General features: G+C 49.1%; 4 protein-coding genes across 10 annotated transcripts; 2 read left to right on the forward strand and 2 right to left on the reverse strand.

Annotated features, from left to right (window-relative positions):
- Positions 1–7,523: 7,523 nt before the first annotated feature.
- Positions 7,524–18,061, reverse strand: SERPING1 (serpin family G member 1). The gene is made up of 8 exons (XM_036325824.1): positions 17,982–18,061; positions 17,450–17,527; positions 15,106–15,586; positions 13,613–13,747; positions 11,924–12,124; positions 11,590–11,729; positions 8,843–9,062; positions 7,524–7,932 (listed from the first exon to the last, which is right to left on the reverse strand). Exons 2-8 carry the CDS (start codon positions 17,501–17,503, stop codon positions 7,679–7,681), a joined length of 1,485 nt encoding a protein of 494 aa, XP_036181717.1. The 5' UTR covers positions 17,504–17,527; positions 17,982–18,061; the 3' UTR covers positions 7,524–7,678.
- Positions 18,062–27,643: 9,582 nt separating this feature from the next.
- Positions 27,644–38,138, forward strand: UBE2L6 (ubiquitin conjugating enzyme E2 L6). 4 transcript variants are annotated; one of them, XM_036325825.1, is made up of 4 exons: positions 27,655–28,333; positions 31,598–31,693; positions 35,436–35,622; positions 36,999–38,138. In XM_036325825.1, exons 1-4 carry the CDS (start codon positions 28,307–28,309, stop codon positions 37,148–37,150), a joined length of 462 nt encoding a protein of 153 aa, XP_036181718.1. In that variant the 5' UTR covers positions 27,655–28,306; the 3' UTR covers positions 37,151–38,138. The 4 variants fall into 4 exon arrangements, with proteins under 4 accessions (XP_036181719.1, XP_036181718.1, XP_036181720.1 ...); XM_036325827.1 differs by lacking the exon at positions 27,655–28,333 and adding an exon at positions 30,517–30,757; XM_036325828.1 differs by lacking the exon at positions 27,655–28,333 and adding an exon at positions 30,795–30,894.
- Positions 38,139–39,442: 1,304 nt separating this feature from the next.
- Positions 39,443–51,768, reverse strand: SMTNL1 (smoothelin like 1). Of its 3 annotated transcripts, none has more exons than XM_036325830.1 (8): positions 51,598–51,768; positions 45,429–46,114; positions 45,047–45,179; positions 44,888–44,939; positions 43,690–43,848; positions 43,384–43,498; positions 43,122–43,273; positions 39,443–39,728 (listed from the first exon to the last, which is right to left on the reverse strand). In XM_036325830.1, the coding sequence occupies exons 2-8, from the start codon at positions 46,110–46,112 to the stop codon at positions 39,584–39,586; spliced, it is 1,440 nt and encodes a 479-aa protein (XP_036181723.1). In that variant the 5' UTR covers positions 46,113–46,114; positions 51,598–51,768; the 3' UTR covers positions 39,443–39,583. The 3 variants fall into 3 exon arrangements, with proteins under 3 accessions (XP_036181723.1, XP_036181724.1, XP_036181722.1); XM_036325831.1 differs by lacking the exon at positions 51,598–51,768 and adding an exon at positions 50,678–50,809 and having other exon boundaries at positions 39,443–39,637; XM_036325829.1 differs by lacking the exon at positions 51,598–51,768 and adding an exon at positions 50,678–50,809.
- A 5,355-nt stretch (positions 51,769–57,123) lies between these two features.
- On the forward strand, positions 57,124–59,911 carry TIMM10 (translocase of inner mitochondrial membrane 10). 2 transcript variants are annotated; one of them, XM_036325832.1, is made up of 3 exons: positions 57,124–57,278; positions 57,776–57,885; positions 59,477–59,911. In XM_036325832.1, the coding sequence occupies exons 2-3, from the start codon at positions 57,815–57,817 to the stop codon at positions 59,676–59,678; spliced, it is 273 nt and encodes a 90-aa protein (XP_036181725.1). In that variant the 5' UTR covers positions 57,124–57,278; positions 57,776–57,814; the 3' UTR covers positions 59,679–59,911. The 2 variants fall into 2 exon arrangements, with proteins under 2 accessions (XP_036181725.1, XP_036181726.1); XM_036325833.1 differs by lacking the exon at positions 57,124–57,278 and adding an exon at positions 57,315–57,666.
- The last annotated feature ends 1,037 nt before the right edge of the window (positions 59,912–60,948 follow it).

Raw genomic sequence — 60,948 nt, forward strand, 5'->3', positions numbered from 1 at the left:
CATTGGGGGAGCAGATTTTTCTAATGAGGCTCACACTGTCCTGGCCTCACCCTCTGAGGGGACCCCAGAAGCACCTACAGGACACTAGGTCCCTGAAACACAGCTTGATGGGCAGGGGTCGGGCATCTAGGGCTGACAGTCTGGTGGTGGCAGCAGCTCAGGACTAGGCTCACTGTGACCACACCACTCGGACCTCAGTGTGGCCATCGTCCAGCACCACGTTCATCTCCCCCAGGCTGGCTGGCCCCCTGCATTTTTCTGCTCAGCCCCTGACTCTTGATTCTTGGGGCTGGTGTTTGAGAGGATTCTTTAGATTTTGGCTCTTCAGCTGATTTAGGAGAAAAGATAGGAAGAGGTGCGCGTAGGGCTTCCAAGAGGAAATGCTTGGCAATGCACCAGCTCTTCAAACTGAGATGGTGAGTGGGGGAGTCACACAGGGAGGCCGGTGGGGTGGGAGAAGCATTGGATCCTGGGAGATACTAACGGCCAGCCGACTCTGGTTTGAATATCTAGCCTTCCAGCTGGGTGACCCTGAGCACATTGTAGCTTAGAGGCTCCTTTTCTTCATTTGTAAATCTGGCAAAATGATACCAAGTCACAGGATTCCTGTGAAGTTGCAGTTGCCATGAAATACTAAAATATGAAGCCCCCTGGGGGGCATATGGTAAAAGGCCAAAGGAAAGGGGGTTATGCCTGAGAGGGACGGGGAGTGTCCGTGAGCTCTCAGTGTGTAGAGAGAAGAGCAGAGCCTAACTGCTGAGCCAGGGCAGGTCCACGTTTTTGATTTTGGAGAGGATTTGAAGACTCGGCTAAAATGCTGCCCCTCACTCTGTGGAGCCAATCTGTGGTCACTCAGGGAGAAATGGAGGGGAGTGGGGGAGGGGGCTGGGAGGCCAGGAGGCGGCTGCACAGCCAGCCTGTCACTCCAGGATGATGGATGAGCCTATTCCATGGCTTGTAATTAGTGCTGACTGGCTCTGAGATGCTTCCCTTGAGGGAGAGCTCCCTGCTCCATGGCCAGAGGCCCTCCTCAGGGAGGGGGGCTGGACTGGATGTAAAGTTTGTCCTGAAACTCTGGCACGGACTCCCAGGGGTTGGTGTGCATGCGCTTTTGTACACGCATGTACATGTGTGTATGTGCATATTTGTGACTCCTGTACCAGTGCGTGTGTGAACACATCCGCAACTATGTGTGTACTGACATGTACATGAGTATGCTTCATGCTAAGTTGCTAGTCAAGACAAAGATTGAAACATGCGATGAGAGAAAAGTGGGAAATGCTAGACTTTTGTCTGCGTCACTTGAAGGGACTTTCAGTTTCAAGAAGTCACTTGGCTCATTGTCTTAGTTATCCACAGGGCAGGCAGCCCCTGTCCTGAGGGAAGAAGTAACAGAAGCTTCCGTGCCTCCCTGGAGCTGGCACTCCCTGAGCAGCCTAGCAGCCACAGCAGGCCAGGATGGAGGGGCTGTCCCAATTTGCATACTGGTGTTTTTTTAAAATCCTCATTGGAGGAAATACTGAGAGAGAGGAAGGGAGGGAGAAGAGAGGGAGGGAGGGAGGGAGGGAGGGAGGGAGGGAGGGAGGGAGAGAGAGAGAGAAACATTGATGTGAGAAAGAAACATTCATCGGTTGCCTTCCGTATGTTTCCTGACGGTGGAGCAAACCCACAACCCAGGTATGTGCCCTGACCGGGGATTGAACCGGCAACACTTCAGTGCACAGGACACACTCAACCAACGATCAACTGAGCCGCTCCTGCCAGACTCGCATACGGGTTTTTCTGGGATAAGGGGAATTCATATTTCCCTAACATTTCTTTCAAAGATTCAAAATTGTAGAGAGTAATTTCAACCAAAGTTTAGAACAAAGAATACCAGTAAATTCTCTAAAATAAAATTACCTTGAGAGAAATGGAATCCAGGTTACTGAGCACTCGGGTCTACTCCCAACTCCACTACTCACCAGCTGAGACCTTGAAGGAGTAGATTAACTGCTCTCTAAGGCTTCCTTTTTCATTCACAAAAAGGGGAGAAAAATGGTGTGGTGCTATCATATATACATTTGAATGATGCAAATGTGAAAAACTGCAAATCCCTTTAAATTAAAAAAACACAACAAAAACTCACCAGGGTTGTATAATGTCCTAGTTGGTGAGCTGAGTGGGTTGTAGACCCTGCCACATGACAGCATCACTTGAGCTGCAAAGCAACTGCCATCAGTGTTATATCCTGAGAGCCAAGCTGTCCATGATGCTCCTCCTACTTCTAATAGTGACATTAATGACTAATGTGCTGTTATTTTAATAAACAGCATTATCATTTAAAATACTTTCTGTATCCTAGAATGATGTTATCTTAGAGTTTAATAACTGATGGCGTGAGTGCCAAAATCCACTCTCCAAATTCAATAGCTTTCTAGTGGAAGTTAGATGTGATAAGATGCTAGGAACCAGCCCAACCTACTTCCATGATGCGCCAAGCAGTTACCTTAGGAGGGGCAACTCTGTGAAACATTAGAGAGTTTAGTGAATAAAAAAATAACACACAGGCAAACATATGGTCCAGTGGTTAAGGATTCCTCTCCCTACCTTTTACACTTATTTGTCTGGAAAAATATAGTGTCAAATCACACAAGTCTTGAGTTATTCGAAGTCTTAAGTCACATGTCGTCTCCCTTTAAAGGAAATGTAATCCATGAAAAATTCTCAGCACAGCAGCACCTGACAACTTAGTAAGTAAGTGCTCAATGCGTGTTGGTCTGCTGCTATTGTGGTTATCATCCTTGGCCCTAAAGATCTGTAGGGACCAGGATGGTTCTGACACAACCCGTGGCTCAGGTCAGAAGCCTTCCAGAATCCAGGCAGAACCTGAAGGTATTGATCTTCAAGAAACAGTGGCTGGGGGGAGAGAGATCAACCAAAGGGCTTGTATGCATGCATATAAGCCTAACCAATGGACACAGACAACAGCGGGGTGAGGGTATGAGTGGGGGTTTGGGGGGAAATGGGGGGATAAGGATACATACGTAATACCTTAATAAAGAAATTAAAAAAGGTTTTCTGTTTTAGATACCCCCCCCCCCCCCCCGAAACAAACAAAAGAAACAGTGGCTGAATAATTGTGAACTGTAAACTTCGGATCAAAGTTTAAATCCTCACAGTGGTTGTTTAAGAACCAGGTACCTCACAGGAAATTACAAATGTCCAAAAGGCTATGCAAGACCAAGTTTCAACAGCGACACCATGTGGCAGTAAGGAATAACGCTTCAGGGTTTTCTCAGGAAGCCCTGAACCAAACCCGGGTGTGGAGGCCTGTGTCCTTGGATCACTGGAACTTTGTCTCTCAGACTAGGACTGCAGGGCAGGGTGGGTGGGTGGGGGCCTTAGGGGTGTGTGTCTATGAATGTATGGCTCTCTTTCTCAAGAGTGACACATGCAGATGGAGGAGTCAGGGGTTAAATATGACAGAGAGGACAGAAAAGAGTAAAATGATATGAAAGAAACTTGAAACTTCACATAATAAGTCATTTCTAATATTATGATATAGACAAAAAGTAGCAAGTTGCTGGGAGAAGTTGTTAATAGTTTCTCTACAAATATGTAAGACCACTGTGGTAGATTGGAAAAGTGGCCACAATTATTCATTTAATAATTGCAGAGTCTTTTCTTTAGAAGTGGCAACTTTTGCCCTGGCTGGTGCGGCTCAGCTGGTTGAGTGTCGTCCTGTGCACTGAGAGGTCACTGGTTCGATTCCGAGTTGGGGCGCATGCCCAGGTTGTGGGCTCCATCCCCGATGTTTCTCTCTCATCCATGTTTCTCTCTTTCTCTCCCCCTTCTTCTCTCTCTAAAAAAAAATTACATAAAAAAAGTAGAGATGTTTTCCTTATTCTTTGTACCTAAGCTAGTCTGATGACTTGCTTTGGCTGATACAATGAGGCAGAAGTGATGTTATATTGCCTCTGCTCACTTCCTTAGACCCCTGCCACCTCCACATATAAGACCAGACTATCCTCCTGGAAGATGAGAGTCCAAGAGGAGCAGAAGCTGTCAGCCGATTCCTTTCAGCCAAGGCCAAAGACAATGAAAGAGACTATACAAGCTCAGCAAAGCCAAACCTCATCACACCTTTCAGCTAATTCTCCAGCTAAACCTGCCAGGCCCACACAGACAGTGACTCATGAGCTAAATAAATGTTATTGTTTTAAACAAACACCCCCTCCTCCTCCCAAAGTGACACATGCTCTCTTACAAGAAAAGGCTCAGAACAGAAAAGTCTCTTCTCTTCCAGATTTTCTACTCTTCCCAGATAAATAAGAATCTTTTCTTTCCCTCTACCTGGATGTGGTGATTCATTCATTCAATCATTCATTCACTCAATAGATTGGTTTTTTTTCCAGTGTAAAGGCACTTTGTTAGGCTTAGTGGGGGCACAGGGTGCAGGGCAAAAAAAACCCCCAAAACACACAGATCTGATTTATAGTCTGGTTTGGGCAGAAAGGAAATAAGCCTGGCCAAATAAGCCACTGAGTGCATTCGAATTCAGCCGTGGGATCACCTTACAGCTGTGTGACCTTTGGGTAGTTACTTAACCTTTCTGAGTTTTCCCTTCCTTATCTCACAAGCAGGCATAATACCTGGCTCTCAGCATGAGGGAGAGGGGGGTAGAAAATGTGCAAAGTGCTGTGCCCCTGGATCAGAATCACTTCCCACCCCCTGCCTTTGCTCAGTCACATTTTACCACATCAGGCTCTCCCACAGGAGGGGGCAGTTCCCCTGAATTTGGGAGGTGCCTCTGCTTTTAACAGTAGCTCAGACAGAAATTCGGCATCTTCCCAGCAGCCTGAGAGATCGACGTCAGGGGCACTGAGAAAGGTTGGGCACACAGAGACCATTCTGCCAATCAAGCCCAATGTGAAGTGCTGATCTCTCCACACCCCCAGAGCTACAAGTCAAGTCTGGGTGACTCTTGTTTGGTTCTGAGCCTTGGCTGGGAGACTGAGCTGCAAGAAAGGCCTCGGACCTGACATGGCATCCGGAGGTTTTGCCCACATGGGCAGCCAGGTCCTAAGGGGAAAGCCAATGGTGTTAGAGGATGGGGTAGGGGGCTAAGCCATAAGTAATCCTCAAACCCAGTCTTCTTGTTTCCCCTCTCAGAAACCCCTGATCTCAACCAAAGCATGTACGAACTAGAAAGAACACACTGGAAGCTTGGGTCACCTCCCACCTTGCATGTCAGCCCAGAACTTGGTCCTCAGCTCAGGCCATAGAGAAGGGGACCAGCCCCAAGGACTGCCAGCTGCCAGCCCAGCGACAGTACCCAGCTAGGTGAGTTACCACCCTGCCCCTATGCCTCAGTTTCTCCTTATCACCAGGGTATTCTGTGAGAGGGGAACTGGGAAGCCATATTCCTCAGGTGGCAGAAGTTCCTGAGTGGGGGCAGCAGGGATGTGAGCCTTGGTGGCTGTGATGGCCTTAAGAACATTCATGCACGCCCTAGCCAGTTTCCTCAGTGGTTAGAGAATCAGCCTGAGGACTGAAGGGTCCCGGGTTTGATTCTGGTCAAGGGCACGTACCTCGGTTGCAGCTCAATCCCTGGCCCCAGTTGGGGCATGTGCAGGAGGCAAGCAATAGATGTGTCCCTCTCACATCAATGTTTCTGTCTCTCCCCATCCCTTCCACTCTAAAAATCCGTGGAAAAAATATCCTCAGATGAGAATTAACCAAAAAAGAAAGAAAAACACTCACCCCATAGAAATATTTCGGGCAGGACTAGCTTGATCCATGTTGAGACCCTATAGGATAGATGCTTGAGAAGTGGCTGTGGACTGACAGCTGAATCCCTATTGTCATTGTGGGGAGTACACGTACCCATTGGGCTGCTTGTGGTTGTGAACCTGACTGAGTGTGTGACAGCTGGGGGAGAAGGGGAGGGGCCAAGGATGACGGGACCTGCAGCCAGAAGGACTAAACCCAGAATTGCAGTCAGAACGCTGGGTGGACAACACTGTACCAAGGAGAGGGGAAGGGAGGGAGAGGAGACACACACAGTGGGGAGATGGGGGGAGAAGAAAGAAACAGAGACAGGGGACAGACAAGACAATGGGATTAGGAGGGAGAAAGGGAAGGAGGGAGACAGAAGGGCTAAGAATCAGAGCACCGGTGAATCTGTGAGGATAAGCTAGAAGCGAGAAAGACACACCAAGACATCTTTAGAGATGAAAAGAGCGCTGTGTTAAAATCTGTCTTCCCATGGGTCTCCCTCATCAAGCTGTAGGTTTTGAAGGCAGGCACTATCTTAAGTCATCTTTATGCCCTCTGTGCTTAGCATAGTGCAGACATAAGGGCACTGTATTTGTTGAATACAGAAAATACTAAGAAAACGCAGAATTTTGCCTTAGCCAGTTCGGCTCAGTGGACAGAGCATCAACCTGAAGACGGAAGGGTCCCGGGTTCGATTCTGATCAAGGGCGGGTACCTCTATGGCAGGCTCCTCCCTGGCCCTGGTCGGGGCTCCTTGCAGGAGGCAACCAATCTGTATGCTTCTCTCACATGGATATTTCCCTTTGTCCTTCCCCCTCTTTTCCACTTTCTCTAAAAATCAATAGAAAAATATCCTTGGGTGAGGATTTAAAAAAAAAAAAAAAAGGCAGGATTTTAAGCTAGAAGGGCAGAGAAAGAGATAGTGGCTCTGAGCTTAGACTTGAGTCACAGAGACATGCTTTCGAACCTCAGGTCAGCCTTTCCTAACTGCACGACTTTGAGCAAGACTGAGCCCCAAGTTGAGAGCTTACATATCAAGTTGCGGAGGCCGAACATCTGTAAAGCTCTCAGCAGAGCGCCTGTGTGAGCTCCCAACACTGTTAGTTACTGTTATTACTGTTGTCACAGGCCAATAAGTGAGACGGAGACGGGCATGAGTGGACTGCATGAATAGCCTCCAGTGAATGACTTTGCCCTCTAACTCCAGTGCCTGTCTACTTGAACTTCAGGCCTGGCTGTGTGACTCCCTCGCTTTGGCTGATGGCACAATGGTAAATTTGATGCCAGCAGAGACGCAAAGGTGTGAAAAAGACAGCCTGTTCCTGACTCCTTTCTTGCCAACTATCACAGCTGTGTCACAGAGCCCGGGGAAGATCAACCAAGTCCCGGCCAGATCAGTAAGACCACTCAGCCCGAGGCTTGGTCGAAATAATAAATAGTTGTTGCCCTGACCGGTTTGGCTCAGTGGATAGAGCATCGGCCTGCCGACTGAAGGGTCCCAGGTTCGATTCCGGTCAAGGGCATGTACCTTGGTTGTGGGCACATCCCCAACAGGGGGTGTGCAGGAGGCAGCTGATCGGTGTTTCTAACTCTCTATTCCTCTCCCTTCCTCTCTTTAAAAAATCAATAAAATATATTTAAAAAAAAAAAGTTGTTGTTTGAAGCCAGTCTTTGGGAGTGACTTGTTACAAGGCAGTAGCTAGCTGACACAAGGGCATGGTTACCCTTGTCCTTTAAAATGGAAAGGCAAATGAGAGAGGAAGTCAGGATCTGCCAGGTTTTATTTGTAGAGTCTAGTGAACTTGAACCAGAGAAAGCTGCAAAATGTGGTTTTCAGGCGGGCAGCAGCAGGGAGAGCTGCAACTGGGCAAGCAGAGGCTTGAGGGTAGGGATTGCCCTAGCCTGGCCCCTGCAGGTCTCAGGCCGTGGGGTCGTACACCCGCCCCATGAAGATAGGGAACCTGTGCTGCCGGTCCCAGAGCAGGAAGAGGAAGGGCTGCTGCACTTCAAAGAGCATTAGACTGCGGGCCACAGAGATGGAGGAGGCTGCAACCGCCTCCACCCCACTCTCCATCAGCTCCAGCGCCGCCTGGTGTTTCATCGCAGAAACCTGGAGGTCCGGGTCCTCTGTCAGCCCGCACAGGTTGAGATCATAAGCAAAGTCAAAGAATTCTAGGGCATAACCAGAGAAAAATAATGAGTCAAAGACCAGCACGAAACTCTCAGCTGTCGGAGACATGTGTCCGGAATTTTCTGGGTTGGTCCCAAATCCCAAGACTCTCTTCTTCCTCCTTATTGCTTATCAAAAATATATATCATACCTTCTGGTCCAGTTCCTGGGATCCTCTGCCAGGAGGCCCATCTTCACACCAACTACCACTTTCTCTCAAGTGGTGAGAGGCCTTGCCCCTTCCCCCCCCCCCCGCCAAACCCTGAAAAATGATGTCATTGCTTCTGTCAACAAGGACCTTGGAAGTGAGGAACTATATCAGAAAGAGGTCATGTGTTATCAAATGAGGTCATATACTAGGAAACAAGATAATCTATTAGGAGGTCAAGTTCTTGAACAGAATATGAAGCGATATATCTGGGAGTGAGGTCAAAAGTCAGGAAGTGAGGCCAAAGGTTAGGGAATGAAGTCTCTGTTGCCTCTCCTAAACTCAGAAGCCTCCAGTTACCCTCTTATCCTGAGTGCTTCTTGCACAATCTGTGGGATGGTTGAGTGTTATGAAATGTTTGTGGGGGAAGAGCATCCATGGTCCACCTACGTCACCTGTCACAGTGTCACAATGAACCATAGTGGAAACAGTCAAGAGAGCTGAAGACCTGGATTGGTGTTCTGGCTCACTTCTACCTAGCTCAACGGATCTTGGCTAAGTTATGTAAACTTTCTGAGTCATTTCCTCATGATATAATGAGATAATAGCAAATCCCTCTAACTGACAGGATCGAGGGACAACCTGAGATTATAGATATACAAAGTATTCTAGAGAGGGCTAAGTGCATTTTAGGGGCTCCCTCCGTCCTGCCACACTTTTCCCCTCTGATGATCTGGGAGCGACTCTGAGCTGCCAGGGCTCACCCAGTTTCTCCATGATTAACAACATGTCCTGGTTGCTCTTGAGTTTGAATCGGGGCAGCATCAGGAGAGTGGGCTGGAACTTGATCATCTCCAGCTTCTTCATGATGGCCTTTAAGACAGAGGGGTTGAGAGCCTGCTCCATGTCTTGGAGACTGTGTTTCATGTTCTGGGGTACCATGATCACCATGCTCAGGTTGTGGGAGAGCTGCAGTTGCCCCACCTGGAGGAAAAAAGATGCACCTTATCAGTCTTCCCACCCTCTGGGTCCCAAGGCTGATCTTCAGCCTGCTGTTCCAATCTGTACCATTTCAGCAAACAGCAGCCAGGCTCGGGCTTCCAGGTTTTGCCATGAAAATGGGGATGCCAGCCAGGTGAACAGTGCTGGTGAGATGCACAAGAATGAGCTCAAGTTTCTGATCACACAGGCTGAAGACGACTCTACCACTGATGAGCAATGTACTCCAGGCAAGTGATTTGATCTTTCTGAACCCTGTTCCCTTCCTCTCAAGTGTGCATAGGGTACCACCAGAGTTACCGGGTCAGTCCTTTGAAAGACTTGATGGCTCTGCAGTGCCTACGAGAGTAAGTATAAATCTCTTACTGTGACATTCAAGATTTTGTACAAGCGGGTCCTAGCTTACCTTTCCAGTTTGCCAGTAGAAGGACTTTCACTGATGGTCAGACAAAAATATATACGAAAAGTGCAGGACTCATGGGTCTAATATAGTGGTTCTCAACCCAGTGTGAATTCACCCCGAGTGGACATTTGGCAATATCTAGAGACATTTTGATTATCACAGCTGGAGGAGGGGGTAGAAGCCAGGGATGATGCTAAATCCTACAATGCCAGGATAGCACCTCATAACAAAGGATTATCCAACCCAAAATGTCAATAGTGCCAAGGGTGACACCTTAGACCAGTGGTTCTCAACATTCCTAATGCCGCGACCCTTTAATACAGTTCCTCATGTTGTGGTGACCCCCAACCATAAAATGATTTTCGTTGCTACTTCATAACTGTAATTTTGCTACTGTTATGAATCGTAATGTAAATATCTGATATGCAGGATGTATTTTCATTGTTACAAATTGAACATAATTAAAGCACAGTGATTAATCACAAAAACAGTATGTAATTATATATGTGTTTTCCAATGGTCTTAGGCGACCCCTGTGAAAGGGTCGTTCGACCCCCAAAGGGTTGCGACCCATAGGTTGAGAACCGCTGCCTTAGACGAATAGGATATAAGAGCATATCATTAAAAGGGCATGTGGTTGAGGTTGAAAGATGGATGAGAAGAATCTAGACTGTGGAATTCAATTGAGCAATGAAGAAATGAACGGAAACCAGTCAATTGTTGGAATTTGAAAATATGGCCCAGAAGCAGCAGGATATAAATTGCTATTGACTGAGGAGCATGGATATGGGGTCCCTGTTGATGGAGGCTTCAACTAGGGTGGGATCATCGGGGCAGTACGCACCCTGTGTATGTCTCTGACTAAAACATACCATGTTATGGCCTTGAATTTCCAAGCCAGTAACCTGAACATGCCTGAGCTGGTAACTCTAATCCCCCTAGTTGGATGAATACTCTTTAGGTCTTAGGAAGATTCAGAATTAAGTATGGAAAGGACAAAGTAAACCGACTTCATAATATTCACACCAGATGGTAAGTTCAGGATAATCTTAAGAAAATCAGACATACTAGTTTTATACTTCTAAGCAAAAAGGTATAGGATAATTTCATTAAGTTTGAGAATGATGTTGAGACGTTGGGGTTAAAATTAATTTACTCTTTAAATTTAATTTTCAGTTCACAGGTGTTTGGAAGATGTGGCCAAGCAAGGTTGTAATTCTGCCCTGTTGGGTATATGGTATACTTAAAAAGAAAATAAAGTATATTTATAAAGTATACCCATAAGCTCGAAGTGCTTATGGGAATATTCATTAACCATATTTGTAACCATGTTTGTAAATGGAACAAATGGTTTATAGAAGTGTAATCTGTTAGAAGTGACTTGATTAAAGAATAATCTTTGAGCTGACACCTGAATGAGCAGAAGGCACAGTTATGAGAAAATCTGAGTGAAGGGGGACGAGGCAGAGGGAAAGCTAAGGCCCGCTCCCAAGGTGGAAACAAGCCCGCGTGTTCCAGGACACATCCTTTACTTCTCAGCCTGGAACTGAGTCCTGGGTGTCTCCCACTGTTTTCTATTTAATAGGTCTGTGTCTTGATGTCCTAACAAGGCACATCTGATCACTGGGCATGAGACATTTTATTAATTAAAATCGTCTGGGCTCCATGTTTTCTGTCTTTCCTCCTTCCCCATCCACTGAAATGATACTCTTCAAATTCTGCTAAGGAACTTAAGCCATTAAACACATGTGCGCACACATACCACATGTATACACATACAGCTATACCTATACATGTGCACACATATGTGCATGCTGCACATGCATGCATACATCAGATGCACAGGACAGAAACACGACTCACTTTTTGTCATTTGATGGAGTAGAGATGAATGAAGAAACTTTAGAATCCTGCTTTCCAGCCTAAAATATACAATGCCTGCCTCGGCCAAGGCTGGAGAAAGAAGAAAGAGAAAAGGTAGGGTGGAAGTACAGATGGAAGGAGTAGAAATTAGTAAGGGTGCACCCCAAACAAATGGGGCCATAGCAGAAAAGAAATCAGGACACATAGGAGGCACTGAAACAGGAGTAGGAAGAGGCAAGGACTGACCTTGGCCTTCAACATAGGGTCAGTGAAATGGGCCACCGGGTACTTCTTGCTGGTCATCATGGGCACTTTTATCGTTGAGGATTTCAAGTAAAAGGGCTCCCTCCTGGTTTTTTTGTGATCAAATGGTGTCTTCCACTTGGCTAGAGGGAAGAGAGAGGGGGCCAGTTACTCTAATACAGGTGGGGAAAGGATATAGAGCTGAAGTCCCGGTTAGCCAAGGGTAAGACAGGTACAATGGGATCCAGTCATGGAATGTGGGGTTTGGTGGGCTTTGAAGCCAGGAGGGGAGGAAGGATTCAGGATGGGAAGATGACCTGGTCCAGGGCCCCCTTACCACTTAGATAGATAGCATTGAGGAGGACAAGGCGGGTGTCAGAGGGCAGGCTGTCTAGAAGAGAGTTGATCTTGTGGTTGGTGTTCTCCGCCACCCAGGTGTTGATGAGCTCCAAGTTGGCATCACTGTCATTTCCCAGGGTTCTGGGGCTGCCATACAGGTACTGAGAGGCGTTCATAAAGGCGTCCCTTATAACCAGGTCTGGTGGGGGATATAGGTCAAGAGAAGGAGGCATGAGTCCCCTGAACACTCTCCCCGCTTCTAAGAGCAGACTTAGAGAGGGGGTGTGTTTTCTGTCCATCTTTGTGCTCACTCCAATGAACACAGCATGTTGGAGCAGGGGTCCAGGCCACTCCTCGTACAGATGTGACAATGAGGCCTAAAGAAGGCAAATCCTGAACTTGTGAGCATGGCTGGCAAGGTACTTTGGAACTTCCGTTTACCTGTATTTCCCTCCCTTCTTTTCTTAATTCAAGAGGCAATAGAGTCTGCTTCCCAGCCTCAGCAAAAGTTTGTAATAAGACTTCCTGGCTTTGGCTCTCCAAAGCCCAGATCCACTAAAGAAAACAGTATCTGAAAGAGGAACTTTTCCTGGACTAAATAACTGATATTGAATGTAGTTGTATTTACCACCAACCCAGCAAAACAGAGGATCAAGTTGATTTATAGTAAATAAGTAAATACAATGTTACTCAAATGCCGTATTTTCCCATATCTAAAAAGAGGGTGTTCCCTCCCTCCCCACTTTGTTTTTCTGTATTTTCTCAGTTTCTACGATGAATAAGTATTGTTTTCATCAGTTAAAAAAAAAAAAAAGCCAGAGTGTTACCCTGGCCCATGTGGCTCAGTTGGTTGGGTGTCATCCCTGTGCACCGAAAGGTTGCTGGTTCGATTCCCGGTCAGAGCACATGCCCAGGGTGTGGGCTCAATCCCTGGTAGGGGGCATGCAGGAGGCACCCCATTGATGTTTCTCACATCAATGTTTTTCTCTCTCTTTCCCTTTACCCTCCTCTCTTTGTAAAAAAAAACCAAAAACACACAAGTAAAGAGAGGGTCAGACTACATCTATAATTTTCAGACTTTCTCAAGCAGCAGAGCTGTGTTTTCAAATAATGTCATGTCTGAAGCCCACAATATAAAAGGGTTGTGATTGAGGCTGGGCATGAGCTTAGAGCCCAGTTGGCTCTATGTCCCTCTCACAGGAAGTGGCACCCCCACCCCACTCTGCCTCCCTGATCCCCACTCCCTCCATGACTTCTGAAGGAGCTGTGCAGAACCCTAGGGCTCTGTGGACCAAACCTTGAAGAAAAAAATGCATTTGATCATGTTGGAAGTGTATTGCTCTTATTACCTACTTATTCATCTAACACATGTAAATGACAACAAATTCATAGAATATTAAAAAAGTGCAAAGACTAGAGGGCCCAAGATTCCCCTGACCCAGATTAACAAACATCTTTTGCCTATTTTATGTCTATAGCTCTCTAGTCCTATCTATTCATGAACTCTTATTCTAAACGGAGTTGATGAATGCAAATGACTTACCCAAAATCTCATCATGGGGACTCTGTCTGCTGAAGCCCTCACCTGCTCTGCAGTCCATCCTGGATGTTCTAGCTCTAACATTCCCACTGTCCTTTACCCCAGTGCTGGGTCCCCTTCAGCAGCCATCCCCTCCCCGGCACTCACCTGGGCTGTGGAAGATCTGAGAGACTGAAGTGAAGCCTTTGGATGTGAAGGCCTTCAGGGCCTGGTGGACACAGCTAAAGTCCTCAGGGTAGGAGAGGACGGTCTTCAGGTTTTCCTTGGTGCTGTTCCCGGCCCCTACAACAAAAAACAGAGATGAAGGCCAACTGCAGGAGGTGTGGGGGAGCCACTATCAGGACCACTTTAGAGGGACCAGCTGGAAGGGGGGTCATTGCTAGAAGGAGATCACATATCATCAGAGCTGGAAGCATGGTTTCAGGAGACAGTACATATATCAGAAAGAGAGAGGTCGGGGAATTATGAGTAATCATGGTTAGCCTTCTCCAGGACTGCAAATACTCTCCTCCCCTATTTTCTACCTAATTTTTATCCCACTCATCATTCAAAGCCTGGTGCCTGTTCTACATGAACTAGTATTTGGTTGGTTTAGGTTTATAAGGGTTCACCATATAGGCAGGGATACTAGATGACTATTAAGAGGAGAGTAGCTTGGTTGGTTAGAGTGTTATCCTGATATGCCAAGGTCGTGGGTTTGACTCCAGGTTGGGGTGTGCACGGGAGGCAACTGATCAATGTATTTCCCTCACATCGATGCTTCTCTCTCTCTCTCCCTTCCTCTCTCTCTAAAATCAATTAAACAAAGAAAAAAGAAATTAACCAAAAACCATCAACTGAAATGTGCCTTCCAGGGGGCACTTGGCAGTGTCCGAAAATACTCTGGTGTCATAACTGGAGGGATGCTACTGGCATCTACTGGGTAGAGGTTAGGGGGTGTTAGGATTCTGGGATTCCAGAGGAAAAGTTCTTATATATGCTCACTCTGTCTCTAGAAGCCTTCCTGGAATTTCCCCCTTAGAGTGACAGTTCTGTCCTCACTGCTTATAGTAATTTATTTGTGTCACTCCTGGGGTAATTCACCTGTAGCACTTGAGAGTAATCCTTCAGGAAGGCAGAGGGATTAGCATTTTTTGATCTCCCATCAAGCCAGGCACTGGGCTATCTACTTAATTTTAGGAGGTAAATACAACTCTCTCCATTTTACACACGAGGACTCAGGCTCAGAGATGTTCAGTGATCTGCCCAAGGTCACACAGTTAGGAAATCCCAGAATCCTAACACCCCAAACCTCTACCCACTAGATGCCAGTAGCATCCCCCCATTATCACAATTCTACTCTACTTTTATCTCTTATGGTTTCATCTCTCTTATTGTCTGAACTTGAATCATAATTAATGTCTGGGACCTTGTTTTATATGTTCTTGTATAGTCCATAGGGTTTTTATAAGCAATAGTGCCTATGAAATCATTGTTACATGAAAGAATAAATGAACGTTCAAGAATAAAAACATTACACCCCCGCTCCATTGCAACCCATTTTTATAGCTTCCTCACTGAGGCATAGCTTTGTAGGTATCTGTGTTGGGGATCTCATGGGAGAGTCCGACATATAACCCAGAGAGAACTCAGTTTCTTACCAAGCAGGACCTGAGTGAGCAGGCTGGCGATGCTGAAAGGCGAGAAGATCATATTGGTCTCGGCCTTCTTCACTGACGAGAAGGCGTGGTAGAGCTTCACGGAGAAATCCATCAAAGCCTCCCCCAATATGGTCTCTGCTGAAGGATTCTCCAAGTCAGGGCAGTAAGTCTCGGGCTCTGGGCAGGGCGGCCCAGTAGTGGGCAGGGTAGTTGGGTCGATAGGTTGAGTGGTTGACTGGAAGCAGGGCTGGGAGGTGGGGGGCCGAGTGCTATTGGCTCTTAGGATAGTTGAGTTGGTTGTTGGCATGGTGGAAGGGCCCATGGTGGGCTGAATGGATTGAATCTCGGGGATCTCTTTCTCTGAGCTGTTTTCGTTGATTTCATCCACCTTCTCTGAGCTGTTTTCGTTGATTTCATCCATCTGGTTCTTTGAATCCGTGAGGCTGAGGCTGGTACCATTAGGATTTGAGGAGGCTCTATCCTGTGGTTCAAGAAAAACTGTGTCTCATTTTTCTATGAGGCATAGTCCCCTCAAACACTGAAAGCGGGAAGAGAAGGTGGGGATGTGGACAATATTCTGTACCCAAGATAATTTCTGAAAAGGCCTGGTGGGTGAGGGACCTGCCCCAGAGCCGTGGCTACGGATTCCTCCAGAGTAGGGGGCAAGGCAGCGATGGGTGGGGTGTGGGCAGGGATTTCTCTGCAGAAGATGCAGAGCAGGCAGGGGACGCTGTCACCGCTGACCAATTACTGCCACATAGGAAGCTGTTTCCCAAACTTTGGAGCTGAGTGTCAGCAGCCACTTATCTGTGTTCTTGAAATAAATAAATATATCTGCCTGTCTTGGCTCACCTGCCTACCCAGGATAGACATTTGAGCTTGTGGCCTTTGCTTTAGAACAGTGGTTTTTTAAATTGTGGATTGCAACCCATTAGTGCAGCGGTTCTCAACCTGTGGGTCGCGACTCCTTTGGCGGTTGGATGACCCTTTCACAGGGGTCGCCTAAGACCATCCTGCATATCAGATATTTACATTACGATTCATAACAGTAGCAACATTACAGTTATGAAGTAGCAATGAAAATAATTTTATGGTTGGGTCACAACATGAGGAACTGTATTTAAAGGGCCAGAAGGTTGAGAACCACTGCATTAGTGGGTATTGAAAACAACTGGCATCCCAAAAGGAAGGAAGGCAGAAAGGGAGGGGGTGGGGGTGAGAACAGTATAGACCAGTGGCTCTCAATCAGAGACCACTTTGACCCCAGAGGACCTGTGGCAATGTCTAGAGCAGTGGTTCTCAACCTTCTGGCCCTTTAAATACAGTTCCTCATGTTGTGACCCAACCATAAAATTATTTTCGTTGCTACTTCATAACTGTAATGTTGCTACTGTTATGAATCATCATGTAAATATCTGATATGCAGGATGGTCTTAGGCGACCCCTTTGAAAGGATCGTTCGACCGCCAAAGGGGTCACGACCCACAGGTTGAGAACCGCTGGTCTAGAGGCACCTTTGGTTGTCATATGGGAGAGAAGAGGATGGGGGGAGAGCGGAGATGCTATGGCATCTAGTGGGGGAGGCCAGGCTTAGGGCACAACATCCTACGGTGCATAAGACAGCCCCTCATACCCAGGAATTAACCAGCCTCAAATGCTGTTTCTTCTGGGTTGAGAAGCCATGTACTTATTATCCCCATTTCACTGATACAAGAAACTGATGCTGAGACTAAGTAACTGGCCCAGGGTCTCGCAGAAGCTGGAGGAAAAACTAGGAGGCAACCCTCAGTCTGATTCTGGGTCCCTGAGCATCACTACATCACCTGCTGAATCTCAAAGGACCCTGCGGGTGCCACCTTCCACACACAGGAACACATAGGCCAGAGTAAGCACCCACCTTGCTTTCCCTTGACCTCCCAGACCACTGGGACCTCTCACTGATTAACACCCATCCAGGTGTGTCTGCTACCACTCGCTTTCACAGGCCCAGCCTCCGGAGAACCTGTGTCTCTGCTGCAAACCCACAGCTCAGTGTCCACAACAACCCTTGCTTTTACATCGCAAAATGCTGTCCATTTCCTTGCCTGGCTTGGTCCTCCTTTATTCTCCACTTTATAAATTAGAGCAGGAGGGAAGTGACTTGCTCAGGGCCACCAGGCTGGTGCCTAGCGGGTCAGGTTTCGAACCTGTGTCCCTCTGAGTCTCCAGCTCTTTCCAGTCTCTCTATGAATGGAGCTGCAAGGATCACATTGTATGATCCCAAGAGGAGCTCTCCTCATTCTCCCGGGCCTGAAGGGTTAATCCTAGGCACCCCTCCACTCCCATCCCACGAAGGGCCACTCACCCCAGCCAGCAGCAGCAGCAGCAGGAGGGTCAGCGGGGTCAACCTGGAGGCCATCTGGGAGGCAATGTCAGCCTGGACCTGCGGAGCCAGCCAGAGTCAGGGCCGGCTTCGAGGCGTGGGGCCCACCCCCAGGCCCGCCCCCATTCCATTCCGGGGCCCTTCCCCGCCACCTTCTTCCAGGCTCCTCCCTCTGTTTTGTTTTTCCCAAAACCGCTTCCCTTTCCCGGCACCGGCTGGCTCAGCCTCCCCCTCCCTGCCCCCAGCCTCCCCCCAGGCCCGGGTCTCCGTCCATCTGTTCCATCCTGGGGGTCCTGCTTTAGCCAAACAATGAGGCCAGAGGCTGGGGGAGGAGGGGAGGTCCAGAGGGGGCTGCCCAAGAGGGGAGGAGGGGGGGGAGGCAGAAGCCTCTAGGTCTAGGGGGAACCAGGTCTGTAGAGACTGCAGAGATAAAAGGGGGGGGGGGCAGGAACTTGGGGAGGAGAAAAGGGAGATGAGAAGACCCCCTCCCAATCCCCCCTCCCAAGAACCAAACCTGCTTCCCAACTCCTGGTCACCGGGCAGCTTTAGTGCAGACTGAGTGGCTAATCCCACGGGGTCAGGGAGGGTGGGGTGTGTATGTGTGTGGGGGGGTCGGTCTTCGCTATTGGCTGGCCCAGGTCACAGCCCAGTTACAAATTAAGGATGATTGATCGCTGGTGTGAGTTCCCGTAAATCACAATGGGAGGGGTCCCTTGGTGGGCTTTGGGGGCTGGAGCAGGGATTTAGCCTGAAGCCCCTGGGGAGTAGAAGTGGGTAAGCTTGGATGCAGCTCTGAGCTTTACAGAAGGAAGCTCAGCTCCTCCACCTTCGTGGGTCACGATAGAAGCAGCACAGGCACAGATTGCTCCACAGTTTACAGGCAAGCAGAGTTGCTCATCTCAGCTGATCTTCCAAGTAACCCTTTGGAAACTGGCCCCTTTGTGACCATTTGATCGTTAAGTCATTGAGCTTATTTGCTAAATCGGGCAACCGTGCCTCCTCTGAAAAACAAGGCCCTCTTCGGTGACCTGATACCGCTCGCATGTTCTATGACTGTCTCACGGCTGGGCCTGGCAGGAACGTTGGCTGTTAGCACCAGACGTGCTTCTCTAAGGGACTGACAGGGACAGAAACGGGAGAGAATATTTATATGTCATGTTGGGGGGCGGGGGAGGGGCTTGGAAAAGACCTATGAAGACTCTGCACCTGCAACTTCATTTCCTGTGGCCACTTGGGAACCTCCTACAGGGTGGGGAAGTTCCTTCACATCAGTGCCAGAAATAAAATGGAGTCACTCTAGTCAAGCTGCTGAATTACTAAGATCAAGAAGGCTGAGGCATGAGTCTACTCTCATTGTAACTAACCTGGGGACTTAAACTTTTGAATTTGCCAGTCCTATATCAATGCCTGAATATACACCAAACCTCTGATTGCCCCTCAAGAGGACTCATGTGTCTAGACCACCTGACATCCATCATCCTGACTGCCTGACATCTGACTGATAGCCATCCTGGACCAATCCTAGGGCTAAGAGTGCAGGATTGGTTATTTCCAAGAAGGCTCTTTTTACTATAAGAACGCTTAACTGCTCTTTCTTCTTTGGAACACTTCTGGGTTTTTGTCTACCTGTGTTGCCGGTGTGCAAACTCAAAGGCCCTTGAATAAATCTTTATCATTTATTTCTAGCCAAAGCCTCCAGACCCTTTTTGAGTTCATATGACACATGGTTGGAGCAGCTGCACACACAATATCACTTCTCTATCCCAGGACCCAACCGAGATCACAACCTACTTCTTTGATCTCACACTGAGATACATTTGGGTTGACCCCCTAACTGCACACTGGTTCTAACTGAGGGCCTCGAAGGCACATTGAGCTTGTGAGTTCTGGGAAGTAGTCAGCCAAACAAAAAGGTGGTGGTGGAAAACAACCTCACTCATCCTCTCCTTAATTCTCATGACACCTATGAAGTGGGTGCTAATATTAACCCCACCTTAAATGAGAGAGAGAGAGAGAGAGAGAGAGAGAGAGAGAGAGAGAGAGAGAGAGAGAGAGAGAGACTCACAGAAATTAACTGACTCAGCCAACATAGTTAGTAAGTGACAGGGCCAAAATATGGACCGAGTCTTTTGACCTATGCATTACTGGCATACACCAAAGCTAGCCTGAAGCAGGCAGGGGACTGAGCATCCTCTGCCCAGCTGCAGGAGTCTGATGCTCTGTGGACCAGAGTCTCAGGGTGGACAAGGCCCGGTGGAGAGGTTTCCCAGCCTGGGGGTCTACTTCCTTCAGCCATCTCAGCTCTCTGGCCAAAGCCATCCCTGTACTCTGCACGTTTAGCGCTGTGTGTGCTCTGTGGAGACTTTCCTGCCTGAAGAGCTGGAGCTGAAGCGGAAGCTCTCCCCAACTTTTCCCCAACAGAATGGCCAGAGGTTGACTTAATTGCGGTGTTTGGAGAATTCCTCCCTAGCGTGGGTGTTCAGACAGTCAGTCAGTTTAGGGCTGCGACTTCCGTCCTTCCCCCAGCCCTGGGCAGATCTAGGTTGTCTGTGCCATGAGAACCTTCTCTTCCGGTGAGTGAGGAGGGATGAGGCCACAGGGACGTCTTCCCCCATGTTTTATGTGTACATGGCTTCTCCCCGCTGTGGGTTTTCTGGTATTGGATGAAGTTCAAGTTCTCACTAAAGCTCTTTCTGAACTCAGAATATTTTATCAGGTTTTTCTCCCAGGCAGGTCCTCATATACTAAAGGTTCCCATTGCTATGGGTGAACACTTTCTCACAATCAATATACCTATACTTTCTCCTCTGAAGAAAAATTATACAAAAACTTGGAAACAAGGCAGAAGGATCAGGGTTAGCTGATTCTCACAACACAGTCATTCAAGTGATAATTTTCTCAGTTCTCCCACAGAAAGGACTCAACTAGTACCACTCTAGACGCAGAAAGATGCTGACTGATTATAAAGAATGCCTTGGGCATTAGGGGTCCATCCTCTTTTCAGAATACCATTCAAGGGGAATAAAATTTTCTTTGACTTCTTACAGGTGTATGGTTTCAATTAAATAAGATGAAGAAATTCTAGAGCTCTGCTGTACAATATTGCACCTTTGGTCCACAATAATGTGCAATTAAAATGTGTTCAGAGGATAAGTCTCATGTTGTGTTCTCATGAAGATAAAATAAAATAGTCCCTTTTCTTTTAATCTTCCCTCAGTCTTCTGGTAGGAGATGGGTGGGAATGAGAGACAAAGACAGGAATTAGATCCAAATAATTGTTCAGACACAAACACCCAGAACCTCAAACTCACAATGTATTTGAAGATCCTGGAAGGCCAAGGAATACAGAACTTTTCTGGGTAGACAGAAACAAGGGATGAGTCTTTTTTTTTTTTAAAATATATTTTATTGATTTTTTTACAGAGAGGAAGGAGAGGGATAGAGAGTTAGGAACATCGATGAGAGAGAAATATCGATCAGCTGCCTCCTGCACACCTCCCACCGGGGATGTGCCCGCAACCAAGGTACATGCCCTTGACCAGAATCGAACCCGGGACCCCTCAGTCCACAGGCTGATGCTCTATCCACTAAGCCAAACCGGCCAGGGCGGGATGAGTCTTTACGGGTGTTTTAATGGGCTCATTTCTTTCGTTCTAAGGAATTTTTATATTACTTTGTCAAAGTTGTCACTGCAATATCATGTATATATTTTGTAAAAATTTTCGGACAACCCAGACATTTATAAAATGAAAAGAGATTGCAGATACAACTGCTGGTAACACTTGTAAATGTAGGGAGCGGCTATAGGGTTAAGCCTTGGACTGACCTGTCGGCAAAGCCACAAACAAGTTCCAGTGTAGAGGGCAAAGCCCTCTTAATATAATTAGGCTTGACCTTATGGCTCCCTAGATCCTATCTGGGTAGCTAATGGGCTATGGGAGGTGCAGCAGCAGTGCTGCCAAAACAAGTGAAACTCACAAGAACATTGTAACTATGGTGACCACTACCTTGTTTACCTCTGGCTGTAAAATAAAGGCTCAGCGTGCTGTCAGGTTCCCTCTCTGTGGCCTTAGCCAGGCACAGGAGACCTAGACCCAGCTTATTCTCTATGTCTGTCTGTTCTAAATCATGCGCCGCACCCCCTCAGGCTCACCGAACCCTTGGCTGAGCTGGCCCGGCGCAGTGTGTTTTTCCAGACTTCCTCTTTGTGGATAAAAATACATAATTTTATACATCTTTCCCAAACACATAATTATTACTCTTCCATATTCCTTTTCTTAATTAAGTGTCAGGGCATTGTTCTATCTCATTCTTCCTAACAGCTGCATAGTAGTCCATGTGTGGTTGGTATCACAACCTGTTTCTTTGATCTCACACTGAGACCCATTTGGGGGGACCCCAGGCCCCTAGCTGCACACTGGTTCCAAAAGGCTCGCTCTTGCCTGCCAGCTCTTACATTTCTCGCTCAGCCGCTTACCTGGCTTCCCTGCCACATTTCTGTCTTTGACCTTTGCCTCCGACTCTCTGTTGCCACCTCTTTGGCTAGAAAACCCAGGTTTGGACTATTTACGCAGCTGTGAATTTAGTCCTCTTCAGATGGTAAGTTCTTGTTTTGAATTTTGTTTTGAGATTCTATAGCTATACCTATATCTATATCTATCTTTATCTGCTATCTATCTATCTATAAGAAAGACAAAGGCAAGCATTTATTCTAGTAAGGTCTTCAACTAATTGGGGTGAGGCCCATCCACATTATAGAGGGCAATCTGCTTTATTCACTGTCCACTGATTTATACATGTACGTGTATATATGGATGTACACACACACACACACACACACACACACACACACACACACACACACCTGTTGGTTCTGTTTTTCTGGATAACCCTAATACAGACCTAAACTGAAGGCTCACTATTATGTGCTGCTTTGACAGCTGGTAAAACGAGGAGAGACGTGAATGGCCCAACTTCAAGTCCCTCCCCACTCTGCTTCCTCAGATCAGATCCTGGAGCCAAATAACTCTCCTTATCAAGGAGACCAGGCAGAGTTCCTACTTACTCTGAGTAGTGGGTTTCGGAATTATTCAAACAAGTCAACCACATAGTACATCCTCCCATGGGAACCGGGGGGCACCGCACCCTCTTTGTACTAGAAACGCCGAGCCCCAGAGCCCCTGGTTGCTCGCTCTGTTCCTGAGTGCAACTCCGGGTGGCCCTGTGTGGCATGTGATGTCCTCCCTTCAGGATGGGAGCATATGTGAGCAATCACCAGCTGTTATCTTATCCATCCAGTGTTAGGTGCCATGGGTTCAGCCATGCCCCTAACTATCAGGCAGGAATCCTTCCCTCAGCAATGGGACAAATAAGAGATGTTTAAAACAAAAAGTTACTATTCCATCAAATTCTCCCAACACCTGGGGTTGTCATGTAAACTTTTAGCCAATCTATTGTCTCATTATGGCCTTAATTTTTATTTCGTTGATTACTCATGAGATTGAGCACTTCTTCATGCGTATTGTCTTGTCTATTTGTATTTTTCTTTGGTAGCGTTCTGATGAAAACAAAATGCAGTCCTGCTTAGCTCCTCTGGGGAGCTGACTCCCCAGGACGCAGGGCTTGGCAAGAGCAGGCTGCGGGCCAAGTCCTGACTCTCTGGGCAGGTCAAAGGCCATGGGGCAGGGATGGCTCATCCCCTTCCTGGGAGTGTGCTGGAGGAGCCCAGGGGTCCTGAAGGACCCAGAATGAGTAGGAATTCCAATCTTGGCTCCTTGAGGCTTTCTATTCCTAGACCTCAGTCATCTGTAAAATGAATGGCTTTCATATTTGCTTTATCTCACACACCCCTATACTATATGTTCTTTCATATTTGTATTGGACTGAATTGTGTCCCCCAAAATTTGTATGTTGAAGCCTTAATCTGCAGCTTGTATCTGGAGAGAGAGCTTTTAGGAGGTAATTAAGTTTAACTGAGGTCATAAGGGTGGGACCCTGATCCAATAGGACTTGGCTTTATATGGAGAGAGAGAAAGAGAGCGAAACCCACAGATACACACTCCGTTTGAGGACACAAAGTGAAGAGGCCAAGGGCGTCTGCAAGCCAGGAAGAGGGACCGTCCCAGAACACTATGCTGGCATCCTGATCTCAGCGTTCCAGCCTCTACAACGGTAAGAAGATAACTTTCTATTATTTAAATCACCCAGTCGATGGCATTTTGCTGTGGTGGCTCGAGCTGACTACTACAATATTGTTTAATGGACTTGTTTTGTTTACTTGAATACACTTATATAAAAAGGAAACTTGACATCTCTGTAAATGGAAAATCAGTAGGCCTCACTATTAATAGAATGAATCTGGGCCGACCAGACACAGGGCCTTGAGCCCGGGGTACTTTTAGGGGTTTATGAAAATACTTTTATTTTAATTTTTAAAAAATTAACAGAAGAAACAATAAATGTAATAATGAATCAGATCTGGATTATATTCTTACTTGTACTAATGCAATAATAACATGTAACTTTAAAAAATATATTTGTATTGATTTCAGAGAGGGAGAGAGAGAAACATCAATGATGAGAGAGAATCATTGATTGTCTGCCTCCTGCATGCCCTGCACTGGGAATCAAGTCTTCAACCTGCGCATGTGCCCTCCTGGTTCATAGGTCAACGTTCAATCACTGAGCCACGTCAGCTGGGCAGTAAAATGTAATTTTTAATCGAAGAAGGGGCCACCCAAGGTAAAAGTGACCAGGGCCCCTGAAAGTCAGAATGCAGCCTGGAATGAAGGTACCTATGAAATAGACGCCACGAGGATTTCAGTACCAGAGAAGAGAGTCTATAGAGTCCTACTGAATTGAAATAGAGAAGGGCTACATCTTAATAAATTGACAACCAAATTTGTCATTTGATTAAACTGTTAGTTCAGATAAAACTTGTATTACTTTTCCAGCTTGTATACTGTTTTCCATACAATTGCTTTCATACAGATTATTTAGCAAAGTTCAGGTTTCAGAGTGCTTTCGCTTCATAAATTTAGGCTCTGCTATGTTTGACCTTTTTGTTCAGTAAAACTTACGATATTATGAAAACAAAACAAAAAGAAATATGCTGAACAAAGCTATCAGATTTAAGTTCAGCCTCCTAACTTAGTCATTCTAACATGATTATTTGATTTGGGGTGGTTGCCCTGGTGCTGCTCCAGCCTGAGCTTTGTGTGAGCTACCTCCAGGCTATGGTCTGAGCAAGCAGGAGATACACTCTGATCTGCATTAAATCAGAAAAATGTCCTTTTGGCTGTGTCTAAAGGGCAGGACCCACTTCAGATTCTCCAAGGAGCCAGCTACAAAAAGCCTAGGACACTGCTGTCTTGCAGGCAGCACTTAAGTAGATCTTCATCCAATTCAATATCAAGGGCATTCCTACTGGTTGAGACCCATATGGGGAGAACTTAATGGGACCTTCTCAGCAAATGGAATCATAGGAGTCCTCTGTAGGGAGTGATTCTGAAGGAGTCCTTTCCTGGAATCATAGTCTAACTGAAGAAAAAACTTACATACAATAATATGCATAAATAGATATGCATATGTGTATCTTTGTGCTTGGGAGATTGTCATAGTGTAAACCATGAACAGCCTTCTCTTTATGCACAATCCCATAATAAAACTCAGAAACCAAGACAAAAGAAATTGGTTTCCAGGGATCTGAGCTTTGCTCCCCATACAAGTGTTGATGCATTTTTATGCTTTTTATGATTTCCACATTAGCAGAAGTTTTCGTTTTTTTAAATAACTCACATTTTTATTACTAAAAACAGAAAATTTGAGTACATTTAGAAAAATAGAAAAAGTAGAAACTGCTATTAATCTTGTGCATTAAATAAGCAAGCAATGGTATCCCAATTATTTTCTTGATTATTAATGAGGTTAAATACTTTGTATTTATTTTAGTAGTTACGTTTTCTCTTTGATCAAATGTTCATGTCCTTTGCCTTTGTGGTACTTATTATAGTTGCTTTGTTTTTCATATCAGGTTATAGAATGTCTTTATATAATAAAATATAATTTAAAAGGAAATGGGGTTTATAGTGAAAAAGTTTCCTTCCCTTCCCATACTTAGTCACCTAGTTACCCTCCCCAGGGGCCATCACAGGATCTTGTACCTTCCAGACATGCTGCAGGCATATGAAGGTGAATATTGTATTACTAAAGGCCTGATGCACGAAATTCATGCAAGAGTAGGCCTTCCTTCCCCTGGCTGCCGGCACCGGCTTCCCTCTGGCAGCTGGGACCCGGGCTTCCCTCTGGCCTCCGGCTTCGTCCAGAAGGACATCCGGTTTATTACCCTTTTATTATTACTAGATTATTATTACCCTTTTATTATTATAGATGATTATACAATCACTTATTGTCCAAATATCAATTCATTACTCCTTACACCCATTGTTAAGAGCCCCATTTTACAGATAAGGAAATGGAGGCACAGATAGGCTAAGTAATTTGCCCAAGGTTTTTCAGATAATAGTCGAGCTGGGATTGAATCCTCATTTGTACCTGGGAGTTATAATTTTCTTTTTTTTTTTTTTTTAAATGTATTTTATTGATTTTTTACAGAGAGGAAGGGAGAGGAATAGAGAGCTAGAAACATCGATCAGCTGCCTCCTGCACACCTCCCACTGGGGATGTGCCCGCAACCAAGGCACATGCCCTCGACCGGAATCGAACCCGGGACCCCTCAGTCCGCAGGCCGACGCTCTATCCACCGAGCCAAACCGGTCAGGGCGGGAGTTATAATTTTCAAAGTTCCTCCACTTCTGTGAGCTTAGCCTCACTGTGGTCCTGGGAAGGAGGTGGGAGGTTCCACAGCCCACCCAAGGCCATGCTGCACTGGGGGCCCAGGTGGAACTAGAATCAGGTTCTCCTTGGAGCTCTTTCTGGCACACACACACAAAGGTCTGCACTGTGTAAGGACAAGGCCATGCACGTGGGCCTCCCAGCTGTATGGGCGGTTAGAGTCCATCCCAGGATGGGGCGGCTGGGTTAAATCCATGACTAAATTCAATTCACTTCGGGGATGTGGGGTTTCTTGATGAGAAAGGAAGGCGCGCCGCAGGACGTTGGACAGACTTTGCTCCACATTATGGAACTGCTTTCAGTTTCCACAGGCCCTGTGACCACACCTTTTCTTACTCTGTTCTCTCTTCTGGGAACACACTCAATCCCATGTTCTTACTCCAGCGAACTCCCCATGTGTTGCAATGCACTTGGGTTTTTATGTCTTCCAGGAAACCTTGCCCCTCTCTGAGGTTGCATCAGGTGACCCCTACTCCAGGCTCCCACAGCACCAGGTGGCTCCCTATATCCTCCCGAGTACCACTTTGCATTAAAAACGCAGGGGCCGAATTCTTTCCCTCAAGGGCAAGGACCCCACTTTCTCCTCCCGCTGTTCCCTAAAGGTCAGGGCCCTGCGACACTCAGTAGTAAATGCATGTTAACTGAGACGAATGACCAGAGGTAGGGTGAAACGCCCGGGTTCCCTCATCTCTACCTAGATTGTGGCCAGTGTCCAATTCATTTCTGGCATGTAGAGGAAGCCGAGTTAAAGTTTACTGAATTGAACAATTAATCGTTCTGCAAATACATCGTACATCTGCCCAGAAAAGCAATTCGGTTCCAAGGCACTTAGATAAAAACCCCGTGAGGTGGTGGGCACAGAACTCAAAATAGGAGCTCAAAGCATGCTCATTTCCTCCTCAGCTGGACTGTAAGCGGTGGGGGCAAGGAAAGTGGGTTCAGTCCTCTCAAGGAGTCTCATTATTACTAGGGCATTCTTCCCCAGATGCTGCTCCGTGCCCAGAGACTGCTCTTCTAGGGTGGCGTCAGCTCCAGGCTGGGAATGGGTCCCTGCTCTTAACGCTCCTGGCCCCTTGGGGAGGCACACAGTAGGCCCGCAGGTTGTAATAGATCGGTGGTAAAATAAGGGAGGTTCCTGAAGTCCGTCTTGGGGCCGCCCCCACCCACTGTTTTCCCAATCGACACATAGCAGGCACTTAACTAAATATTAAATCTAATAAAGGACCCAAAGCAAGAGCGAATGGCTCCAACAGCGCCCCTTGCGGCGCTCTTCACCACGCCGTCACCAGCGAAAACCGACCCTCAATTGCGCCATCGCAGGCTAGACCGCACAAAGGATCTCAACTGCCTGGGCAGGGCCTTTGGAGGGCATATAGTGCATGCTGTGCCCCACCCCTTTTTAGAGATGGGGCAAGGGGCCCAGAAAAGGGAAATGACGTGTCCAGGGGGCTCCAAAAATTCGCTAGGGGGGCTCGGGGCAGCGGTTTGAGGGTGGAGGCCTCCGAGCGAGCTGCCGGGAGCTGCGTTTGCAGAACCAGCACCTCGCAAAGACTTGGGGCGAGTATGTGTTTGGAGCGGCGGGGAGCTGGGGGAGCCCGGGCGCGGCGTCCGGCAGCGGAGTGGAACCAGGACCCGGATGGGCGGACCCCAGCCCCGCGCCCCGCGCCCCGGAGCGCTCGCCGCCTGGTGCACGGCGCCCCCCAGTGGGACGCCAGGGTCTAGTCACGCCGCGCGCTCCCAGGCCCGCCGCTCTCCGGACAAAGGGCGCGAGTTCCAGGGATCCAGCCCACCGCGCCCGGGCCCGGGCCGGCCGTCTCCTGCCCCCGGCGGCCTCCCGTTATCAGCGGAGTCGGCGGGGAGCAGGTTCCCACGGTCCCCCGGCCTGCGCGGGGCGCGCGGGAGAGCGGAGCGTGGGCGGGGCTTCCGGAGGCGGGGGCCTCGAGGTCACTGTCGCTGCAGTCACCGGAGCCCGCACTCGGTCCCGAGATGACGGCGTGCAAGCGGGTGGCGAAGGTAAACGCACGTCGGTGGCCCCTTTCTCACGGCTCCCCTCGCCGCCCCCAGCCCCTCTGCCCGCCGTCCCTCCCCGGGCTTCCCGCGCGCACCTGTTCGTGCAGGTTCCCGGGCTGCTGAACCCTGTACCCCGCCCCTCCCGGAGGAGGAAGGGGCTGCGAGAGGGGTCGGCGCTGGAGGTCTGGGAGCGGAAGGATATTTCGTGCCGCCGGCTCCGTGAGCCGTAACGAAGATGGGGATTAGCTGGCTCTCCGCAAACTGGTTTCAGTTTCTTTTCACCTGCCAGAAACTTGTGATAACGGTTGTTTGCGTCTCAGGTGCTGAAGGGTTCCAGGAGCCGGGTGGGGGTGGGGGTGGGGGTGGGGTGGGATGGGGGTGGGGTGGGCTGGGCTGGGCTTGAACAGAGATATAACCAGGACAAGGTCCTTGTCTTGGAATAGCCCGGGACCCGCCTCCTAATTTGGTACCTACATCACCAGAGTCCCGAGATGTCGGGGGTGCTGAGTAGAAGTTAGGAGTGCCGAGTAGACATTGGGAACAAAGTTCCCTGGGTATTTTCAGGAGGAAAAGCTATCAAAGCGGATCTGGACGGTGTCCTGGAGTGTAAGAGTGTGCATTCATTCGTTCTACAAATGTGGAACGCCTACTATGTGCTGGTTCCTGTGCAGAGATGAGCAAAAATCTTTCCAGTCGGGGACACAATTTGAAATGAGGTCTGGAAGGATGGAGAACAGAGGATTTTCTCCAGGAGGTGGGGAATCCCAGGGTGTTTTCAGGACTGGGTGGAGCCAGGAGATAGAAGGGGAAGGAAGAGCAATCCTGGTGAAGTGGGTCTGACATCCCCCAGACTCTGCCCTTCTCAGAAGTGCCCCTCGAATGTGCAGAGTGGGGGACAGGCTTGAGGAGGGTCACGGGGGGAGGGAGGGGGGGAGGGCGGTGGTGGTGGTGCTTGCTACCCTCAGCCGTTGGGAGGAAGGCGGTCTCAGATTGGGGCACCTGGAGCAGACACAGCTCAGAACTGAAATCTCAAGGTTGGGCAGAGGGTCTTCCAGCCGAGCTAGGAGCTGTATTTGGTATTTATCCCACTGGCACCATTGGGTGCCAAGCAGTTTACACATTAGTCATTTCATCTAATTGCCACTTCCCCCATTTTACAGATGAGGAAATTGAGGCTCAGAATCACTGGGTTGTCAGGGTCATCCAGTAGGGAGTGGAGGGGCTGGGATTTGAGTCCAGGTGGATGGGGCTCCAACCCGCAGCTTCTTTCAGGGGCCTCTCTGCTTTCATTTTCTGTTCCTCTGAGTCTGGTAATTTCTTTACAGGCCTCAGGAAAGAGCTGTGTGTCCTTGCTTGGGTTTCCACATTCTCGGGCTTGGGGAAAGTTTTGGCAGAACTCACCTAGAAGAGTGTTCTAGGAAATGTCTATCCCACAGCGTCTCTGTTCAACTTTGGCCTTCATTGTTTCCAAAGAGTCACAGATTATATTGGAACTAGGACTTGGATAGCGGATGCTTCTGGTTTGGGGTAAATGATAAATGAGGGACAGATACTTTGGACAGAAGTAGTTTGTTGGCATGAACAGAGATGGAGTATGGGCTGAAACCTAGGAAATGGGGAACGGGTGTGTTTATATATTGGGGGGCAGATGAAGTTCAGCTGGTCCACAGTGCTAAGAGACCCCTCCTCGTGGAGAGGCTGTGGGAAGCTTTCTCCCTGCTTTTGTTTACACCAGGGTCTGTCTCTCAGCCTTGCCACATTGACATTGTGGGCTAGATAATATTTTGTAGGATGTTAATGAGCATCCCTGGCCTCTGCCCACTAAGTGCCAGTAGCATCCTCCATTCTGTGTTCCAGAGGATACGACCTGCCCTTGAATGTCTTTTAATCTTTAAATTGTTCCCCTCACCAAAGGTCTGTTGTCCCACAGGATGAACCCCGAAAGGGAGGGGGCTCCTTGGTCAAATAAGATTGAGAAGCACTGTATGTCGTGGGCTCACATCTTGGAGGTTCATGACACACAATAGCATATCAAAGACTTGGGAAGTCCTGCCGTAGAGAAATCTGCTTAGCCCAGTGTTTCCCATTGCACTTGACCGTGGTAACCGTTAACCTTGAAGGAGACACACTGTGCACATTTGCTCTGACTGGGCCCTCTGCCTTGGTGCCTCTCCCCTTCTCTGCAGGGTGGCCTCCTTTAATTCCCCATGATCCAGCTTAGTGTCACCTTCTGCAAAGCCTTCCTGCTGTCCCCTCCTCTCCTTCCCCGTTACTGTCCACATCACCACACCCCTGGGTCCTCCATTGCTCCAGTGAAGTTCTTGAGGACTGGGCCCTGTCTTAGTCAGGTGTTAGCAGAGGCTGCTCAGGAAGGGCTGCTGGGAGAATTCAGCGATGTCCAGGTGACTGGGCCACGTTGCTAGGAAGGTGAGTCACTCCTGTCCCTTGTTTCTCTGCATGGCGTGTAGACTCCTGCTTTGCTATGGTCTGAGTCACCTTCCTCCCTCACCCTGGGATGGAGGAGTCTGCCAGGCACAGGGTGATGTCTCTGCTGCTGTGAGCATGTAAGGACACACTGTCACGCTGGACACGAGTGGAGGCTAGGGAGGGCCAGAGGGAGGGAGGGTATTGGGGTCTTGTGACTCTCTAGGAAAAGGACTAGAGCAGCGGTTCTCAACCTGTGGGTCGCGGCCCCTTTGGGGGTCGAACGACCCTTTTCCTAAGACCATCGGAAAACACATATATAATTACATATTGTTTTTGTGATTAATCACTATGCTTTAATTATGTTCAATTTGTAACAATGAAAATACATCCTGCATATCAGACATTTCCATTACGATTCATAACAGTAGCAAAATTACAGTTATGAAGTAGCCACGAAAATCATTTTATGGTTGGGGGTCACCACAACATGAGGAACTGTATTAAAGGGTCGCGAGAACCACTGGACTAGAGGATGGAGGTTAAGTGCCTTGGTTTTAGGAGAAACGACTCCTAAGAGAGTTGACCCCCAAGTTCTAACATCTGGAAGCAGTGACCTTCATTTTCCTTTCCCCTGGCACCTCCAGAGCTGTGTGAGGCTAACACGGGCTGTCACTGAAAGCACGTAGCACCGGCCTGGCACATACTAAGTGCTCACTAAATGGGAGCTCTGACTTTGCCAGCTTCTGCCCCGTTCGGGACTTGGGACAGCTTGTGCTGGGGCAGGGGGAGGTGGCTGAAGTAGGGGAGACGAAGCCAACTGCCCCCCCCCCCGCCCCTCAGGAGCTGGAGGATCTTCAGAAGGACCTTCCCCAGTACCTGCGGAACCTGTCCAGCGATGATGCGGACGTCCTGGTGTGGCACGCTCTCCTTCTGCCGGTGAGTGTCCCTAGGACCCTGGTCCTGGGTTGGGGTGACTTAGGCCAGGGGCCTGGGCAGGGATGGTTAGGACTGGGCAAGAATTTTCCCTGCCTTGGAGTTCCTTTTTTACTGCCTCTGCCATTGGTAGAGGGGTCTCCCTCTGGATTGATTGCTTCCGAGGTTGAGGTAGATACCCTTTAGTTCAGGGGTCCTCAAACTACGGCCCGTGGGCCACATGCAAAATACAAATATTGTATTTGTTCCCGTTTTGTTTTTTTACTTCAAAATAAGATATGTGCAGTGTGCATAGGAATTTGTTCATAGTTTTTTTTTAAACTATAGTCAGGCCCTCCAATGGTCTGAGGGACAGTGAACTGGCCCCCTGTTTAAAAAGTTTGAGGACCCCTGCTTTAGTTCATCCCAGCTGTCGCAAATGGTAAGATTTTATTCTTAAGAAAAGAAAAGATTCTTGGACCTTTGTCAGGGGCTAGCTATCAACCTGTTTCCCACAGTTGATCGAGGGTAAAGAGTAGTTCCCCAAATTATGCCAACCTCAGAGTGTTCTCCAGACATTTGTTATATCAAGGCGGACGGTGAAGCTGGCATCTGCACAAGTGGCATCGGTAAAAGAAAGCGCATTTCATCAGTGTCCTGAAGGGGTCAGAGGTAATGGACACAAAAATGAGTCAGTTGGGCGGAGAATACGTTCTTTAGGAGGCCATTCTCAAGCAGTGTTTGTGCCTAATTACATGGAGTAGTGTTGTCCAGATTTCAAAGCTCACAGATAAGATGCAGAAGTCATTCAGCCTTCTGTGAGGCCACACCCTTCGCCTGTCTCTGCTTCCTGGCCCCAGCCCTTTCTTGTTATTCAGGAACATAAATGCTGACACATTTTATCTGCCCAGTAGTTGCCTCATCTCTTATTTCAGACACATCCAGGACTACTGTGGCTTCTGTTTTGCCTTCTGCTAAGGCAGAGGAGTTCTCTTAAAACCCTGACTGTGCTTAAATGTGTATGTCATTCTGTCCTTGTCCTGTCTTCTCAGTAGCAAAGGTTCTGAAAGGTCTGGAGCTTTGGCACCAGCCTGGCCTGGGGTCACCGAAGTTCTGGGGTTCCTTCTGTCTCGGGGTGTAGCGCAGTGCTCATGTGTGGAAATAGAGTCCACAGCTCTGGGTTCCCACCCAGCACTGCCACTGTGGGCCTGGGCAAGTTACTTACGTGCATTGAACTTGAGTTTCTTCATATAGAATTGGAGATGCTGATAGTCATGAGTTTTCATAATACTTATAACAGTTGACACAAACGTAGTGCTTGCCATGTGCTAGGCCCTGTTCTAAGTCCGTAGCATAAGTTAACTCATTTAATCCTCACAGAAGCCCTATGAAGAAGTGTTTTATTACTCCCATATGGAAGCACAGAGAAGTTAAGTTACTTACCTAAGGTCACGCAGCTAGTGAGGAGCAGAACCAATATTCACACCAGGCAGTGTGGCTCCAAAGTCCATACAATCCCTACAGCCTGCTACACGGCCTAATGTGTGCCAAGCCCTTAGCACAGGGCAGCGCAGAGTAGGTGCTCAGGTAAGCCTTCAGGTTGCTCAGACTCTGGAGGATTTCCTACTGGGTCCCAGCAGCTTCCATCCCTCGATCTCTCTAGCGACTGTAGTCTTTCTTTCTTTTAAGTCACGATAAAATACACATAACAGTATTTACCATCTTAGCCATTGTGATGTTTACAGTTCAGTGGCACTGATTCTATAAACATTCTTGTGCAACCAGCACCACCATCCATCTCCAGAGCTTTCCTCTTCCCCAAACTCCGTACCCATGAGGCTCCAACTCCCCATTCCTCCTTCCCTCCAGTCCCTGCTAACTTTCTAATTTGTATCAATGAATTTGGCTATTCTAGATCTCCCACAAAAGTGGAATCGTTCAAAGTGTGTTCTTTTTTGTGTAGCATATTTCACTGAGCATAATGTCTTCAGAGTTCACCCATGGTGTGGCATGTGTCAGAATTTCCTTCCTTCTTAAAATATGTTTTTTATTGATTTCAGAGAGGAAGGGGGGGGTGGGGAGAGAGAGAGAGAATCATTGATTGGCTGCTCTTGCACGCCCCCCCCCCCCCCCCCCCATCGATCCCGCAATCCAGGCATGTGCCCTTATTGGGAATTGAACTGTGTGACCTCCTCGTTCATGGGTCGACAATCACTGGGCAACACCAGCCAGGCTGAATTCCTTTCCTTTTTAAGGCTGAATAATATTCCATTGTATGTTCATGCCACATTTTGCTTAAGCATTCATTCGTAGATGGACGTTTGGGTTGTTTCCACGCAATGAATAATGCAGCTGTGAATGCGGGTGTGCAAATACCTGTTTGAGCCCTTGCTTTCACTTCTTTTGAGTATATCCCCAGAAGTGGAATTGTTGGATCATATGGTAATTCTGTTTAAATTTTTGAGGAACCACTGTACAGCTTTCCACAGTGGCTGCCCATTTTACATCCCCAGTCCTCTGAGTTTTACGGTTTCCTCACTTTTTCCATTTTATCCCCCCCAACCATGGTGTTCTCCTGTATTTGCTAACAGCTCCTAAACAAAGGACGTGTGTCCTTCTCTCCCGTAATTCTCAGGAAGGCTTTAAAACTGAGATGACCATTTGCGACAACATGGATGAACCTTGAAAGTAGACGGAGAAAGATACTGTATGATCTCATGTCAATGAGGAATCTAAAAAAAATAAGTAAAAATAGAAAACTCCCAAACTCCCAGAAATAGAGATCAGATTGTGGTTATCAGAGGCAGAGGGTGGAGGGAGGGAGAGATGAAGGAAAGTGGTCAAAAAATGCAAATTTCCAGTTATAAGGTAAATACATGCTAGGGATGAAATATATAAGGTGATGATCATAGCTAACACTACTGTAGGTCTATAGGAAGGTTGTTTTAAGAGAGTAGATGCTGCCCTAACTGGGTTGGCTCAGTGGATAGAGCGTGGGCCTGCGGACTGAAGGGTCCCAGGTTCGATTCCGGTCAAGGGCACATTGCCTGGGTTGTAGGCTCGATCCCCAGTGTGGGGCTTGCAGGAGGCAGCCAGTCAATGATTCTCTCTCATCACTATCTTTTTCTCCCTCTCCCTTTCTCTCTGAAATCAATAAAAATATATTAAAAAAAAAAAAAAAGAGAGAAGATCCTAACAGTTCTCATCACAAGGAGAAACAGTTTTTTCTTTTCTCTTTTCTTTTTCTTGTATCTATATGAGAAGATAAGCATTAGCTGGTTCTGTTATGGTAATTATTTCACAACATATGTAAATCTAATCTTCAGGCTATACACCTCAAACTGACATAATGGTGTGTGCCAATTATTTCTCAATAAATCTGGGGAACGGTTAATTATCTGTACCAAAAAAAAAAAAAAAAAGATGAGATGGTTCTTAGAGCTCAGTTAGTCAAACTTTACCCACTTTTCAAATGAGGAAACTGAGGCCTAGAGATGGGAGGCGCTGGCCCCGATCACCCAGCAAAAGCAGGATCTGGCTTGTGACCCCCCCCAGGTCAGAGTTCTTTTGTGATTCCACTAACCCAGGGCTCAGTTGCCAAATGAATGCAGGTGCCGTCTGTCGCCATTCATGATTCTTTCTGGGAGTGGAGTAGAAGCTGCCTTGGACCCTGGGATGGGGGCAGGGAAGGGGGAAACCAGACCAAGGCCCGAGGAGGAAAATGATCCTTTCAGAGGAACAGGGCTTCACTCCTTTTCTTACACAGGAGAAGCCGCCCTACAACCTCCGGGCCTTCAGCCTGCGCATCAACTTCCCCGAGGAATATCCAATGAGACCCCCCACGGTGACGTTCACAACCAAGATCTACCACCCCACCGTGGGCATTGATGGCCAGGTGTGCCTGCCCATCATCAGCAATGAGAACTGGAAGCCTTCTACCAAGACCTACCAAGGTGGGCTGGGCTCTGCCTCCAGGGAGGGGGGCCCATGCTGGAGAGGGGTTATGGGGCTGATTTTGAGTTAGAGAAGCCCAAAGAGAAGAGATAAAAATTGTGGGTCTCCGTGGAGTCTGTTGTTGGATAGAAGGGATGTGCCCTGAGATTCCTGCTCCTGCCTCTGTTCTGACACTTGGGCAGGTGTGACAACAACGTGTCTGTGGGTCATGGGAGAAAGTAGCCGCTGAGCTATCGAGGGACAGGCTTGGGATAAAAAGGCCGCTGCTCTCTATCTGTGGACCTTGGTGAAGTCTCTACTCCTTTCCAGGGCTCAGTGCCCTAAAGGACAGTTGAGGGGGTTGGCCCAGTAATGACAATCCAATCGCTTAATTAAGCACTTTTGGCACTATGCAGAGAGCTTCACGCATAATGTCATCGAATCCCCTGAGCAGCTCCCCCAGATAGTGCTGTCCTTAGCCCCATTTAGTAGATGAGCACACTGAGGCACCGAGAGGTGGAGCACTTGCCTCAGGCCTGGCACTGAGTCTATTCAGCTGGCCAGCGGCAGCGCTGGGATGCGCAGCCGGGCTTGGCTGACGAGCTCGGCGCCATCCAGCAGGTCTTTCTGCAGTGATGGGAACGTTGTGTGCACTGTCCAGTTCCGCAGTCACTAGCCACGGTGTGGCTATTGAGCGCTTGAAATGTGGCCAGTATGGCTGAGGAACTGAGTTCCTAGTTGTAGTTCATTCTTATTCATTTAAAACGAGATAAGCACCTGTGGCTGCTGGCTCTAGTCAATGTGCGATCTCTCCTGCCTCTGACTATCTCAGTTCTTAACCCCGGCAAGGAGGGTCCTGGGTGGGGGCGGGTGGGGAGTGCTCCTCAGATGACCTTCAGGGACCCGTGAAGCACTCTTATCTCAGAGCTCCATGTTTGTGCGCATGTGCACGTGCCTGGGGAGACGGGCCCCTGCCTTCACCGGGTTCCCAAAGGCATCTGTGCAAGATCAACCACCGGGCAGTAGTGGTTCTCAGTCCTTAGCCTCAGAACCCCTTTTCCCAAATAAAAGTTTATTTGGAACCTTAATATCAAACAGAGGAAAACGAGGTGGTTCTTGTTGAAAGGGAGTGGGACCCAGACACCCCACGTATCTCATAACGGAACATAGTTTGGGAACCACTGATAGAACCAGTCAGAGCTTTCGGCATCGTCAGCTGGGAACGGGAGGGGCATTCCGTTTGGTTAGGGAGTCATCCTGAGAGGTGGGACCTTCTTGGGGCTTCTCCAGGGAGTGGGCATGGAGTTTCAGGGGGATCTGGGAGTGGGCAGCCATCGGACCCTTCCCAGGATTTTTCTCTCCGTCCTCAATGTCCTGCTCTGGCCTCTCTCCCCAGTCTTGGAGGCCCTCAGCGTGCTGGTGAATAATCCGGACCTGGGGGAGCCCGTGCGCCTGGAGCTTGCTGACCTGCTAACACTGGACTCGGAGCAGTTCCACAGGAGAGCCGAAGAGTTCACCCTCCAGTTTGGAGAGCCCCGGCCCTCCTAGCTCTGGTTCTGGCCCTCTGCACTGGGTCCTGTCCCTGTGATGGCAGACACACAACATGGACTGGGGCCAGAGCCCCTTGGTGGCCCATGTCCTGCTCAGTTTTTCTGTGTTTTTTCCTTTCTTAGGTTGTTAGCTGTTAGTTGTGTGTGTGGTATGTGTGGACCCAGTTCCAGGTTCACGCATGGGGTTATGGGGCTGATTTTGAGTTAGAGAAGCCCAAAGAGAAGAGATAAAAATTGTGGGTCTCAGTGGAGTCTCTTGTTGGATAGAAGGGATGTGTCCTGAGATACCTGCTCCTGCCTCTGTTCTTACACGTGGGATACCTGCTGCTCTCTATCTGTGCACCTTGGTGAAGCCTCCACTCCTTTCCAGGGCTCAGTGCCCTAAAGGACAGTTGAGGGGGTTGGCCCAGTAATGACAATCCAATCACTTAATTAAGCACTTTTGGCACTATGCGGAGAGCTTCACGCATAATGTCATCGAACCCCTGAGCAGCTCCCCAAGATAGTGCTGTGTGCTTTCCTACTTCGTTTCTGTGCCCCAGAGCCAGGCAGTTAAGGTTTGCAGAGTCACAGGCCAGCTGCTACTAGTGGCTCCATCTTAAAGATCACCTTCCAGGCCAGCTGGCAGGAAATGAGCCCAGCAGGCCACTAGAAAACCTCAGGGACCCAGGCATCTGGGGGAGTGGAGGCGGGAGGCAGGGCACATCGAAGGGAGTCCCTTGCAATTGGGTGATTTGTTGATTATATTATCAGCCAGGCTGTGCAGATTTAAGTGCTAAACCTTTTCTTTTCCACTGATGAAACACTAAGTGAAGAATCTGATCTCTGTCCCAGAAATCTGACTACACTGTTTCCAAACCACTTGCAATCCCATTAGGTTGGGGCCAGGCTTCAGGCTGGGAGGAGCGGCCCCTTCAGCTTCCAGTCAAGAGGGAGTCACGGAAACCGTGTGTTTTTCCAGCCATTAAAGTCTCAGATGACGTGTAGAGTCTGGCTCAGTGTTCGCTGAGGGGATGGGGCGGTTTCATCAGGAGAAGAGGAGGCTGGGGAGTTAGCTGCTGTCTAATAAAAGGTGGGACCCTACTTCCCATGAACTGATGGGCTCAAGCCGGGAGGAACCCGAAATATTGTGGGGCCACGAGGGACTAGGCCATCCTGGCCAGAGGGCCACCAACACCTCCACAGGGGAATGTCCTCATTTCATAGATGAGGCAGCAGCGGCACAGGGCACAGAGTGGATTGCCAGGTCACCTCCTGCCTCGGTGCCAAGCTGGCTGGCTTTTGTCTCTGTGTTTTTCGTGGGCTGTTACCAGCACAGCATTCCCCAGTGGCTGATAAAGCCAGACAGGACTGTTAGCAGGACATTGTCATCAGCTCAGCGGTTCCTCTCTAATGAGCAATGGAAAAACAAAAACAAGCCACAACTTCAGGCAGAGTCGGAGGGATTAACTGAACCGGAAGGAGAACCTTCTGGGTGTGATGGTTCTGAGTTACAGGAAAACCATCTGCTTTTAAGAGACAGAAATGTGGGGTATCTTTGAGTGAAGGGCCTCACTGTAGGCCCCACTAGCCTACTTGGGGTGAGATTTCTAGAGCATCTTCTATTCCAGCCCTGCCCTGGAACTCTCTAATCGGGAGAAGTGTGGAGAGAGGGAAGAGACAGGAGAAGTGCCACTGATGGCCGGAAGTGTAGGATTTGTTTTTACTCTTGGCCACCACTTACTGAACGTATATGTGACAGGCACCAGGCAAGGCTTTTGCTCATTTAATTATTTCCTTTAACCCTCACAACGCCTCCATGAGGTTTGAACTTTTGTCCACAATCAGATGGTGATAGGTTCAGAGACGCTAGCTCATTGGCCCAAGGTCACACAATTGGATAGTGGTGGGACCCAGGCCATTGTCCTTTCCCAAATGCCGTTCATGCTGGTAGAAAAGATTGTGGCAGCCCTGGCCGGTGTGGCTCAGTTGGTTGGGCATCGTTCTATATACCAAAAGGTTGCTGGTTTGATTCCCAGTCGGTACATGTCTGGTTGCAGGCTCGATCCCCCCGAATGGGCGTGCAGGAGGCAGCCAATCGGTATTTCACTCTCATGTCGCTGTCCCCCCCCCCCCCCCCTTCCTCTCTCTCCAAAAGTCAATTTAAAAATCTTTAAAAAAAAAAAGAGAGAAAAGATTGTGTCAGGTGAGTAAATGTCAGCAGAGGAACCCTGGCAGCCAGGGTTCATTATCCCAGAGAGAGACAGGTTCCTGGCTGGGATAGGGAGGGAGCACTGAGGGCCAGACAGGATTTTACAAAAGTACCTTTAATGCAGTTAAGACTGGTACCACCTGCCTTTGCCCAACCCGGCTCTCTGGTCTCTGGAGCAGAAGGGAGCCTTGGGCCGTGGCTGGTCAGCTGGGCGCCCTGCCCACAGGGTCGGTCAGCTCCTCATTTCTTCTTGGTCTTCACCAGTCCCTTCTGCACTAGGCAGCGATACAGCTCCTGGATGTAGGTATAGACGCATTTGGAGTCAGGCACTGCCAGCCGCACCATGTCATCCACCTCCAGCAGCTGGGCACAGTCGGCCAGTTTCCTGAGAGGCAGAGGAGGGGTGGGGTGAGGGCCAGAGCCAAGGTGAAGAACATGGGAGCTAGGGGAAGGGGCGGGGGCAGCCCAGCAGGGACGAATTGTGTGTTGGAGGTGGGAGTCATCGAGGCCAACTATCCCATTGCACAGATGAGGAAGCTGAGGCCCTGACGGAGTCAAAACTGACACTCAGCTTGGTCTGCTTCCGGAGCCCACGTTTTCATTGCACTGTGGCCTCACGTGGAACGGAACCCTCTGGTCTCCAGGTCTGCATTAACCCATCCCTCCCACATGCTCCCGTATCTGTCCCCTGGAAAGCCAAGCCCCTCCGGAAGAGTTTCAAGGACAGAACCCCAGTCCTAGCTAGTATGATGGCTTATAGCTGAGCCATCTCCATCTTCATTCCGTCTCCGTGTATTTGCTGAGGGAGTTCAGCACTGAACAAAACCCAGACTTCCCTGCTCTCCTGTTAACTGACATTCTCGTGGCAGAAGACAGACAGTAATCAAACACATGAAATAGATGGCTCATCCGGTGGTGAGAGGTGCTATGGAGGAAAATAAGGCCAGGAAGGGAGGCAGGGAATGTTCCTGTGTTGACTATTTTTAAAAGGGTGCTCAGGGAAGGTCTCTTAAGGAGAGTAAATCATGTCCATATCTTGGACGAGGATTCCAGGCAGCAGAATAGCACGTGCAAAGGCCCTGAGGCAGGTGTGCCTGATGTGTGTGAGGGACTGCATGGAGGTTAGTCCTCTTTTTCTATCTTCCCAGCTGCTCTTTGGGGCGACGTGCCACTCCTGGCTTTGCGAAGGCTGCTAATCTGAGCTAACCACCGTTGGGGCCTTGCTACCAGGGGCCAGGCGCTTTATCAAGTGTTTCCCCTTGAACTGTCTCATTTACACCTCCCCTCCGTCCTCAGCCAGCAGAAGAGGAACTGGACACGCAGAGCATTTTGGTGATTTGCCCAAGGTCGAAGTGAGTGAGATGGCTGGGACTCAACCCCAGGCTGGCCTGACGCCTCTGGCATCCGTGCCCTGAAGCCTGGCCTCCGCAGCCCCAGCCTGCCAAACCACGTGGGTGCTGGCAGTAGGAGAAACCAGGGTCCCAGCAGAAAGCCTCCCTTGGGGCTGAGACAGCTGGGCCGAAACCCAAGCCGGACTGGCCTGGGTGCCGGGGGAGGAGCGCAGATGGGAGGATTTCGAAGAATGGGACCGGCTCCCTGTAACCGATGCAGTGACCTCGGCTTCTGGGTGTGGGTCTCCCTACACAGGAGCTGGGGGCCAGGCTCCTCCAGCAGCACAGCTGACTGAGCCCAGTGGGGGCTTCGGCACTGGCTGCTCCCCTCTGTCAGGACTTAACAGGAATCAGAGGAGAGTTCTATGGGGCGGTAAGGTGCGACGGCTCTGGCAGGAGCCATCTAGTTGGCACATTTAATCTTCACTCTAACCCATAAGGGTGGTTAAGTCAGCTGCCGAGAGTGTCAGAGCTAAGGAGGAAGGAGGCAGGATTCACACTCGGCACCTCATCCTCCATTCTCCATGGTCCCTAGCTCATCCTCCCCTTCACACTGCTGTCTGATGCCTCCTGTCAGCCCATCATCATTACTGAGCCTCCTTCTGCCTTCCTGTGGCTCTGCCTGACGTGGAATCAAGGTAAGGCGGCTGCCAGAGGAGGACAATGCCTCATGCCCCACAGGCCAGGGACACCTGGCCAGGGCGGAGCTGCACTCCCTTCTGAGCTCACTTGGAGCCCTCAGTCCTGACTAGGAGTTCACTTTCCAATCCCAGTTCTGCCACAGCCCTCCTGTCCCACCCCGGGATGTCACGAAACATCTCTACTTGTATCCCCTCTGGGATGCTGTGAGGCTGGAACAGAATAAGCCAAGAAGAGCACTTAGCACGCCTGCAGACAGCCCTCTCCATCCATGTGTCTTGTCATCATCCTTAAAGGTGTTTCTGAGCCCCCTCTCCCCAGGCACGCATCCCTTCCCTTGGCGGGATAATGTGGAACTGGAAGGAATCTTCCGGACCTCAAGTCGGTGGTTTCCAATGGCACTCTGGGTGCCCTACGCCCTATGCTTCAGGGACCATCTTGGGAAGGGAGGTTGGGCATTAAGCTCCTGGAATCCCCCAACCGAAAAGGTTCCCCTTTAATTTGTTTTATATGTTTGGCATTCACTTACTATTTTGAGAAATCTGCTGGGGGAAACACCCATCTGAAAGCACAGATCAATATCCAAAGCTCTCATTTCGCGGATGGGGACACGCAGGCCCGGAGAGGGGGAGGCTGCTGTCCCAGGCTTCCCTGCAGGCTGGTGGCCAGTCCCGCACATGACCCGGAGGGCTCAGCCTCCCAGACCCAGGTGCTGCGAACATCTGCAGACTTCTTCCCTGTCCCGGGCTATAGAAGTGCCCCCAGAGTTGCCCTCACTGGCCACGCCCTCTGCACGGTCCTGTCTCTGCCAGGTGGCTTGGAAGCCTCTCCCTGGGACAGGAGAAAGCAGGCGCTGCTGGCGTGAGCACCCGGGGAGTCCTGAGGCACCAGGAAGCGTCCAGGCCTCGGTGGGCACAGATGTCTGGCTGTAGTGCTTTGCTGGTGGGAGTGCCTCCCTGTCCCCCACTCGGCAGTGGTATCTGGCTCTCAGGTTCTTCCTTGGGCCACTCTGTTCCTCACACCCTTCCTGCCTTTCTGGTACCACCCATGGCTCCATCCCACCGCCACGCCTGGCACCCAGCTCTAGGAGTCTCAGGAATAAACCCGCCTCCCGGCTCCAAAGTGAAGCCTGTCTTACAGCTGTGATCTCGTTCACTACAATACAGGAGCGGACGCTAAGGCTCTTGCAAAGTGTCTTCTGTGCGTTAGGTACTGTTACAGGGACTTCACTCAAGTATTTACTTAATTCTCACTATAGCCCCGGAGAAGAGGATACCTCGTGCCCATTTTAAAGATCGGAGTATGAGGCTCGGAGAGGTAAAGGAGCCTGTCCAAGATTACACAGCCAACGAGTGGCCGAGTCAGAGTCTGAGCCCAAGTCCTCCCACCGCCCTGTCTGGAACAGCAGGCCCGAACCCCCCCTTCTCTATCCCCCCTTCTCTAACCCTCCCCCTTCTCTACCTCTCCCCCTTCTCTACCTCTCCCCCTGCTGGCGCTGTCTTTACGGCACCTATTCCCCCGGGGCATGATATTTCATATCCGTGTGTTTATGATCTCTCTCCCTCTGACTATAAGCTACAGGGCAAGCAGGGATTTTGCCCGCTGCTCTGTCCTGAACCCGTTTCTGGTGATCAAAGACTGTTGGCTATGCCAATGCCTGGCCACATTCCCCCACCCCTGTGGGTGTGGCGCTGGCCTTAGGCCTTAGGCGTTGGCACCGAGCCTCTGCGGTCCTGGCTGTGGCTTACTCTGCGGTGGAAAAGGCCAAGGTGAAGTTGTGCCGGCGCTTGGTGGGGTCCAGCTCGGCGTAGTCAAAGGCCTCGGGGAAGAACTTGTGGATGAGGGCGCAGAAGGCCATGCCGCTGCTCCAGCTTGACGAGAAGTTCTGAATGTCCACGTGCTGCGGGCGGCGGGAAGGGCGGCCTCCGTGAGACTCGCACCCTCTGGGCTCTGCACCACGCAGCCCTCCCGGGCACTGCCGCCCCGGGGAAGGGTCCCGCCCGTGCCCACCTCGTAGTGTCTCGTCATGGCCCTGCACCACTCCAAGAGCATGTTCTTGACGCTGCCGATGGCTGCCCCGGCTGCCTTCGTGTTCCGGAACAGGGCCGTGGGGCCGGAGGCTGCCCTGTGAGCGGAGGGGTGGAGAAGGCCAGGCCAGAGAGGTGGGAGGCCACCGAGAGCGCCATCAGGGAGGAGCCCCAGCCCCGGGTCAACCCTCCCACCTTGGCCTGGGCTGTTCCCACCCCCTGAGGCCTCCATCCTACCAACCCACATCCTGGGAAAGCCCAGCCCAGCCATTTCTCGCCTGCATCCTACCCTCCAAACTTGTCCACGATGGCTTTGCGGTTCTGTGCCCGGGCCCCCCGGGGCCGGGCAGGGGCTGCCACCCTGCGTTCTGGTGCTTTCTCCTTCTTCTTCTCCTGGGAGGGAGGCGGCTCCGTGGGACTCTGGGGCACCTCGCTGGGTGAAGACTCACTACGCAGAAAAGTTCAGAGACCAGTAAGAGGGGCGGGGACCAGCCAGTATAGGGTACAGGGAAGGGGTGGGAGCAGGCTGGGGGTGGGGGGTCCTTGCAGTCCGAAGGGGCATGGACAGTTGGGGCACCCACTCTTGGCACCCATTTCCTGTGCCCAGCACTGGGAGGGGCTGGAAGGAATAGTGAGGCTCAGTCTAACTTGGGGAGTGTGTGGTCTGGCGGTATGTGAGGGCAGAACTAGGGCAAGTCTGAGGTCTGACCTGAGTTTGAGTCCTGGCTTTGCCTCTTATTTGCTGTGTGATCTTGGCACTGTTTGTGTTACTTCTCTGAGCCCCAGCTTCCTCATCTGTAAAATGGGGGCAAGCACACACCTGCCTGACAAGATGGCTCTGAGGCTTGAGTAAGAAGGGGAGTTTAGAGCCTGCCATGTAGCTACCTGCAAGCTCAGTGAGTATTCAGTTATTTTTCTCTAAGACAGTAACACAGAGGTGGATCTCAGGTCGAAACAAAGGAAGAGTCTTCTCATGACTACATTTTCCTCCCGCACCCGCTGGGCACCAGGCACTGTGCTCAGTGCTTTGTACACATTATACCATTTAAGCCTCACCCTGATCCTACGAGGGAGGCACAGTTACTGCACCCACTTCACAGATGAGAAGAGGCGAAGTGACATGGCCGAGGTCACACAGCTGGTAAGTGGCAGAGTCATTGTCCAAACTCGGGCTTTCTGCTCATGCTCTATATAAGGTGCTTGGCACCGTGGAAACATGCTGAGCGGCAAGATGAGGGCCTCAATAAGACCTGCCAAGGATGCTGAGAGGCCAGTGATGGGGGGGTGGGGAGGGAGGGGGCAGCTGTGCTGATGCTCCCTGGGCTCCAAGCCCTGGCTTCTTCAGCTTCCTGGGCTCTGCCCTGGGAAAGGGGCTGAATAACAGGAACCCTGGAATTCTCAAGGCCAGGTGCTGGGGAGGCCCAGGCCCAGGTGAGGGGAGCTGGAGTTAGAGGGATTTGGAGCCAGGCCCCGGGGTTGGGCATTACCTGGCGGAGGGACTGGTCTCTCCGGAAGCTGCGGTGTCTGGGCCCAACCCATCTGCAGGAAAGGAGCAGGGGGAGGGAGGTGAGTCCACCATGACCGCTCCCTGCACGACCCCCAGGAGAGCCCCTGCAGCAGCCTGTGGGCTCCTGGCTCTCACTCACCTGGGCTGAGGCCTTGACCCTCCTCCGTGGGGCTCTCGGGCCATTCCTCAGGGGAGCTGGGACTCCCCCCTGCCCCTTCCTCCGATGCTCTCTCCACACCCTGATCCTGCTCTTCATGGGGACCGCCTGACTCCTGGAACCAACATGGTCTGGGTGAGCTCACAGTCACACAAGTGCTTGCCCAGGGCTTTGTGAGCCTTCAGAAAGATCTGCAAGGCAACCTGGGACACGGCGCAGCAGCCCCCACCCCAGGCTCTTGATATCCATGGGAGGAAGACTGGACTTTCCCCAGGAAATAAAGCACAGGGGCCTTGCTTCCCTGTGGGCAGAGGACTCCTGAACATTGTGGGGCCCCCTCCCTCCTCTCCTCTGCCTCACTCACCTCCTCCTCCCTCGTGTCACTCTCCTGTGGCTCAGCCTGGGCCTCGTCTTCCAGAGCAGCCTTCTTCTCAGAGTCTGATGTGGCCTCTGGGACACTGGCTTTCGCCTGGGCTTCAACCTTGGGCTCCTCCGTCTTGGCGCCCTCCTCCCGAGAGGCTGCTGTGGCCTCCTGCTCCCCATCAGCCTCCCTGGCCCCGGCCCCGGCCTCCTGCTCCGCAGTGCCCTGCTCCAGCTCAGCCTTGGCCGGGTCCTCCACGTCAGCTTTCTCCCCGGATTCGGGCTCGGCCGCTTTCCCCTCAGCCTTCTGCTTCTCACTGGCCAACACCGTGCCCTCCTGTCCCTCGGCCTCCTTGGGTTCAGAGTTGGTCTCTCCTTTCCCACCCGTCATCTCCTGAGGAGCCTCTTTGGTCTCTTCCTTCCCACCGTCCTCCTTTGGAAGTTCAGCCTCCACTTTGGACTCCACCTTGACCTCATCCAACCCATTGGCTTCCCCCGGGAATTCTGCCGAAGCACCTCCCTCAGCTGGAGCTCTTTCCTGCTTTCCTGCCCCCTCCGGAGGCCCCTCTGTGGCGGTGCTGGTGCCTTTGGCCGCCTCCCCTGCAGAGGTGTCACCTCCCGGCGTCCCTGGGGTCCCTGGGGAGTCAGTGGTCCCATCCTCAGAGGGCTTCCCTTCCTTCTGCTCCATCTCTGGGAAGAGAAGACAAGCAGGCCTGGTCATGCCCATCCTGCATGAGGTGAAAGCCCGCCCGCAGACAGCGCTGGCCAGGAATCTGGAGGCCTGGGCCTCAGTGCTGGGTGCCCCCTACTTGGACATGTGACCAGAGAATCCACTTCCCTGGGGTGAAATGAAGGGCCAGAGTGCTGCTTCCCGAGAGGTGGGGAGTGGGCCGCGCTGACTTAATGTTGGGTGGTGTCCACCTACCTTTGCAGATTGTGGCTTGGGCTTTAAAGAACAGTAGGTCATGCCCTGGCCAGTGTTGCTCAGTGGTTAGAGAATCACCCAGTGCACCCAAGTGTCACAGGTTCGATTTCCGTCAAGGATACATCCCTGGGTTGCAGGGTATGTGGGGAGGCAACAAATCTATGCATCTCCCTCACATCGATGTTTTCTCTCTCTCTCTCTCTCTCTCTCTCTCTTCCTCTCTCTCCCCCTTTCTACTCTAAAAATCAATGGAAAAAATATCCTCAGGTGAGGATTAACAACAACAACAAAAGAATATTAGGTCACATAATGCCTTTTCAATGATTTTTGCCTCTTTTTTTTTAATCCTCACTTGAGGACATACTTAGAGAAGGAATGGAGAGAGAGAGAGAGAAAGAAAAAGAGAGAGAGAGAAAGAGATAGAGATAGAAAGAGAGAGAGAGAGATAGAGAGAGAGAGAGAGAGAAAAGAGATAAATTGATGAGAGAGAAATATTGATTGGTTGCCTTCCATACATATCCCGACCAGGTATAGAACCCGCAACCCAGGTATGTGCCTGGACCGGGCATCGAACTAGCAACCTTTTGTTGCACAGGACGATGCTTGGGTGGTTACAATTCCACACTAGCATTCTGGATCAGTGGTGGTAGTGAGCCTCAGGCGCAGAGCCCAAAGCAGAAAGGAGCAGTTTAGATAGGGTTTAATAATACTGTTTTGTCTCCTCTGCTTCCGTTTCCAATCTATCTTACCTAATAATAGACAAATATGTAAATTGACCGTACCTCCACTACACTAATCATCCAATCAGGAGAGTATGCAAATCAACCCAACAAAGATGGCAGTTAATTTGCATACGTAGGCTCCAAGCGGTGGAGTGAAGCCTGATGGTCCCGGGGCCGGAGCAGCGAAGCCTGATGGCCCCAGGGCCGGAGCAGCAAAGCCTAATGGCTCCGGGGCCAGCTCTGGCTGGAGCCCGGCCAGAGCGAAGGCCTGGGTCCCAGGTGCCAGAGGCAAACCGGTGCCAGCAGCCAAGGCAAGGGAAGGCCTATTGCACTTTTATATATATAAAAGTCCAGTGAACAAAAGGGTGAAATGACCAGAATGACCAGTGGCTATGACACACACTGTGGCAGTCAATTAGCCTCATCCGGGCCCCAATCGGACCTCCCCCCACCAGCCTGGCCCCCGATTGGCCCCCAACACCCCTATCGGGGGCATGGCTGGCTGGCCAACCACCCGTGGCCCCTCCCCTCCCCCGGCCCAGTCCGATGGGCCCCCATCAGGGGGCGGGCCAGCCAGACTCCACCCGTGCACAAATTCGTGCACCAGGTCTTTAGTAATGATATAATGTTTCTTAAAAAACACACACATTTGTTGAATTTACAAATAAGTTAGTTCAGAGGAAGACATTCAGGAAAGCAGGTGGTACAGATAGAGCTAAATCAGGGAGGTGGTGTAAGAGTGCCTGAAGTTTGGGGATCCCTGAGTCCGCTGATCTCAGCCTCTGCCAGCTCTGCCAGCCTCTGGCCCTCGGAAAAGTTGAGCCTGGGCATGGAAGAGTTTCCTTCGGTGAAGAATAGAAACAACGCTCTCGAACCCCTGCAGGGACATGTGATCCTCCAACTGCCTGGGCTTGGTGAGGGGAGGGAGATTATGACACCTTCACTTGGGGTTTCCTATTCAAGTACTGTATGTACTCTAGGATCTACAATAACAGGTGGATGGGGAGTTTGGGGTCCCCTCCTTCATCACCCTGCCCTTCTCAGGGGTCTGTTTACAAAGAAAACAACCCCCAAATAGTGTTCAGGGCATGACTCAGCCAGTAAGAAAAGTAGACACTCCTGTCACTGGCTAAAAATACCTCCTGCCCTCCACAGTGCCATCATTCTGGGTGATGGTTCCCAGGGCACCTGGGTAATCGGGACAGAGGCAGGACAGGCAGAGGGGGGCCAGGGCTCTGTTCCTGGGTCTTACTGCCCCAGACCAGGGTCCTGGGGTCCCTGGACTTGTGCCCCGCCGTTTCCTAGGAAGCAGGTGGAATTGGCAAAGGTGTTCACACTGTTCTAGTTCTGCCCCTCCCACCAGAGCCCTTCATGGTTCAGCTGCTCCAGCATGTATTAGAGGGGACAAGTGAGCCGAGACATGGAATGCACATGGAGCTGGCCTTGACCTCCATCTCCTAGGCACTCACTCTGAGACCTGGGCAAGTCCCTTTGCCTCTCTGGGCCTCAGTTTCTGCCAATAATGACATGATGGGTCTAGATCAGTTTTCCCAAACTGTGTTCTGTGGGAAACTAGGGTCTCCTAAGACATGAATAAGGGCTGAGGGGTTTAGTCTCTGGCTAAGGTTGTTCCAGAACCTAATCTTTACCCTTTTAAAATATGCAACTTCATGAACACTTAGATACCCCATAGTAAAGAAACCTTAACTTGGCTTAGCTTTATTTAACTAACTTTTCCCCAAACCTCTTTTTTAAAAAGATATATATTTTTATTGATTTCAGACAGGAAGGAAGAGGGAGAGAGAGATAGAAACATCAATGATGAAAGAGAATCCTTGATCAGCTGCCTCCTGTATGCCCCAGACTGGGGATTGAGCCCACAACCTGGGCATGTGCCTTTGACAGGAATCGAACCTGGGACCCTCCAGTCCACAGGCTGATGCTCTATCCACTAAGCCAAACCAGCTAGGGCTCCCTAAGCCTCTTTGACCATGGTTTTCTTTCTTTTATTTTTTGCTGCTTTTCCTGAGGCACCACTACCACCTCCTTGAGCAATGCCATGCTTAGCAGAAGTATGGCCCACCCTGGTCTGAATGACCTGCACAACCCCTTACTGCCCTGCGCTCTTGCTTGGAAGGCGGTATGGAGTGATGGTCAAGATTCGTGACTCCAAAGTCTTCCTACGATGGGATCCCAGCTCCCACTGTGTACTGATTGTGTGACCTTGAGCAAACTACCTGCCCTCCTGGTGTTTTGATTTTTGGAGGTAAAAATAGGTCTCGTTGCATAGGGATGGTGGAGGGTTAAGGACACATTGCATAGGAAGCACTTTGAAGCCTGCGTGCTGGGGAAGGCAGGCTCAGCACACATCAGCTGGTACTGTGTAGGCTGGCCTCCTCCCAGCCATGTACCAGATTAAGGCCCTGACCCGGTCATGAGGGCACTTAGTTGGTGAGACAAGGCAAAGAGAACTGAAGGCCAGTCCTTTGATAACCAGCCCTTTTTAGACCTCAGAGTGTGGTAGTAATTGGCTAAGACATAGCAAAGTGCTGCAACCATCTTTCCCTTCATCTACATGCTACACCCTTAGGGTGGCGGAGGCGAAGGACAGGTGTATACACACACACACACACACATACACACACACACACACACACCTCAGCCATGCTGTTTTCATCACCTCTGCTTTCCACCCTCCGGGCTTGTCATAAATAGACAAGAGTGAAGAAACTCAGAAACACCCCACCCCCAGCATGAACAACTCTAGAGCAGCTTATAGCTCACATAACACCCTGCTTTACCTTGCTGGGTCCCCCCTCTAACCCTTGGGAACAGGCGGGATTGGCCCCCTTGTACACATTAGGAATTTGAAGCTGGGGCAGGGGAAGTCCCTTGATTAAAGTCATAGGACAATTAAATGGCCAACCAGTACCTAGAGCCCAGGTCTCCTGACAACTAGCTGGAGCCTGAGCCAAAGATGCTGCTCCCACCAGGTGCTCAGCCCGTGTGTCCTTCCAAGGCTCCAGCCCAGAGTGCGGGGCCTCTCACTGATGGGGGAGGACAGTCAGACATGGCTGAGGCGTTGAGCTCTCTCTTTCCTTCCTTCCTCTCTACTTTCTTTCCTCCTTCCTTCCCAGGAAGCCTTCGTAGCATGCCTGCCCTGCACATAGTTCCTCTCCCCTTCCTGTTGCTCTTGGCAGACCCGAAGGAAAAGAACCCAGGAGCCCCAGTTCCAAGCCTCAAATAGTGTTGATGACATTTGATGGTTCTGCTGACACCGGCAGACCCTCGGCCACCCCATCTGCCTTCCGGTGGTCCTGAGGCCACTCCTAGCTGTTTGGAGAGTCTGCCGCCCTGCCCAGCTGAACCAGGGAGCCCCTCTGCCCAGCAGGCCTCCCCGTGGGTGGCCTCCTGCAGGCTGCTCTGTAGGTAACCTCAGGTTGCCCAGCACCCCAGAGGCTGAGTCCCTGAGCTCTGGCATCTCAAAAGAAGCCTGGGTTTCTCCAACTCTGGGGCCCTGCTTGGAGGCATCCGCCCTTGGAATGTGGGAGAGGGGTTGGCAGATAAAGGGGGGCCCCTGAGAAAGGAGCCCAGGGCTTCTCTTACCTGGGGGGCCTCTGCCTGGGGCCTTGGGAGCTGTCTCCTTCTTCTAGCTGAGCAGCCTCACTCCTGGCTGCCAGAGGCCTCTAGCCCCCAGTGCTTCTGTCCCTGCCCCCTCCACCTTCCACCCTCCTTCCACCCCACCCCCATTTCAAGAGCCTTGGGCCTCCGAAGAGCATTGTTTACGCCCTGTTGGTACAACACTTTCCCCTGACCTGGGAGGCTCAGGTTTCCCATGAAGATCTGACAGGTGGCACCTTTCAATCATAGGGCGCGCCTCCTGCCCTGACCCCAGCAGCATGCATTCGCTGGTCATCTTTCGTCCCAAAGTACTTGCCCGGCCCTGGAGACCTGGAAAACCATCTGCAGGCCCATTTGGATGGTCCCCAGCCCGCTGGCCTCCCCTGTTCACCCAGAGCCGAGGCTAGGCCTCCGTTGCCCCGCCCCCCACCTTGTGTCTTTAAATAGTTCCTTTTACTCTTCCTCAGACAAGAGCAGCTGCTGGAGGGTGGGCTCAGGAGGGAGAGAGTGGGACAGCTGCTGTCCGGACTATACTGGGGTGTCTTGGGAGTCCCCTGGCTCACACTGGACAGAGATTTGGAGCGGGGAGGGGCAAAGAGGAGAAGATTGATGGGTCAAGGAGACCCTGGGCTTAGAGTTTAGAAACACAAAGCTGAGCTCTGTTTTGAGTGAAGTGACTGGTACACAGTAGGCTCTGGACACGTTTTTGTACTGAATCTAGATTTTGCTCAGAAAAACCAAACACATCTTTACCTTCTCAATATGTCCTATGAGAGGCACTACTTTTTGGAAAATGTGTGCAGGGCATTCCCCCCTTACCCACCCTCCCGCCCACGCACACAACTTAGGAAGCTTGCGGTTCCCCCAGGCCCCACTCCCGGCCCCACCACTTCAGCCACACTGACCTCCTTCCTGTTCCTTAAATAAATCGATTCCTTGCCACACGCAGGATTGTAACCTTTTTGCTTTTGCTCTTTGCAAGATTAGCTCCTTCTCATTCTTCTGCTCTCAGCTCTAATTTCATTTCCTCGGAGAGGGCTCTGTGACCTTCAGTTCCATTCCATTATTCCAGCCTGTTTTATTTTCTTCGTACTATTTATTGGGATCCAAATTTACCTTATTATCTGACTCTCTCATTAGACTCTAAGCTCTATGAGGCAGGGACTGTATGTACTCTGCTCATGGCTGTATGCCCAGGAACTAGCAAATTGCCTGGTTCATATGAGGTGCTCAATATATTGAACGCATGAGTTAATTACTTAGTTAATAGAAATTTGGAGTTGGAACTTGGGGGCCTGTGCTTGGGATGATCTGAAAGCGAGGTTTGGGTACCCATGTTGAACAGTTCAGTATTGATGGTTGTTGGCAGTCTCCAGTATTGAGATCCACAGTTTATCTGCCCAAGATTGGTGAACTTTTTCATATATCTCTCTGGCCTGCTGTCCTTTTTAAAAATTAAAACCCATTTCTCTTCTAGCCCTACCATCATTAGGTATCGAAAACAGCAAAATATAAGATCACTGAATCACTCATTAAAACTTCTCTTAGACAGTTTCGTGTATTCATTGATCAAATGGTTTTTGAACACCTTGTATATGCTGGAGACACAGCACTGAACACAACAAAAAATGGGCAAAACTAGATCATAGAGCTCACACTTTAGCGTGGAGAGATAGTAAGAAAATCAAAATATAGAATATGTTATATTAGTTGGTGATAGGTCCTACAGGGGGAAAGGTAGCAGAGAAAAGGAGGTCTTTTATTTTGGGGGGTGGGGTGATGTACTTCGAGTGATCCAGGAAGGCATCACTGAGACGGTGATATTGGAGTAAACACCTGAAGGAGGTGGGAGGGGGAGGCATGCAGCTATCTGGGAGAAAACAACCCAGGCAGAGGGCACAGCAAGGGAAAGGCAAGGGTGTGCTTGGTGTTTAGTTCTTAGGAAGGAGGCCAGCAAGGCTGGGCAGAGGGATGGAGCTGGAGAATGGTAGGAGACAAAGGCAGTGGGGGGCTGAATCACATGGGGCTTTAGAGGCCATTGTAAGGACTTTGGCTTTTATTTTCTGACTGGAAGCCATTCGAGTATCTTAGGTTGTGAAGTGACACGATCTAACTTTAGTTTTTGACAAGATCCCTCTGGCTGCTGTTTTGAGAATAGCCTGAAGGGGAAGCATGAACCAAGTGGGCAAACCAGCGAGGAGACTGCTACAGTAACGCAAGATGGTGGTTGGTGATGTGGACCAGACTGTTAGCAGTGGAGGTGAGGGGTGGTGAGGAATGGTGCCAGTGGGTAACAGGGACTAGGACTACGCTGTCTTGCTCTTCAAGCTCATCGAATGACCAGTCCGTTTAAGCCCTTGACATGCGTATTCTCTTGTCTTCTGCTCATTTCAGGGGAGTTCAATTGGGCTGTCTTTGTACTCTCCACACCTCTCATGAGTGGTCAGGGCCCATGTGGGGAGATCCTGGGTGACAACCTTGCATCCCTTCCTCAAGGCTGAGGTCCCATCCAAGAGGACGCTACTGATCATGGCGAGTAACAAATACCCAACTCCCCTTTGGGAGGCTGGGAAGGGGTAATACCCCAGGATAGAGTGAGGGGCTAGAGCTTCAGCATGCAGACAGAGGTCAGCAGTTTTGGATGAGGTATCTGAATTGAAAGCCTGGGGCTATAGAAACTGTCTTTTACAAGACAAAACTTAACAGGGACAATTTGAGATTCCTATTTATAGGTCTTCAAATTTCCAACTGTATACTAGTGAGCCTAGCAAGGAAAAGACACAGTCTCATAGTAGATAGTAACAATAACATAATCATCAATAAGAACAATGATTTCCCAGGTATTAGAGCAAGGGGAAAATGTGGAGTTGCTGTTCGACGGTATAAAGTTTCGGCTATTCAAGATGAATAAGATCTACATAAGATCTGTTCAACGTTGAGCATATAGTTAACAATACTGTTTTGTGCACGTGAAAATTTGTTAAGAGAGTAGATCTCTTGTTTTTGCCACTGTAAAAAGCCATTCTTGAAAAATTGGAGGAGATTGAATATATGCATTAGATGACATTAAGAAATTACTATAGTTTTAAGGGCACTGTGGAAAAAGACGTTATTTGTTACAGATAAAAATTGATTAAGAAAATGTGATTAAATGTTAATCATTGTTAAATCCCAGTGATGGGTATATGGAAGTTCAATATACTGTGCTCTCCAATTTTCTGTATGTTTTATTTTTAAATTAAATATTTATTTGTTATTTTATTTCATTTTTTCCATCACCATTTACCCCCTCTATTTCTGTATGTTTTAGATTTGCCTTAATAAAAGTCTAAAAATTTAAAAAAATATAATGATTTATTTTTATTGAGCATCTGTCATGAACTAGGTGCTTTAATGACATTATCTTTTTTGTTTGCTTTCTTTTTGTAATGATTTTGAAAACCTTTTTATTTTGAAATAGTTATAGGTTTACAGGAAGTTGCATAAATAGTACCCTTGTGTATTCTTCACCTAGCTTCCACTAAAGGTTAAATCTTGCATAACTATATGCAATATCAAAGCCAGGAAACTGACATTGGCACAATGGTGTGCATAGTTCTACGACACCTTACCATATCTGTAGATTTGTATAACCGCCTCCACAAATGGGACACAGAACCTGTCCATCACCACAAAGATCCCCTTTGTTCTTTATAGGCACACCTCCCGCCTCCCCCCCACCCCCAACGCTAACCCCGGGCAACCATCAATCTCTTCTCCATTTCTATAATTTTGTTGTTTTGAGAATGTTATTTAAAGGGAATCATACAGCCCGGCTGGCGTGCTCAGTAGTTGACCTATGAACCAGGACATCACTGGTTCAATTCCAAGTTGCAAGCTCAATCCCCAGTGTGGGGTATGAGGAGGCAGCCAATCAATGATTCTCTCTCTTCTCTCTCTCTCTCTCTCTCTCTCTCTCTCTCTCTCTCTCTCTCTCTCTCTCCCTTTCTCTCCTTCTCTCTTCCTCCCTGAAATTAATAAAAATATATTTAAAAAAATAAAGGGAATCATACAGTATTTAACCTTGCATTCCACCCTAATAAAAACCCCATCTAAAAAATAGATTTCTCTGCCGAAACCGGTTTGGCTCAGTGGATAGAGCGTCGGCCTGCGGACTGAGAGGTCCCAGGTTCGATTCCGGTCAAGGGCATGTACCTGGGTTGCGGGCATATCCCCAGTAGGAGATGTGCAGGAGGCAGCTGATCGATGATTCTCTCTCATCGATGTTTCTAACTCTCTATCTCTCTCCCTTCCTCTCTGTAAAAACTCAATAAAAAATAGATTTCTCTTATAAAGACCGATCTCCTTTTCTCATACAATTTCTTAATATTCCATAATATGTTGACTATATTTCCAAAAGCAAAAACTAGGGCAACATAAGTCTACTAAAACATATGGACAATAATATTCATGGCGGCATTAGTCATAATAGCCCCAAACTGGAAACCACCTCAAAGTCCATCAATGAATGGATGAATAAATGAATTGTGGCTTATTCATACAATCAAATGCTAGATAGTAATAAAAAAAATGAATAACATACACACAACAATATGGATGTAATCTTATAGACACTACATTGAGCTAAAAACAGAAATAATGCATAATTCCATTTACATTTAGTTCAATAATAGGCAAAACTGATAGTGATAGAAATCAGAATAGTGATTAACTGCAGAAGAGGAGGTACTGACTGGGAAGGAACATGAGATAATTTTTTAGGCTGCTGGAAATATTATGTATCTTGATCTGAGTAGTAGTTATAGGAGAATGTATATTTTAAAATTAAGCTTAAGATTCGTGTATTTTACACACTTTACTGTACCAATGTTATACCTCAACTTTAAAACATCAGAGCACCCTAGCTGGCTTTGCTCAGTGGATAGGGCATCGGCTTGCGGACTGAAGGGTCCCAGGTTCGATTCAGGTCAAGAGCACATGCCAGGAGTTGCAGGCTTGATCCCCAGTAGGGGGAGTGCAGGAGGCAGCCCATCCATGATTCTTTCTCATCATTGATGTTTCTCTCTCTCTCTCTCTCTCTCTCTCTCTCTCTCTCTCTCTCTCTCCTCCTCTCTGAAATCAATAAAAATATATTTTAAAATGTCAGGGCACAGGGTTTGATAAAATGTGTCCTTAGAGCAGTAGTAAGGCATAGTGTTGAAAATCTGGACTTTCTTGGACAATTAAGCATTTGGTGACCAACCATACAAAGTGTTCAGCCCCCCTTCTCCAATGGGAAGTGTACCCTTGCATTATTAACTCGTATCTCCTAAATTTCATTTACTGGTAAATCCCTTGAAAAAATCAAGGAATTGAGGTGTTTGGGGTTTTGTTGTTGTTATTGGGGGTGGGGGGAAACAGTGGAAACAAGTAAGTTCACTCTCCTTCTCCCATTACTAAACACACTAGGTTAACTCTAGTGGCAGTCAAAATAGCTCCTATTCACCTCTTATTGCCCAGTGAGTCTAACAGAAGTTGAATAAAAACAGAAGTATACTAGTATATGTCTTGTCTTTCTGCAAGCAGGAACTATGTCTCCCTTATCTTTGTAATCCCAGAGAAAGGTTAGTGACCTGTAGGCACGCAGCTGTATTCACACAAAGTTTCTTGAAGCACCCGTTCCCAAACTTGGTTGCACAAAGGAATTAATGTACAATTTATGAAACTTCCTGCAAATCCATAATCATTTCAAAGTCAACTTTTAAAAACATCATTACAAAAAGAAAAATAAACAAACTAATGTAATTAAAGCACCTAGTCCATGGCAGATGCTCAGTAAAAAGAAATCATTGGTGTACTTTTGTTTTTTAAGTTTTAGACTTTATTATGGCCAATTTAAAACATACAGGGAAGTGGAGAGCACGGTATTTTGAACTTCCAAATACCTATCACCAGGATTTAACAATTATTCACATCAAGCCATATTTTCCTCATCTACTTTTACTGTCTTTTTTTCTACAGTGCCATTTTACACCCTTAAAATGATAGTAATTTCTTCTCGTCATCTAATGCACATTAATGCACATCTAACTCACCCGGGAATTTAAAAGTTTACTGATAGTATCTGGGCTCTACTCCCAGGGTCTCTGGTATAATTGGTATGAGAGGCGCTTGGGCATCAGGATTTTTTAAAGCGTCCCAGGTGACCTTGACGTGCAGCACCAACTGAGAACCGCTGTTCGGGGCGTCCTTCCCCCCACGCGCCTGATTTGTGCTCAGGTGTCGGCTCCCGGAGGACCGGAGACGAGGTTCCCTGAGCGCCGTAGTCCCGCCCCTTCCCAGAGAACCAATAAACCCAAGCTTCTCTCTTGACAACGCCAGGGACTTGACCTCCGGGCTGCCGGCGCTCTGCACTCCGCCCAAGCCTCTATGGTATTTGGGTGTCCTCTCTAGCACTTGCAAGCCGCCTTCGCCTTCAGCCGGAGCCGGTTTCCTAGCGCCGCCTCGTTGGTACTTCAGTCCGAGAGCAAGTCCGGATCTGAAAGGGGGCGGGACTTCCGCCCGGAAGTGGCCCACGTGTTTCCACCTTTGCCCACCTGGGTTCTTGGTAAGTTTCTAGTGTTTGCCCGAAGTTGGGGACACCGGGGGCTTTGTGACCGGCTCCAGGCTTTGTTGAGTGATGTCTGACCTAAGGGTGACACTGGTGGTGTCGCCGCCACTTCAGAGGTGCAGCCCCTGCGCCGGGGCCGGGCCCGGGCACGTTGTTCCGCGTAGGATCCAATTCCTAGGGCCGCGGAGCGTCAGGCCTGTGGTTTAGAGAGTTCCCTCCCGATCTCTCGGTCTCCTGGGGAGAAGTGACCTAGAAGCTCTGAGCGTCAGACCCGGGGACTCGATGTCCAGCCTCGCTAGTGACGTGCTGTGTGACCTTGGGCTAGGCAGTGTTCCCCTCCCGGGCCTCAGTTTCCACATCTGTGAAATGGGATGGTTGAACTCAGGTCAGTGGCCCCTGCCGGTCTGATGCCCTATGATGACTCTGCACCTTTAACACCTGGGATGGGAAATTGAACGGGAGAGGTGGGTGCTGACGGTGATGTCTTTTCCCAGGACTAGGAGGTAGGAAGGAGATCACCGTGCAGGGCTGAGATGGATCCGCTCAGGGCCCAGCAGCTGGCGGCGGAGCTGGAGGTAGAAATGATGGCTGATATGTACAACAGGTAAGAGCCGACTCTGTTTAGGGAAGGATCCTAGGTTGCTCTTGCTGAGTGTAGAGGTGAAAAATGAAAAATGCTTTGCTTAATTTAGGGGGCACCCACCTGCACCGACTCCACCCCACTCCCACCCCCCATGGTTAAAGGCCAATGCAGACTCAGCATAGAGTCACTAGAAGGAGTTGGGCATTTAGACTGGGATGGATTGACCGTGGAGGAGCTAAGTAGGAGAGAAGGTCCAGCTCAGTCTCTGGTTAGGTTCCAAGAACGGTTGAAAGTATTTGCCTTTTGAAAAATAGAATATATCCCACTTACTTAACAGTGCTTAAACTCTTACTCTACCTCAGGCAGTTGCTAAACATTTTACATGCATTATCTTTTTTAATCTTCAAAATAATCCACTGGGTGGCCCTGGCCAGGTAGCTCAGTTGGTTAAGTGGGCCGTCCTGATACTCGAAGGTGGCAGGTGGGTGTGATCCCTGGTCAGGGCACATGCAAGAATCAACCAATGAATGCATAAATAGGTGGAATAATAAATTGATGTTTCTCTATATACATGTCTCCCTTCCTCTCTAAAATCAATAAATAAAGAAACAAAAAATAATCCACTGGGCTAATTTTACTGTGAGAACAGGGAAGCGTCTAGAGTTTAAATAACTTTCTCAGGGTCCACAGCTGGTCAGTAGCAATGTGAGGTCCAGTACTTTTGTAAATTTGGGAACAATTCATAGCTCCATCAATTACCACTAGTGTGGGCTTGGACAAATTACTTGGACTATTTGACCGGTGGTTTCCCCGTCTATCAAATGGAGGCAATACTACTACCTACTTCATAAAGACATTATAAATATTAAATGTTGCCCTGGCTAGTGTGGCTCAGTTACTAGGGCATCATCCCATGCATTGAAAAGTTGCCAGTTCGATTCCCGGTCACGGTACGTGCCCAGCTTATGGGCTCCATCTGCAGTAGGGGACTTTTAGGAGTCAGGCAGCTGATTGATGTTTCGCTCTCCCTTCCCCTCCAAAAATTAATAAAAACAAATCTTTAAAAAAATGTATTAAATGTTAAAATGTATGACAAGCTCTTAGCATCAAGCCAATACATAGTAAGCAGTCAACATATGTCTGCTATTTTTATTAGCTTGAGCTCTCTGGTATCCACTGCTTATTGGTTGGTTTGTGTTGGAGGATATATGTTAGAACAATTTTTAAATGTAGGCTGTGAAGTCAGACTACCTGGGTTAATATCTCAGCTGTATGTGGTCCTGAGGCTCTCTGTACCTTATTTTCTTCATCTGTAAAATGGGGATATTTATCATGTGTAACTATAGGGTTACCATAAAAATCATGTCAAGCACTTAGCATGATGCCTTGAACATAGCCAGTACTCAACTAATGATTTCTATTTAATTAGTTATAAACATGGGCTCAGGTAAGGTTCCTATTCTCAAGGACCTTCCATAATAGTTGAGGTGTCAACTGAGGATTTATACTGCCTGCCTCAGAGGTGAATCAGTGAAGCACGTCAGGAATGGTTGAGAGTTCCTGGTATGCCACAAGGTACTGCTGATCTGACCTTGCCCTCCCTTCCCCCCAGAATGACAAGTGCCTGCCACCGAAAGTGTGTGCCTCCCCACTACAAGGAAGCAGAACTGTCCAAGGGCGAGTCTGTATGCCTAGACCGGTGTGTCTCCAAGTACCTGGACATCCATGAGCGGATGGGCAAAAAGCTGACAGAGTTGTCTATGCAGGATGAAGAGCTGATGAAGAGGATGCAGCAGAGCTCTGGGCCTGCATGAGGCCCCACAGGATCCACCCCGAGGTGCACCCTGTCCCTTCCCACTTGTCTAATTAAAGTGCCCCTGTGGGGTGTCATCTGTGAAGACTGTCAGGCCTAGGCTGTCTCTAGAGAGTCTCCGGGAGCCTGAAGCCTGGCTCTCCCCCAGTTGAAGAATGGGTATTTGTCACACTGGAATGTGACTGTGCGTGTGTGTGTGTGTATGTGTGTGTATATTAAAAGATTTTGTTGACACCTGTGTGCAAATAAAAAATGCTCTTAGCATCAAGATGCCTGGCACATCAGAGTAAAGGCAGCAGACCGACACAACCTCTACCAGCAGAGGGAGTCTCACAGTGTTTACAAGTATAGACTGGTCTAATGACTTAGGTTTGCACTCCAGGTGAGCCACTTGATGTGTGACCCTGAACATGTCATTTCCTCATTTAGCTTCCTCATTGTAAAATGGGGATAATCATAGGGCTGTTGTAAAGATAAAATGAGTTAATATGTGTGAAGTATTTAGAATAATGACTGGGGCATAGAAAGTAATAAATTTTAGCCATATATATGGCTATGTATATATATTGTATATTTAAATATACACATTTAGATAACATGCTATATACTGTTAAATATGTATAAATATATTTAATGTTTATATTATAGATGATATAACTTGTAAAGGATTCATTTATATTTATATTAAATATATATAAAGTAATGAGTACTTATAAAATAAAATAAGTAATTATTGATAGTATAAATATATTTTAATAACAGAATTAAGTGGAGGCAGGCATTTTCACAAATTATATAGAAAAATACTTAGAGGAGCCAGTGAAAAATAGTTGTGTTTAAGAAGGAAGCAGTCAGTCTTTTGGTTCTACACAGCGATATCGAGCATGTGAGGGAACCCAACTTGGTGTGTGATGGGAGTGATCCAGGCAGGGGACTGAGTGATCACTGCCTTTCAGCATCCACCTGAATCAGGGACTGCACTCCTCATTCTTCAGATACTATCCACCCAGTCTGATCCGCCCAGCTGGGCCCAAGAGTCCTCTGAGGAGCTGGCGGCACAGAGGAGCGGTGCTTGCTGGAGTCTCGAGTAGAGCAGTAACATGGAGGCCGGGGCCGGCTGCTGTGTCTGCTGTCTCACAGGAGAGGCTGCCACCACATCTAATTCCTTCCCGAGGGGTGCCCTTGGAGAGTTGTGCAGCTTTCAGAATGTGTGGGACACTCACTCTGCGTGAGTTTTCGGTTGGCACCAGTGCCACTGTGATAGTACCTTC

This window comes from Myotis myotis, unplaced genomic scaffold (assembly GCF_014108235.1).
Source record: "Myotis myotis isolate mMyoMyo1 unplaced genomic scaffold, mMyoMyo1.p scaffold_m19_p_10, whole genome shotgun sequence".
Taxonomy (NCBI): domain Eukaryota; kingdom Metazoa; phylum Chordata; class Mammalia; order Chiroptera; family Vespertilionidae; genus Myotis; species Myotis myotis.

Excerpts from the sequence above, each read along its gene's own strand:
- TIMM10 (XM_036325832.1), top strand. The coding sequence starts at position 57,815 with ATGGATCCGCTCAGGGCCCAGCAGCTGGCGGCGGAGCTGGAGGTAGAA. Across the intron at positions 57,886-59,476 it reads ATGGCTGATATGTACAACAG|AATGACAAGTGCCTGCCACC; the intron begins GTAAGAGCCGAC and ends CCTTCCCCCCAG.
- UBE2L6 (XM_036325825.1), top strand. The coding sequence starts at position 28,307 with ATGACGGCGTGCAAGCGGGTGGCGAAG. Across the intron at positions 28,334-31,597 it reads CGTGCAAGCGGGTGGCGAAG|GAGCTGGAGGATCTTCAGAA; the intron begins GTAAACGCACGT and ends CCCGCCCCTCAG. Across the intron at positions 35,623-36,998 it reads TTCTACCAAGACCTACCAAG|TCTTGGAGGCCCTCAGCGTG; the intron begins GTGGGCTGGGCT and ends CTCTCTCCCCAG.
- SMTNL1 (XM_036325830.1), bottom strand. The coding sequence starts at position 46,112 with ATGGAGCAGAAGGAAGGGAAGCCCTCTGAGGATGGGACCACTGACTCC. Across the intron at positions 43,849-44,887 it reads GAGACCAGTCCCTCCGCCAG|TGAGTCTTCACCCAGCGAGG; the intron begins GTAATGCCCAAC and ends TTTTCTGCGTAG. Across the intron at positions 43,499-43,689 it reads ATCGTGGACAAGTTTGGAGG|GGCAGCCTCCGGCCCCACGG; the intron begins GTAGGATGCAGG and ends CTCCGCTCACAG.
- SERPING1 (XM_036325824.1), bottom strand. The coding sequence starts at position 17,503 with ATGGCCTCCAGGTTGACCCCGCTGACCCTCCTGCTGCTGCTGCTGCTG. Across the intron at positions 15,587-17,449 it reads TGCTGCTGCTGCTGGCTGGG|GATAGAGCCTCCTCAAATCC; the intron begins GTGAGTGGCCCT and ends CTTGAACCACAG. Across the intron at positions 7,933-8,842 it reads GTTAATCATGGAGAAACTGG|AATTCTTTGACTTTGCTTAT; the intron begins GTGAGCCCTGGC and ends GTTATGCCCTAG.